The sequence below is a fragment of the Pinus tabuliformis genome, chromosome 7, assembly GCF_031772625.1.
Source record: "Pinus tabuliformis cultivar Carrire ecotype Pingquan chromosome 7, CPIR1, whole genome shotgun sequence".
Taxonomy (NCBI): Eukaryota; Viridiplantae; Streptophyta; class Pinopsida; order Pinales; family Pinaceae; genus Pinus; species Pinus tabuliformis.
In genome coordinates this window covers 846489301-846561389 of record NC_142293.1, presented here as the reverse complement: position 1 = coordinate 846561389, position 72089 = coordinate 846489301, and the positions used below count along the sequence as shown (strand labels likewise).

Below are 72089 nucleotides of genomic sequence, written 5' to 3'. Positions count from 1 at the left end.
ATTCTTGTCAATCATAATGATCTCCCTAGAGAAGGGTTATGGCGTAAAGTTTTGGGAGGGAAATTGTGGCCAAAGATTGCTAGTTGCTTATGGTTGATCATACACCATTAACTATTGACCTGGGATATTTTACAACGCAAAGGATTTGAAGGACCACCATGGTTCTTGATCTCTCATGAGCAAGAGGGGAATAAAACACCTACTCACTGATACTTGTCTTCAAAAGAAAATCATGTGGACCAAAATCAGGTTTTTATGGAGGCACCTTGATAGATCCCACAATAGTCTATGGGAAATCGTTGACCTATGAAGACCCACTCTTTTTCAAAACTTTATTGTAAAAAGGGTATGGATCCTAGCACTAGGCATTCTACTCTAGAATGTCTAGAAGGAGCACAATTGGATTGTTTTCAAAAGCTGTGAAGCACCTCGGATGAGGTATGGTAACAAAAAATAATCAATATTAAAGAAACAATTATTTCGAAAAAATGGGCGGAGGAGGATTGGAAGGCCAAAGGATTGGAGGAAAAAATATTAAAGGATTTGGAAACTCATAAAATATAGTATCTCCTAGTCCCACTTGATAGTTGAATGGATTAGTGAAGTCTCTTTGGGTTTTCTTCCTTCCCCTCAAAGGCTTTATAAAATTGAACTTTGATGGAGCATCTAAAGGGAATCTGAGGACATCAGGGTTTGGGGGATTATTTATGGATGACAAAGGAATCCCTCTTTGTTTTTATGATGGATATTGTGGTTATACGAGTAACAACATGGCATCGTTTACTGTCTTGGTGCATAGTATGTTTTTTTTATTGGGAGAGGAGCTATTCACAACTTCAAATTGATAGAGATTCACTAGTGACAGTATCAATGGTTCAAAAATTGCTTAATGGCTCATTGATTCAAAAGGTCATAAAGACTTGGAGGTTATATCTCCTAATCCATAAAATCTAATCCCTGGGGCTTTCCTTCCACTATATTATCACAACCCACTCATTGCAAACTAGGAATAGGGTAAAAAATCTTCTTGCTAATTGGGGTTGTCAGGATGAAAGTCTTTCTATCACCCAAAACTAGCCTTTTGTTATTTCCTCAAATTAGGTGGATCAATTAAGGAGCATATTAGATAGTGACATGGAGACCTCGATAGGGTTGGAGGAACAAGGTTTGAAATGGATATACAAGAAGGGGAAGATGTAGGACAGACAACAACGACCACTGGTGTTGGAGGCATCAAATTTTTAAAAGGAGTGGAAGTTGGTATAAATGTTGGGAGGTAGTTTGGCTTCACCATTTTTAGTTTTAGGTTATGGGTGATTGCATGGGTGGCGAGAAAAACTTAAATTATGCACAAGCTACCAACCTGTGCATGCTCGTTTGTATGGTGAATTCAGTGTATGCATTTGTAGTTGGTCGACGGGCATTGTTGAGTGTTCCGGTTGGGAAGCCTAGCTATACAATTTGGGATCCTGAGACAGGAGTCTATTGGTGTGTTCCCTCTCTTGGGTCTTTGGTTTTCAATGTTTTATCATCACTTGCAGTCTAGGTGTAGGTTTTTCTCGTCTTATCTCTGCGCCCTACCCTTTAGGGGCTGCAAATTGGGTTAGAACTAGTGAAGGGGAGTATATTCGTATGAACCTTGGGTGTCGTGAGGTGGGGGTCTAGAAGTTGGTGGGATATGGTGGTTTTATTTATGTGGGGAGACCCTTCTTAGATGTTTCTGGCAATATAGCCCAAGAAGGTGGTGGTTGAACTGACAGAGTCTGTATGTGTCTTGGGAAGTTGTGTGGGATGGGATCGTGAGTTTAAAGTTGGATAATAATAATAATAATAATAATAATTAACACTCTGACTGTGTGTCTTGGTGCAGATTTTTTTGGACTAAACCTCAAGCTCAGGCGGAAACAAGGCTTAATTCTGGTGGTCTACTACACTTGTATCAATGCTTAGGCAATAGGGATGTGTTCGTATGGGGCTGGGCCCTCACAGCTGGCTAGCAGGTTGTGTTTGTCAGGTGGGAGAAACATACGATGATGGGGCTATAGGGGTAGATTTTGAGGGGGAATTGGCTCATGAATAGGTCCCTTCTTCTGGTCAAAGACGACTAGACACCATCCATGGAGTCATTGGACCTTCAGATGTAGAACACCACTGTAATATTGGAGGTTATGAGGCAACAACGATATGATAACTGTAATGAAGTCATTTTGTTTATGAATTACCTACAATATAATCAATAGCACATCCTTGATTGCTTGGCATATGTTGTCACTCACTCCATTATGAGTTTTCAGTTGTCCCAAGTGCCAAATAGTAGTGAAGTTTGAAGCCATTTTTCAAGCCATAGAAGCTCTTAAACCTAAATCTAACACCCTCCACTGGATACTTATCGGAATAAGGTTTCCAACGATAGGTGGAAGTCCAAAAACAAACTCATGCATCAGAAGTTAGAGCAGATTGAAGATACCCTTTGAAAGCGAGAAAACAAAGGAAAAACGGCTAAGGGTCAGGCTCATGGAAGATACCCTTTGAAAGCGAGAAAACAAAGGAAAAACGGCTAAGGGTCAGGCTCATGGAAAATCGCAATCGGGGCTTTTCTGAAACAATAGCAAGGGAAGGAAGTGAAATCTGCAATCGGCTGATCGCCGATATTGCAAATGACAAATTGTCGGGTCCCAAGGCATGACACATTGGCATATCGATGGTTAGAGGCCCATGGCACATAGCATACTAGCGGTTCACGATGCAGAGTGCTGGTATCGCATATTGGCGATTGCAGGTGCAAAAGGGTACACACAAACACAGGGTCATGAACATCGCCAAACACTGATATCATGAAAGTTGAAAAAAGTTGGGCTCTTAGTGTTAAAGCACTAGGAGGGGTCGAAAACCATTTAACAAAGGATTGCAGTGAAAAACCATGGCCAGGCAGGCCCTTTTTTCTCTCCTCCAGGGGGGCACATGGCAAAAAACCATTGGTCCCTATGAATCCACATGGAAGTTGACATCATCATGACATGGCAGTATGAGGATGATGTAGCGGTATAGAGGACACATGGCATGCTGATCTGGAATTTCCAGGGTCCTAAGGGCATATTTTTGGATGACACGTGTCACCTATCACAAATCAACACGTGGCAGTGATAATGTCACCCATCACAAATTGGCAATCGAATATAGCACAAAGAAAAGCTCCCTCCTCTGCCGAAGTCCCTTCCGACCTGCGATTGCAATATGCGGGAACTCTCCTGGAGGCGATATTTTATACAATAGATTTAAAGGGTTATTGGGTCTGTCCCTTTTCAAAGGCTACATGTTGATTAAACACTCCCAATCTCTGATGACCTAGATTGACTCTGCTTAGATCAATGGCTCCCAGGCCTTTTTAGCCGCCCTGCCATGTTTCCCTTTATCGACGCGGGGGCGGGGGGGGGGGGGGGGTCCGAAAAAGTGGTTTCCCTGCTGGGCCCCACCGCTACGTGTCCCTATCATATTATTTCGCGCCCCCTGCCCCTCACTTACCGCTTACCACTCATGCCCCCCTCTGGAAACCACTCATCCTAACACTCTCTTCCATATTGCAATACCCCAAGTGGGCCCAATTCCACAGATCAACGAACACAAGCATCAAGGAGAGATACCAAAGGAAAAGCATTATAAATCATCTATATGGAGTATTACAATTAAAAAAGGAAAAACACCCCCAGAGGGAAGTACAATGGCGCTAACACTTGAGAAATAAGCACTTGGTCATAGCCCCCGGTCACATGAAGTAAAAGGGGCTAAAGTGAATAGGGAGGCCTCATCCTGTAAAGGCTTTTTAGTGAGAAATCCCGATATGAGAACTTCGCAACTAGGTAGTGCAAAACTTTAAAGGCGTGGTGGGTTGGAAACTATGGCATTGAATAAGGAAGATGGATGATTCAAATCCGACATGGGCTGATCCAGAAAGGCCCTTTGTGACACGAAACCAGTGTCGACGTTGACAAAAGTAAACAAGGACTTAGTACTTCAGGAGGACTTGATTATCGAGCATGGTGCCCCCATATAGAGGGAAGACAAAGTACCACCTAGGGGTGCTCTACCTTAGTACTGTGGCATGAAACTCATAGTTCCCACTCCCACCTTTGAAGAATGAATGGTTCAAGTAGTAAAGGCATAAGTGACAGGAGTCGGCTGAGCAACATAGGAGGCTAGACCATGTGAAAAATTCAACCTAAAGCAACAATGATCATAGGGATGGGCACAAAGATATTTTGTTAACATTATTATCTGAGTGTTGACTTGTTTTGTCAGCCTGTAATGTGCCACCATTAAATGAGGCAATTAATATTTTATAATGTTTTTCGGCCATAGAGCCATCCCTGGCCGAGACAGCTAGTCGACCTGACAGCTGAGACTCGGTCGAAGATATTTTGTTGTAATGAATGTTCAACGCTCCCCTCTCCATATGAATAGGGGAAAGAAACACTTTACAAAGGTTCAAAAATCCCAAATAAAACACTACATGTTATTTTTAGGTTGTATAAATTTATAATACAAATCTTTCAGAATATCAAGGAAATGGTGGTGATTCCCCTTTGGATTATTACAGTATGTTATCCCTCTGTTAAAACCCATTATGTTCATGTTTCTTCTCTGAATTCATGCAATTATAGCTACTAGAAATATTTCATACTTCCTCATAGATTCATTTGTATTGACTTATTAATGCATGTGCATGTATGGATTATTGAGATTATATCTTTAAAATTGGGCTACATGAATCATAACATTCAATCTCTCCTTGGTCCATTATATCTACCCGTAACTCAAATAAGTGTAGAAATTCTTAATGCTGCAAGTTCTATGTGTTAAATGTAGAATTCTTGATGCTTTAAGCTCTATGTGACGAGTTTCTCTTTCTTATTATCCTCTCTTATTGCTCTACAAAAGCTTATTAAACTGCAAGTCCTTGAACTACTTGACCTCCACTATTTTATGCACATGTTATGGAACCAGCTCAAGAAAAGATAGAAAAGATAGATCAATGCCTTAGAATTCAGCCTCTTCGAGGGGGCAACCTCCTTTACATTACATAAATGAACAATTCTTGGATGATACAAATGAAAAGACCTCCTTTCTATATATAGGAGTCTAAGGGGTCATAACATAATAAGAGCCGACATAACAATAATAATGTAAGGGCACAATAATAACAATAGTGGGCTTCTATGGGGCACAATAGTAACAATATGGGCACTACATGGGTACATCAATATAATAAGTGGGTTGTACTAATAACAATAAGGGGTTACAAAAGTATTATAGGGGCCTAACATGCCCCTCTCCTTCAAAAAGCGTTGTCCTCAATGCTTGAGTAGTTCTTGATGCTTCTGTATAAATTTTTTTTCCTCCCATGTGGAATCTTCAGCGGGTAAGTTCTTCCACTTGATGAAATACTTTGAAATTGATCGATTTCGTCGCTGTCGGGTTCCTATTTCTGTGACTGCTCCAGGTTCCAATATGATTTTTCCTTCCTCTTCAATTTCTGGCAATATTGTTTGAATTGGGATCTTTTCCAACTTTTGAATAAGTGACCATACTTCTTCGTCCTTCTTCCATTCATCCCTTGCTTCGTTTATCCAATCTAGTTGGATAATAGAAATAGCACAAAACAATGCTCCCACATCCTCATCCTTGAAGAGTCTTCCCATTCGGTAAGGTCGCCATTTTTTAAGTGCATGTAGTATTGCCAAGATTTCATTCTCATAAATAGCTTGCTTGAGATGTAGCAGTAAAAATACCCAATCAGCTACATCAAAACATTTTTCACTACGATGTTGATCCACCTGTTGTTTCATTTGATTTTGCACCGAAGAGGCGTTATCCTTTAAAATTTGGAGAACTTGTTGTTGATGCTCGATGTGATCTTTCACTGCTTGAACCTTTTTCTTCTTGATATGTCCTTCTATCTCTAGAGTTTGAGGAGTGGTAATTTCTTCCAATGCTTTACAAGATATGGTCGGATCCATTTCTTGATGCTCGATGTGATCTTTCACTTCTTGAACATTTTTCTTCTTGATATGTCCTTCTATATTGATAGTTTGAGGAGTGGTAATTTCGACCAACGAATTACAAGATATTGTTGGATTCATTTCTTCTTTTTCGACGTGATCTTTCACTTCTTGCACAATTTTCTTCTTGATATGTCCTTCTATGTTGAGAGTTTGAGGAGTGGTAATTCTTGCCAATGCTTTACAAGATATGGTCTGATTCATTTCTTCTTTCTCTGGGGTTGGGTCCTGGCATATATCCTCTTCTTTTGATGTTTCTTGATCCTTTTCTTCCTCCTCTTCATACTCTATGTAAAATAATTTCTTCTCAACACACTTATGACCTTTAGTGCATTTGCTATCACAATTGTAACAAAGCCTTTTTTCTCTTTTTTCTTCCAATTGTTGTGGTGTAACCCTTGTAGGTTGTGGAAGGCTAGGAGAAACAACACTTCCATCTTTATAGTTGTGAGGGGTAGACTTCCTTGTTGCCATAATTTTACTTTCCAATATGTCACAAAGCCCTTTTACTCTTTCCAATTGTTGTGGTGTTGCTCTAAAGAAGGTGTTGCTCTTTGTATCCTCATAATGTGCTATCATTTCCTCCGTGAGAATTGACCACGTAACAAGTTGTTTACGAGAACAAAGCCCTTTATACCATAAAAATTGATCTGGTTCTAAATATGAAGATGCAATACATACCTTTTGTAACAGTGGTACACCATGTAGATCAAAATATTGCTCCATCTGAAGTATCCAATTTACTGGATCCTTGCCATCAAACTTCCTCATCTTGCTTTTTCTTGATTTTAGGACCTCGATCTTGAAACAAATGTAACTCTATACTTTCAGATATTTAAGTTTTAAATTGCTACCTGTAGTAGCCCTCTGTGTCCTTTTTCCAATGCCACCAGTCTGATCCAAATTGGATTCTCCAAGAAAGCGTTATGCACAATCTCCCAAGATGACTTGATTATAGACCTTTCCAAAAGAGTGAAATTGTATGAAGTGCCATGTGTCAATTTTTTGACCTTTGGCTCTGAAAAAGATATGAATGAAACTAAATTCCGTCCTCTTTCTGTACCTTCTTACGAAATTTCAATCCGATGCTCAGAGAGAAAGTTATGATGATTTTCCCCAAGTCACCTGTTTGGAATGTAATTCAGGAGTCTGCAAAAAGACCAACTTCCTCAGATCATATCTCCGCAAATATCACGCAAAAATCTCTAAAATTTGGATCCAAGGTTCAGCGCGATTTCTTCTCAAATGGGTTTTTCTTGCGACTTCTGAAATGTCACAGAAAAAAAGTTATAGAGAAAATGCCACGATGACCTATTTGGAGCAGCGAAACCCTAGAATCCAAAGCTCTGATACCAAATGTTATGGAACCAGCTCAAGAAAAGATAGAAAAGATAGATCAATGCCTTAGAATTCAGCCTCTTCGAGGGGGAAACCTCCTTTACATTACATAAATGAACAATTCTTGGATGATACAAATGAAAAGACCTCCTTTCTATATATAGGAGTCTAAGGGGTCATAACATAATCAGAGCCGACATAACAATAATAATGTAAGGGCACAATAATAACAATAGTGGGCTTCTATGGGGCACAATAGTAACAATATGGGCACTACATGGGTACATCAATATAATAAGTGGGTTGTACTAATAACAATAAGGGGTTACAAAAGTATTATAGGGGCCTAACAACACATATTTATGTGAACTGCATGTGTGAAGAAGTACGAGAAATACATGACTTATACCTTTGGATGAATGAACCAATCCATTCCTTTTATTATATATATATATATATATAACGTCTCCATTTTCTTGCGAATCATTTGAGACACACAAAATCTAGATGTGCCTAGGCGTCTTATAAGCAATCCGAGGCTGCCTCTGGGAGTGAGAACAACATCAATGAGGAGTCAAAGGCACATTAATGGCCACCTAGATCAAGTGGAGGGGCACGTAGCTCACTTGGAGTTTCATATTCATGGGGACTGTCAACCTCCAAATGCACTAGGTGCAAGACATGCACTAGCTCTCCCTCACACTCCATGATTGCTATCAGTGGTATTCTTATTCTTTGTGTTATAAGCCTTATGGTATTTTTGTTTTTGGTTACTATGCAAAGCTTGGGAGTTTGTTGTTAATTTTTACATTGTTCTCCTAGTCAAAAAATTCAGTCAAAATGAAATTGAGAGAGTAAGAACTTTCATGTTTATCCATTATAAAATTTTAAAAATCTAATAAAATAATTTTGAATGAAAAAAATGTTAAATATAAATAATTAATAATAATTTCATCATCTTAAATATGTAAATATCATCATCTTTAATATGTAAATATTATTTGTCTTTGGGAAAAACCATTATTATATCAATTGATTATTGCCATCTATTAGTTAATTTTTAACTTATATGTTTGACAAATAGTCATTGACTCTCATATTGCACCTCTTGTCATGAGAGGCATTTGCAACTTGGAAATAGAGTATTGCAAGTCAAACGAGGACCTTCTCCACACTGACATCTTCCATGGGTTTTGGGTAGGGTCGCTGGACAATTTCTTTTTCCTCTTGCTTTCCACTTCTTAATTCACTTCTCATATATTTCATGTCATGTTAGGTATATTGTAATACTAATTAAGTGATTTATATTTTCAAAAGAAATAAATTTTTGTAAACTTTAGTTTTTTTTTTTATTATTATTATTTTATTTTAAGGTCATACCAAATTAGTGTATTAGACTTTTTTGTTTGTGAGACAAGATACCAAATTAGTTTATTAGACATTTTTGTTTGTGGGACAAGAGACCCATCTCCTCATAGCGATTTTGACTACTAATTCTATGGAAACATGGCATACATAATCTATCTCTCTAATTTTGAACCTGTAACCTTTTAAAAAGAAACACATACTCTTAACTATTAAAAATATTATTATTTTTTTTGACAGCATAGCCAGTGGTTTAATTTATTGAAAATTGTTGTATTTTTTTTTTTAAACATTGATGTAAAGTATAAATAAAACCAAGCATATTGTTATTTGTTATGACACCATGGCGAGTGGTTTAATTTAAGGGGAAAGGCTCTAGAGCGGTATGGAAGGATGGAAGGAGAGCGGTAAGGGGAAAGGAACTCTAAAGCTACAAGAACATGTGTCCCATTAACAATGAAATCATATGTTTTGTGGTCAGAACCTTGCCTAGTAACAATAATGGTGTCCAATTTAGAAACCAAGCGTGGTAAAATTTTGGCGATGGTAATGATGTCTTGCGGGAAACAAATAGTATGACCAATGTATTTTTACTGTCCAACTCATGCATGGGTGAATTGAAATATTGGGTTGACACACGATATAAGCATTTCTTCTATTTGTATTAGATATGCAAGGAAAAATGGTTGGTTGCTAGGGTCCATGTTGTTCGCAAGGGAGAAGTGGTGGGTGGATTTTGTAGTTGCACATCGGGCGCAAAAGAAGTTACCATATAAGAATTATGTTTTCATATTTGGGTATGATTCTTTGCATATGGAGAAAATATGAAAGGGAGAGAGGCCATCTATCCTTTCATGAAATCAGTGGTGTGCATGGTTAAGGACAGGGTTGACCAAAATATGGGGATGGGAGGGTGAAGGAGGATGATTCAATGGTGGGGTGTGTGATGTATATGGGAAATAAGTAGCAGTGAATGGAGGAAGTTGAAGGGTAGGTACAACTGGAGTGGGGAATGTTGAAGGATATGGGTTTGGAAGTGAAGCTTCAGGATGTTGGGGAAGAGAAACATTAAACAAGGGTATATATGGAAATCTTTGGGTGTTTAAATCAATTTTATATTGGAGTGGTCTCTGTTTGTTGGAGGCACCTTTATTCTGTGCATAAAGGAGTCTCTTTTGAGCATTACTTGAGGGGTTTGCAGAAGACGTTGGCATGTCCATCCTGATACAAACATGGGGACACAAGTTCAAGTGAATATAGGAGATGAGAAAGAGTTGTCTTAAGTGCAAAGATAGAATACATAGCCCCCAAAAGCAAGAACTTCATTAGTGGGTATATTTTTGAAATAGTGCCTTCTAGCTTATAAAGTAGATGTCTTTTTGACAAAGTAGTTGAAGTTTAGTGGTTGAAGAAACATTTTTATAATAGAGTTTATGTTTCTTTGATATTATGTACTAATGTCGTGCAATTCAAATTTTGTTGTTGGAACTTTTTCAAAGCTATCTTTGGAGCATAGAATGAGATTAGAATCAATCTTATTTCAGTGAAGTATTTTTGTGGTGATCGATAACTATCTATCATTCATTTACCAAGTAGATTTAAGGCAACCAAACGAAAACCCTTTGTAAGAAGCCAGTGTTTGTATTTAGGTGCACAAAGAACAATATAAAAGGATGTAAATATTCTATTTTGTTTAGAAGGAAGAAGAAGAAAAACATATATACTATATGTAAAAGTAAAAGATGGAGAATTATGAAAAGGTGGAAGTTGCAACATGTATCATAGGTGTATATACATAAAGAAGAGAAGTACAATGATGAAGTGAACAAAAATAAGGGGGGCAGCAAGGGATTAAATGACAATGAATGGAAAAGCATATAGAAGTTATTGTTTACACTTCAGGTTGGCATGGGGAAAAGAAATCGACTTTCAAAGATATTAAATAACTAAAGCAGTAGACATTTTTTTGATTTCCTGGAGGAGAACATAACATGCATATCTATAGGTGATTTCCTCTGAATTGATTAGTGAAAACTTCAAATGGTCCACACCATTGAATATATTTGTTTTCACATATAGTTTGAAGACGAAAGGATGGCATGAAACCCTTGCACGAAGCTGGTGGATAGCATAAGGATCACTGGAGAGTATGAACAAGTCTTTTGCTTGGACACCCATGAGTTCAGTTGCAACATTATCAAATGCAATGAAATTTTCCAGTACACCTCTGTGGTCATGCATTTCAAATTTCAGCACATACCGATAGTCACATTCCGGGAAGATCCCACCATATTTTGTGTAGTGCCACATTCCATTTGAGTGGTTGGAAATTTTTTTCATGCATTGCATGCCATCAGATGAGAGAGGGCATGCAAGGAAGTAGAAATATTGCATGTCAATAGAGGTGATGGTTCCACGAATAGAGAACCATGTTGGTTTTCCAGTGGGATGCGATTCTATGAGGTCGACAATTTTACGTTGTGTGTGGCCCTGGTTAGAAGGCCCTGAGAATTTTATACTTAACAATGGTGAAGAGACCAAGCGATCTCTTTGATGAAACCATGATTGCAGTTGTTTAGTCTCTAGAATGGTAGGATCTAGCACAAGGCTAGTGGTTAAGATAGTCCCAACATTTCTTCCATTAAATTTGTCTATATGACCCCCTTTGATTGCAAGCATGGTCGAAGCACCAGAAGAGGTGAGTTCAACGAATTGATTGCCCAAGGTGTGGAAATGCACCCCCCATAGGGTGATGTTGATACTATAGCTAGACATGTCTTCCAAGCTGAGAGTTTTCCTAGGTGTTTTAGAGCCATCTCTTCAATGAATGGTGGAAGTTGGAGAAGTGGACTTGACAATGCCAATGGTGTCAAAAATTGAGCGAGATTTTCGGATTTGATTTCATCTATAGATTTAAAATGGAAACGATATAAAGGAATAGTCGGAACATCATCTAAGGAATGTTCAACGGTGGAAGTTGCAGAGAGGGAGACTACCCATTTCTATCCAAATGCTTGTAATTTATGTTTGTTGGTTTCATAGTGCCATTTGAAACCATGTAAAGCTTCCCAATTTGGACAAGGTCATTCAAGGAATCTGCCATATCACTAAAGGCATAGATATTAATTGTATCATTGGCAGAATCAACGAGGTCAAATCCAAAGACCTTTTCGGAGCCTTGATCATTTTTGTAGGAGTGAACGTATGTTTTTCCAAGCACCCTACCCTCAATCGACCATTGTTTACGATATGGGATTAGTTCCATGAATGGAATGGCAGCAGGTAGAGCAAAGGACAATTGAGTTGATGATAGCACATAATCCTATGTTGAAGCAATAGTAGATGAGGCGAGGGCATGTGACACTAAAGAGCTTGGTTTGTATGTCGACGTTTGTACAATTTGAAGAAGCTTTGGGTCCCCAATAAAAGTTGCATGACATTCGAGAACTTCCAGTTCAATAATTTGTAGAGTCCTGAAAAGAAGGAAAGAAAGAGAAAAGAAACGCGACATTAGTCGGAGTGACAGTGGCAGAGAGAGGGAAGGAACAAAAAAACATCAAGAATATGGTGAAGAGTGAACATATGCATAGTTTTGAAAAAAAGTGAAATTGACTTCTTTGAGAATGATAATTGAGCCCAAATGGAGGGCACCAGAGATGACATGGCCATTATAAGTAGATGGGAGAAATTTTTTTTGCTCAGAGTTACCATTAGAGAGGGAAATGCGATTGTGTTGGGACAATGTCTTTGTGGAAGCAAGAAGGTCGAGCTCAACGATTTAGAGTGATGGTTGGATCATTGTAGATTCAACGAGCAACAAATTGATTGCATTCATTGTCAAGGAAACTTCCATGATGACGAGGAAAGGAGGTGTCCTGAAAGGTGAAAGCCTATAAAATATTTTCAACATTGGAAGAGAAGCGAAAATAAAGTAGTGAGTGCGGTCGTTCATAGGATTGGCATACTTGGAGCCAAATGAAAGAAGAAAGATTTACAATTTAGATTGTTGCCAATAGTAAAAGGTAAGGGAAAAGGAAAATTGAAATGTTTAAGCATAGAAATTTGGTTGTTTATATATGACATTTCAAAAATTCTACAGGCGAGTGTATATTATGTTGTGACAATGCACATAGTATTCTAAGCTATATACACATCATGGAAACATTGATACTTGCCATTAAAGTGCATAAGACAATATGGTTAGCGGCTTCTTGATTCTCACCTATTTGTTATTGAAATTCTGGGGCAGTTATCCGGTTGAAGGCAGAAACATGACGTGCAGTAGCAACAACAACATAAAATACAACTCAAAAAATCAGCAGATTAGTGCGACGTGAAGAGGGTAAATAGAGCACATGCCCATCTACTAGCTAAGTTGGGGGGGGGGGGGGGGGGGATAACTTAGAGTTAGGACATGTGGTAGAGGTCACGGGGTTACCATTGATAGAGAAAATGACAGAGACGCTCGTTCGAACAAGAGTAAAGTGAGAATAAATGTACATAGGTGGGCCATTAATTAGATTATTGAATAGAATAGTCCTCGACGTCGGGATGTGTGGTTAAATTTCAAATCTTAATCAAAGGAAAATGTGACATATTGATTAAATATACATGGGAGTTTCGGTATTTTGAAACTTTGACATGAGAAGAATCCTTTTCGAAATATTGCAACTCGAATGTCTGATCTAGCATATCAATGTGGCTCATTTGAATAAACGCATTTAATAAAGTGTATAGGCATAAAATATATCAATTTCATGCGAGAGAGAATAAATGGAAATTAAACGCACATGGTCGATCCATTAATTAGATTAATCAATAGTAGAAAATGATGAAATTAGTGACTAGGTGACTAAAAAAGTTAGTCACCACAATTATTTCAAGTGAATTACTACTAAATTTGAGCAATTTTATGACCAAACTAAAAATGACTAACTTAAACGATGAATTTAGTCTAGGGATAAAATATACATATAGATAATAAGTGACCAAACTAAAAGCGACTAACTCAAATGACTAATTTAATCAAGGACTAAAGTATATGACTAGATGATAGGTGATAATATTAGTAATGATTAACGTAAATGAATACTATAGTCCAAGAATAAAAATATGACCAAATAACAAGTACAACAAGTATATGAATTACTCATTTATATTAGTAATTTTTAATTATGTCACTCTGAAATTGGAAAATATCAATTTTGATACTGAAGTGTTACATTTCACTACAAGAGTCTCCGAATCCATCTGTAGTGTTAAATTTAGAAACAAATGGGTCTTTGAATCCATATACAGTGTTAAAATTATGAATACCCTTTTGTCTCTAAATTTTAACACTACAGATGGATTCAAAGATCCCCTTCTTTAAATCAATCTGTAGTGTTAAATTTAGAGGCAAAGGGGTCTCTGAGTCCATTTGTAGTGTTAAAATTTAGAGACCACTTTCAGAGGGTCTCTAAATCTGTCTGCAATGTTAAAATTATTTAGGTAGATGGATTCAATGACCCACATTAAGGGATCCATGAATCCATCCATAACGCTAAAATTATAACAATTTTATACAATATAGAGTATAAGTTTATAATATATAATAGTTTTATACTCTTTGGAAGGAGGGACAAGAAAGAGAGACATAATTCTTAAATAATTGTTCAAGAATATTGATCATGGGAAGATTCAAATATGACCCAAACACCTTATGATTCTTCTTTTACCATGGTTAAGACCCCAAGTGCCATACATGGTGTGAAAAAACTCCTAATGATATTGAGGCCAAACTTAGAGGCCCCAAGGCCCAACTATGGCACACAAAACCTTCAAATAACACCCATAACATCACACTTGAAGGCTAGATATATCTTAGATAAGATATGTGTGGTGGTTTGAGGCCTTATTCATGTCCATTGAACTACTAGAGAAATTTTGTTTAGGGACTAAGGATCTTATTTTCCTTCCCTATCCATCATAAAGGCCATAAACCCCATTCTTATTATGAAAAACATACTAATTGTGCTCATATTCCCATTATAATATTTTGTTCATGGACATTAAACATGAGAAATATTTGTTTTAGGCCTAAGGCCCTTTTTCATTCCTTGGTCAAGATATAAGCCCTAACTCCCATATATTATGTGGAAAACCTCATAATGGAGCCTTTATCCTAGATGGAGGCCTAAATTCCCTCAAAGATGATTTATATTGTTCTTTATGGTCTTTTTCAGGCAATGTAAGCTAAAGAAGTTTCATTTTGGGCCCGAGGCCATTGTTTTCATTCCTTTGCCATGGTACAAGACTAAGACCCATAATACTTACTATGTAAAACATACCAATGACACTAAGGATCCCCCATAGAGGCCTAAGATCCCTTATAGAGGTCGTGAGTGGTTCTTTGAGAACTACTTCATAAAGCTTAATCATCAAATATTCAAATAAGGCCTAAGCCCCTTATGTTCTTATTTTGACCAACTCTACACTTGTAAGCATCGTATGTGATTTAAAAACCCCCTAATTTCATTATGGTCCAATGATGAGGCTCCAAGACCCAACAATGATGTGAAAAACCTTTTAATGGAAGACATATCCCTCATAGAGGCCAAAGAATATCCCTTAGAGAATATAATTAATGTGGTGGTTTGAAGCCTTTTTAATGACCACTAATTATTTAGGACTTAAGTCCCTTTTATAAAATTTCCTTCCTTGGCCATAGTAAAGGTCATGAGACCCATTCTTATTATGTAAAACATACTAAATGCCCATATTCCCAGCTAGAGGTCTTGTTCATGGAAGTTGAGCATGAGAAAGATTAATTGAGGGACTAAGGCCCTTGCTTTCCTCTCCTAATCATAACATAGACACTAATTCCCATATGTGGTGATAAATACCTCTTATGGTGCCCATATACTGACTTAAGGCCAAAGATTCATTAAAGAAGATCTATGTGGTTTTTAAGTCTAGCTCACAACCCTTTAGACCAAAAATCTTCTTGTAAGGTCTAATGTGCTTGATTACCTCCCCTAGCCATGGTACATTCCTTGACTCCTATACATGGTCTAAAAAAAATTCTAATAGAATTGATATCCGATATTATCCCTAAATTTTTTTAGAGACAATCTACGTGGTTGTTCAATGTCAAATTCATGGCCCTTGAGCACGAGAAGCTTAATTTTAGAAGTAGAGACCATTTTCTCCTTACTCGATACTAATTTTTATTATGCAAAGAATAGTAATGATGCCCATATTCATAGTCTAAGGCCCTTCTCACGTCCATTGGTAAAGGCCCTGAGAAGTATTCCCAGTGTGCAAAATGTGGTAATATTAGTAAAGATAAAGGCCCTAATAGAAATTTCTCCATTGTTCATAACATTTCATAATGTTAAATGTGGGCAATTGGCCTCATTGTAATAGGAGGAAGATTAGTTCAAAAAAATAATAATTGTCAAAGTTTTAGGAGAGGGTATGTTATCATACATTTCTATGTTTATGTTGAAACAAGAAGAAACCTTGACATGATTTTAATGCTGAGTCTTTTAATTTATTTAAATACATGAAAAGTGGTGGCCACATAAAAAAATTATACTCTTTGACACACATAAATATCATTGCATAGAACCACAAATTACATTGATTAAAACTTAAATTTTACATATTAAATAGTTTATATACAACTAATATTGTGTTTATTTTTATTAAAATTTTAAATTAATACTATGTATAAATTTTTTTTTATAAATATTATTATCGTATTTAATTTTCGCTATAGAATTGGATGTTCAACCCAGCGAATCTTCTCGCTCGCTTTTAGTTGTTCCCTCTTATCATAATTAACACTTGGAAACCACATATAAAACCCACATATAATTAACACGTGGAAACCCACATATAAAACCCAACTGCAATTGCAAAATCTTTTGCAACAGATTGAGCGGCAATTGATTTTAAAATCTTTTGCAATAGAAAGAGCGGCAATTGATTTTAAAGCATGATCAGATCTCAGACAATGGAATTGTGGGCAACACTGGTGCCACCCGAATCTAGGACTCATCCAAACTACTTGACGTCTTGACTGAAATGATCTCACGACATAAAATTTGTCATCAAAATGCGCTTATTTTGAAGGGCATAGAATGTAGTGACCGAGACGATGCATGGACTCTTTTAAAAAACCCTAGGACCTCCACAATTTTTACACCTTATCGAATTCTTTCCTGCCACCAACATATAACATTCTTGAGATACATTACACCAGCGATACCCATCTTTAGTTATGCAAATACATGTTATATGAACCCCAAAATCCATACCTAGATTATTTTCTACTGCTTTTGGGTCCCTACACAATTCATCACTTAGACTAGCAAAAGAGTTCCTTGTACAAAATTTCCTTATAGCCTGTTGGACTCTGAGGCCTCTAGGTAGAAGACATTTTTTCCACCACAACGGTAACTTCGTTAATAAAATCTCCAAAGGTATCAGGTGGGGCAAATGAGATCTCTTATAGTAGGATTCAGTGCCTTCCACATTACCCCCATTGATGATCACACAAGTTCTATTGAGGACACAATTAGAACTAGCAATGGCCTTCCAATTCTTCAACTGGGAAGAACAGAAAAACAGAGTAAGGCACAATTTACAGATCTGGTGTGTCATGGTCAATATTTTGAGCTTTGCCAGAATGTTTTAGATGCAATAACCCTGATTTGCCACTCAATATCAGGTCATGAGACTTGCAATGAGGTATTTGATGGGCTTCTAGAGACATCAAACTAGTGCAATTGGAATACTATGGTGTTTGATATGCTCATCAAGGCTTATGACCAGTGTGGGAGGGCGCGAGATGTTGCTCAAATATTCAGGCTAATGGAAGTTATTGATTCTATTCCTAACATCACTACCTGCAATAAAATTCTGAATGGTTTATTGAAGTCCAATTGCATCAATCTATGTTGGGAAATCTATATTGAAATGGGTAAGAGACAAATACCTCCCAATGCTTTTACTTTCAATATAATAATTCATGCTTTATGTAGAGAAGGTAACTTGGAAGAGGGCTTTCAGTTTCATATTGTTACATATAATACTCTAATTGATGGGTATTATAAGCCCTCCCCACTATATAGAAGCTACAAGAGAACCCTCTAGAATATGGTACTCCATGTGTTCGATAGAATTGTAGTCGCAAAAGGGTGGAAAGCCTTGTCACTCCCCTCTTTAATTGTATGTAGAGTCAATGGGGTGAAGGGTGACCTCCCTGGAACTGATTTTTCACTTGTGTATCCACCCCATAAGGAAATAATTAAATTGTATTTTTAATAATATTATCTAATTTCATTGATAAGAAAACCAATAATATATATATATATATATATATATATATATATATATATATATATATATATATATGGTAAAAAAATGATAATATGTAGTTCACTCATGAGCTCACATAGTAATATGCTTATGCAATAAAAACATGTTCACATTTTAAAACTTATATTTGTGTCATTTTTATGCCGAAAAGTATTTTCTCTATGGAATTGGCTGGGCAAACACTATTTAGCCCAACCAATCTCCTTGCTCCCTTTTCATCATTCCCTCTTATCATAATTAAATGTGTGCAAACCATTCGTCAGTCACTTCGTACATGGTTCTTTGAGTCTTGTTTACTCCACATATAAAACCCAACTGTAATTCAAAAAGCTTTTGCAACAGAAAGAGAGACAATTGATTTTCAAGCATCATCAGATCTCTAACAATGGAATTGTGGGAAACACTGGTGCCACTTGGATCTAGGACTCATTCAAGCTGCTTGACGTCTGCATTAGAGTTTTTTTCAGAGTGTCTCACATAAAACTTCAGACACTTGAGAAGAAATACTGCATCGAGAACCACGAGCCACGCTAAGGTTTATTCCTTGTAGTCGAGGAACTTGTGGTAGCTACTCCGGATTCACCATTCGTGCTTCCTAAACTCCTTCACAACCGCTGAATCAAACTTGAGTCTGTTTATTCCTTTTGAAATCTGCGAGTAGGTTGAAGTTTGTAGTGCTCCATGTCATAGAGCTCAGATCTCTAATGATGATAGGGGCCAATGGAAATGTACTAGGGAGTGTATGCTTTAGGTTTCACAACCAATAACTCTTTGGGCATATTAAAAATGAAGATACATAATTCCTTTACTTCTTCTTATTCTTCTCGATAAAAAATTCCCTTGATTTGAATAACCTAACCATTTTCATCGATCTTCAATTGAACATCAGTTGTGGACTCCATGTTTCTGAGTAAAAAACAAATAGTCTTATAAGAAACAAAGGAGAAGAGGTGGGAAATATGTGAGATAGTTGAGCAACTACAAAATCTTATATGGAGCTTCTCTGGTTAATGAATACATATATCCAACTGGAGGAATTGGGTACTAAAAACTTTCCTTATTTCCTTCCTTTGAAATAACACCCCACATGGGTCCTTATACAATGCCTTTGTCGACAATATCTTTCACATGTTTAACACAATTTTTAATTTACACCAAAAGGTGTTTTCTCTATAGAGTTGGTTGGGAAAACACTGTTTAGCCCAACCAATCTCCTCACTCCATTTTTGTTGTTCCCTCCCATCAAAATTCAACACGTGGAAACCATTTTTTCCTTGTCGTCAGTCCATTCATCTGGAACAGGGTTCTTTGAGTCTTGTTTACTCCACATATAAAACATATAGAACTATTGGCTCACAGGTTCTAGTGATATAAATTCCAACACCATTCTTCAAATGCTTTTGCACCTTCAGCTTGTTCCAACAAGTTCCAACAATTCCATGAAGATTATTGCAGAAGGAAGTTCCAACAATTCCATGAAGATTGCTGTGGGAGGGCTGTGGAAGGATAGATGCTTCCCAACACTGATCTGGACAATGTAGTCGTTGAATGTATCATTTCTTTTTCCCTGTTTCTACACCGAAAATCACCACCTGTTCTTTTTTGTTGGACCCCTTGGGAGCCTTCGCCTTCTTAGCGGCCTTGGGCCCCTCGACATTTGTTTCAGGCTTCATCGTAACAACTTCCTCGGTGGCAATAGCAACTCCTTCCACAGGAGAATTCTTGGCAGATGTGGGGGCCATGGTTTTGTTTCACAGGATTCAATCACAAGAAAATCTCAGAGAATTGTAGGGGACTGATGACTCCAACACACAACAATGCAAACATGCCAAGACAATCGAAGAATGAGCATGTATAAATTCAAGAGAGCAATAAGTAAATTCAAGATAGCATAAGGAATTTATTAAGTGACTAATGTAGCACAGGTGTCTTCTGGCATGTAAATTAATGGAATGAACTGGCTTGAAAACCACGTGTGACAGTGAGGCAAATTTGTGAAATGCCATGTATGAACCAAAACAAAGGACAACCACCTGAATTTTGATTGCCAAACAATGCCACTGAGGTTCCTCTTCTTCACATCCAATGCCAATACAAATTGAATCATTGAATGTATACTTTAGAGACATGAGGATTATTCAATGAAGAGAAAGATGTGCTCTCAGAGTTGTCCTCTGTATTCAATGCATAAGATTCTGCACAATCATGAACTCCTATATCATTTAGTGGAACTCAAGAATATTTCAACCATTCTATGAAATGTGAAATCTTAAAATCAATTTCAACACATGGTCATTGGTAGAGATAGTAGCTTGATTTAAGGGTTTAATTTCGAGTCACATTTCAAAAATATAGAATCCTAGTGTAGATATCATGTTGATTGTTTACTATGTAGCATGATATTTCTCTCACAACGATCACGAATTAGACTTCCACAAATTTGAAATAGGTTGTTGATTTAGTGTACAAGATGGTTTCCACCATTAGCCACTCACCTCTCGATTTAAATGGTAGAGTCAGTCATGGTTATGCAATTGAGTCATCAGATGGTAGTGATTGTATAACACACAAATATTTTTGAAGTCCCTTGTAGTATGTAAAAGCTCTAGGTCGTAGGTATTCTAGCACTATAAACAAAGGTGAAAGCTCTATTGCAGGGCAAACCTTGAACAAGGAGGTGGATAAATGCAGTTAGGCTTCTCTTTTTTCGACTGGGATTCAAGGAAGGAGAGCTCTCAATCATTGCTTTGGGCCATATTGGACTTGAAGTATCGGGCAGGGAAGACGATTATGCTATGTGGATAGATAAATTGTACAACACTTTACACCAAGAGGGTCGTGATGATGGATTGAAAATCCACGACACCTTTTGGTTATCGTATTTCTCATCTCAAGTTTGGTTCTTACTATTTATTTCTCAAACTTGGAAATCGTACCATATTCTCATCACAAACATTTCGTTTTGATATTCAATGAGATGGAAAAAAAGATTGGTGAAAACCAATTTGCGTATGTGAGCCACTCTTCTCCTGATACCGTTGGTGCTCTATTATGGTAAAATGGTTGAAACTTGAAAGTATATATTTTTAGGTTATAAGTCTAGCTCCCCTTCATTTTATGTTGGAGTTGACATATTTCTCCCACTGCCACTATATCGGTCTTCTAATTTCCTCTTTACCAAACTCCTCCAGGGTTGAGTTGACTCAAGTCTAACACTAATATTTGGGGAAATAATCAAACGAGGCCCATTAAGAGATAACTTGGTTCCGAGCATTGTCGCAATAGTCAAATTATATATAAAACATTATTTTATCTCTAAAAGGACAAAAAAAAGTCATTATCATTGTTTATTTATCTAATTGCATAACTTGGTCTCATAACATATAGATGTAAAACCACCTGTCGTTGCTATAAAACAATAAGACTCAAGTAGAGATCACATCCATTGACATGACCCCTTTTGATTGCAAGGACTAGAGTGGTTCATGAGGTTTGGAGGTAAGAAAGTTTTTCTTGTTCAATGTGGCATTGTGCACCCCATAAGGTAACACTGATGATGTACCCTGACATGTATGACAAGGAGATAATTTCCTTCCACATTCCCGACTCCTTATTTTGGAATTCCATTGCACCTCTTGGTGGAATTTCTAGTTTTATTAAACATTTTTACTTGAGGTGGGCTTCACCCCATCCTATCCTAAGCATTATTTATTTTGGCCTCCAACAAATTACACAATGACTTCCATGCAAGTTTCGCAGAATTTTGGGTGAGTTTCAACCATTCAAGTTGATTTTTCACCTCATTTCATAAGCAAATAATGAGTCTTGGGCGATATCAATAATCCATCATGAATGATTGATTTGATAATTTTGCAAGTTCCACTCTTCTATAGCATAGGGACCTACATTGTGCATAGGAAACCCTCCAAGGAAGGAAAGAAGGAACCACAAACCCATACCCTCCAGTCACTCAAAACAAAGGATCACCTTCTAGAGAAAGAAAACACTGTGAGATTAGAATTTTTTATAGTTTGGCACATGGATACTTCGACATTGCATCCATGAGACTAGCCTGCATGATTGATGAGCCTGGTTGTGAACAACTAGAAACTCTTGTTAGCTTGACAACCTTAAATCTTTCTGATAACAAGTTGAGTGGGTGGTTGCCACTGAAATTGGGTACACATTCTAATATTTGGTTGATCAATGTTTTAGGAAACAATTTTGAGGGCCCTCTACCTAGAAATCTACGTAGGGAGGAATTTTTTTTGAGTTGGTTATATTTGTGAACAATTTTAGTGGGAATTTGTAGCCCTTTGACTCTTGTATTAATTTGCAATATCTAAACATTGACAAAAATCGGCTCAGTAGAATGATTTTTACACAGATTGGACATCTAAGGAATCTCTTAAATTTTAGTGCAAGCAATAACCAACAGTTTGGGCCTCTTCCTGGCAAGCTTGCATACATTCCACGCCTCTCAGACCTCAATCTCGCAAACAACCAGTTAACAGGTGATATTTATGCATTGTTAGGTTCCTTGGCAAATTTAAGCTCTGTCAAACAATCAACTTGATGGGGACATTCCTCCTGAATTGGGATATCTAAAAAATTTAACCTTTTATAGCGCATCTGACAGTCAGTTGTTTGGCTCAATTTCAGCCAGTTTCAAGAATTTGCATTATAGATATAGTTTTCTTTCCAATCCCTACCTATGCGTGGATTTGGCTTTGGGGCTTAGGGTTATACCAAAATATCAGGAAGAAGGTCCCCAGTGAAAGCACTCTCCCGGGAGACGGACTAGGTCCTCCAACCCTCAACAATGTGCATACTCCCCCAGGCAACGATTTATTGGACAGTCGACACTTTCCACTGACCCTTCATCAGGCCAACAAACTTTGTAGGGTTTTCTTCAGTGTTCTTCATTCAACCTTGGATGTTAGGAGAGAAAGGATCACCTTCCAGAGAAACAAAAGACTGTGAGATTATATTTTTTTTATAGTTCAGCATGGGGATACTTTGACATTGCATCCATGAGACTAGCCTACGTGATTGATGAGCCCGTCCGTGAACAACTAGAAATTCTTGTTAGCCTGGTAACCCTAAATCTGTCTGATAACAAGTTGAGTGGGTAGTTTCCATAGAAATTGGGTACACATTCTAATATTTGTCCATTCAATGTTTCAGGATACGATTTTGAGGGCCCTCTACCTTGACATCTACGTAGGGAGGAACTTTTTTTGAGTTGGTTATATTTGCAAATAATTTTAGTGGGAATTTGCAACCCTTGGACTCTTGTATTAATCTGTAATAACTAAATATTGACAACAATCAGTTCAACAAAATGATTTCTGCATAGATTGGACAACTGAGGAATCTCTTAAAGTTTAGTGCAATCAATAACCAACTATTTGGGCCTCTTCATGATTAACTTGCATACATTCCTTGCCTCTTGGACCTCAATCTCGTAAACAACCGATTAACAGGTGAGATTTATGCATTGTTAGGCTCCTTGGAAAATTTAAGCCTTCTATATATGCCAAACAATCAACTTGAGGGGAACATTCCTCCTGAATTGGGATATCTAAAAAATTTAACCTTTCATAGTGTATTTGGCAACCAATTGTCTGGCTCAATTTTAACCAGTTTCAAGAATTTTCATTATAGATTTAGTTTTCTTGTCAATCCCTACCTATGCACAGATCTGGCTTTGGGGCTTAGGATTAGACCAAAATATCAGGAAGAAGCTCCCTAGTGAAAGCCCTCTCCTGGGAGATGGACTAGGTCCTCTAGACCTCAACAACGTGCGTACTCCCCCAGGCAATGATTTGTTGGACAGTCAACACTTTCCACTGACCCTTCATCGGGCCAACAGACTTTGTGGAGTTTTCTTCAGCAACAGGCTTTGTGGAGTTTTCTTCAGTGTTCTTCATTCAACCTCGGATGTTAGGAGAGATGGGTCTGATCCTCAGACCCATTAGCTCATGATCCTCTCCACTAGGGAATTCCATACATTGTATCTTTTATGTTCCTGCATTGTGTCTTTTATATTCATACATTATATTTTGTATAGGAGACTATTTGGTTCTCCCGCATTGTATGGACATCATTGTACTCAATAGTCCCTTTGACCTACTTTGTGGTCAATAGCTGGACATAAATATAATTATCTTATCTTATCTTATCTTCTCTCCCCTACAGCCAAGTATTCAAGATTTCTCAAACTAAGAAGCCTAGAAGGTAGAGACCTAAAGAACAAATTATTGCCCACATCCAACAACTGTAGGTTTTCATAGTCCTCCAATTCGTTAGGCAAAATCCCATAAGAAAATTCATTTTAACATTCATGTGAGCCATAGAAGTTGGAATGCATATTTGATTGGGAAAGTTTCTGACAAGACTATTGAATGAGAGTTTGAACCCCACAAGCCTCCCACATTGTGATGATTCAAGGCATTCGAATCATTGACGACTCATAGACTCTCTTGTGGCATTTGTAACCAAGAAATTTAAAGGCTTTGTTTGAGGTTTGAACTTCCTGGAGGGGTATTTGATTCTATAAATAATTGTGTATGTCTTTTAGTTTCAAGTTCAAGAGTATTATCACTTTGCTTAATGTGGCTACTTGCATCAAGCATACAACTCCCTGAATTATTCAACTATTAAGAAAACATTTTTTGTCAAAGGCCATTTCATCCATGGTGATCTTGTTATCTCCAAAGAGAGTATTATGTCAACCAACTAGGAACTTGGATATTAGTAAATATCTTACTTGTTGTAAATGCTAGCCAACAAATCCCATCATACACCGACATCGATCCCAACATTTACAAAGAACCTTAAGCATATAATTATCGACCAAAAAAGAAGACAGAATAGGCTCACTTCATATATATGCATACGTGAAGCATGGAATATTTGGCCTACCAATAGATAGCATGGAATATTTGTCCTACCAATAGATAGCATGAATACTGATTCTAGGAGCAATTGGGTAAACAAGAATAGGTAAAGGGTCCCTTTTTGACAGACATAAAACAAATTTTAGTGGGGTTCCATTCTTAATATGATATAATGGCAGAAGCATTCAGAACACGTTCTTCAAATGCCTCTACTACTTTGTGTTAATGGACAACTATCAGTAGTGGCTTTGCTTCACCACCACTGGATAGGGTTGCCTTTGGCCTCTTATTTATATGTTTTTGTAGTCAATGCTCTAGGATTTCTTTTTGTAGTTATTGAACTCAATTTTTTTTTGAGGAACTCACTTCTCAATTAAGAGAAGTTACCATTTTGTTGATGACTCAGTTCTCACTCCCAACCTATCTAGATTCATGGATTTCTCAAAGAAAAACACTATAATAATACACCATAGGTCTCTCCAAGACAAAAATAACCAACATAGAGTGACAATGGTGAAGTGGATGCCACATGTTTCTTTTTCAAGCAAAACACCTCCTTCGATGAAACAACTTTAACCAAAAAAGTAAACACCTCATGCTACTTATTCTCTTCTCCTTTGGCATGCTCTTCGATGATGGCCTCATAACATGTAAAGTTGTTCCCTATGTGCAATTTGTTTTCCATCATGTGCATTCTGTAATCACAATCTTCCCAAATAACCAAAATGATCAAGAAACAAAGGTTGGGCATTTCTCAAAACATTGATCAAAATGTGGTGAGGGTTTTAAGGTGATGGATTTGTAGACACCATAGCTCCCGACAATATTTGTCCAAATTTCAATTATGACCCTAATTTTAATTTTCTGCAACAATTTTTCATTTATTGGCACTCATTTGGAAACAATTTGGGAACTTGTCAAAAGGTGTATGCTCAAGAGCTAGGATGCCATTCCAATAAATTTATCACACTCCTCCATAAGTATATCTCATAGATAAGTGGGCAAGCAATGGTAAAATAGTTGTTATAAAAACTCCTAAAAGGGTGGCCTCAACATGTGTGCCAATAATATGTAGGGCATTCCTCAAATCATGCCAACCAATCCCATATGTAGTGGATCTACATAGATAGAACTGTAAAGCGAGCAATGATTGTAGTCTATACCATGGAATACCATAATATGCTTATAATCCTTAAATATGGACAAGGGTGTTTACCTCATGAGCATAAAACCACGCTAGAGCATATTCAATCATCCCAGGAATAATTTCAATTCAAGTGATAACAAGAGGAGAATCGTAGAGTGTTGTACACCATCATGAAACTACTGAAATGATTATGCGAAAACGATGTTGGTTTAGGCCAAAAATGATATGGAATTTCATCAAGTGAGTCATACATCAACATGTATCATTAACCATCTAATGATCACAAGGGATTCACAACCAAGTCAATTAGTATGAAAAGAAAATAATCATCATCAAGGCAACCCAAACATCTACATCATCAAGCCATTTATGCTTACTACATAAATAACCTATTAAATGCAATCACAACTCTAGGGCCATCTAAAGGTCAACTTGTAAACCTCCCTTTGTGATGGAAATGACAAGAGTAGTGAAAACATTCACAAGTGTAGGCCTCATATAACGTGAGAGGTACCAAGCCAGAGAGCCAAATTCTCCAGGTGTAGCCTGCTTAGGTGGGGTCTTCAATTGGATTAATTCACATTCCATATGATGGGTAACAGGGCTCATCAACCATGCATTTATTTATTGGTTGGGGTGTCCACCATCTTGGGAGGATATTTTGTCATTCCTCTACCAAATACGTGACATGTTCACCCACACATGGGGACACCTACCCTGACAATTACTCATACATACATAAAAAATGACATGTGAAAATTTTTGTAAGAGTCTAAGACTCAAGTCTTCATACATAAATGTGTTAGATGAACTACTTTTATGATTTTATGTGTTCTATTTCTTTCATTGATAAATGATATAGTCCATTCTCATGTACACATGAGAAATTTTTTTATCCTTGTCTCCTTTATCTTGGAGGGGACCTAGTTGCATTACAGATGTGTCCCACCTATAAGGGATGCATCCACTGATGGAGCAATCAGTGGATCTATGCTTGTTGTCAACCCACCCTGAATGGATTCATCCACCATCAAATGAAAAATGAAAGTGGATTGGCTTAGACTTTATTGTTTCCCTATCCATGAGGTACAAGGCAACTATTGGGGACATCTCTTTTTCTTTTGGGATGTTACTCACATCCCAAAAAAATGGTGATGTAAATGTCCCTGTGGATGGGCAAATGTTCCTCAACTGTCTTAGGAATGTCTGATTTCCACCTGTCAAAACTAGTTCATCTTAAGTGAACTTGATGAAAAGTGAAAACAAATCTATAATTCCCTTGGGTGCGCTAGCATGGGATACAAAGGAAGGAAAGCAAGCAGTGGTGTTACTATTAGAGCTATTAGTAAATAAAAAATATTGGCAACAAAATATAAAGTTCAAGACTGTATTCTTCTACTAGTCACCATGCTTAATAATGATACCCATTCTCTAGAGTCTCCTTGCTTAATAGTAAAGACCCCATGATGTAGAGGATTGTTGAGAATCTCACAATACTTTATTAGATGATAATCAAAATATTGTCCAAATTGCAAAAGCTAATAATTTCAAGTCACTTTCCTAATATTTGTCTGAAGGCAATATATGTTCTTTTTGAAGGAATTCTTAAAAACCTTCAACAAAGTCTCAGGTTATTGCAAAATTGTGTTACCTCCTAGGTATATAGGAGTTGTTACTTAAGCATACTTACTACTTTGGTCAGCTATTTGACATTTGTTAAGCAAGTTTTCTTGCCACATTATCATTAATATTGAAATGCTGGAAGCTATTGTATTTTAGTTTATCCCAATGGAGTTGCCTAAATTCCTTAAAATTATCCAACAAATATTTTAGCACTCTACATGCTATTGGAAAGTGAAGTCATTTTCTTAGCAGTTGATTCCTTTTCCTTCTCATTTGTGTGAATATAATTTGTTCAGTGTCTTATGATTAATCATTAACCTATAAATCTAACAAATCAGTATATGCCCATTACTTCTATAGTTATGATAGTAGTAGATGGTATTGGTTGTGTATTGTTTAGTTTCCTTTTATCATTCATCTCATTTGATTATACGTCTTTTGTAGGTTGTTGGCCATGTTTTTCTTGTAATAATATGTTTTTGGACATTTTGTCTGCTGGTGCATTTTCTAGAGGTTTCTCTGACACTGGAACCAGCTTAGAGGCACCAGAAGTTGTAGCATTTTGGGTAGCAGTTCTGGTAGATTGTGAGGGAATTGAACTAGACAAACATTCTTGTTAGCTATTGGGACAAGGCCATCACCAAAACCTCATCAAATGAAATCACAACTCTAGGGCCATCTAAAGGTCAACCTGTAAACCTCCCTTTTGTGATGGAAATTACAAGAGTAGTGAAAATATTCACAAGTGTAGGCCTCATATAACATGATATGTAATAAACTAGAGAGCCACAATTATCCAAGTGTAGCCTACTTGGGTGGGGTCTTCAACTGGATTAATTCTCATGCCATATGATGGGTAACAAGGCCCACCAATCATGCATATTTTGTTGGTTAGGGATGCCCACCAACTTGGGAGGATATGTTGTCATTCCCCTACCAAATATGTGAGAGGTTCTGATGAAAAGAGATCTTGGTTATAGGCCAAAACCCCCTTTCTTAAATAAATCTCAACCCTTGACCTGTGGGTTATAGCCCACAGGTCTTATCGGAAGCGTTCTAGGCTTTGAGCCTTTTATAAACAATGGACTTACATTAAACTAGAGCCATGCCTTTATCAGAGCCTAAACACCCTTCGCAAGCATTACAATATATGTATTAAGCCTTAAAACCCCGTGGCCACACATAATACGAATACACGGGAAAACAACATAAAATCCTCCTCCGAAGCCTTGGTCGGAACTCAAAATTAATACACCCGCCTTTATAAATATCGGCGGGTCCGACTATCGGCCATCGCAATAATCCCTTAACTCTCCTTCCCTTTTTCTCCGATGCGATAGTCGCAATTCGCTATCGCGAGGTCTAAAGTGTTAACGGACTCGACGCCCCTTTATGCTGCTCCCCTATAATGATATCGGGTTCGGAATATCGGCGGTGTCGTTATCGTGACCTCTCCGGTTTGCAATGCGATGGGTTCTGCGGACCCGATGGCCCTTTATACTCTGCTTTATAATGATTTCGGCTCCGGAATGTCGGAGCTTACACTTCGACGGTTCCAAAGGCAGCCACTCCTCTACACTCCTCCGATGTGATATTTGGGTCGGACCCGATATCGCATGAATCAATTTAATAAAGTTTCAATTCCGGAATAGTGTTCCGCTAAGGAATTATCGTGAATTATCTGTGTAAACAGAGTTATTCACAGGTAGTTTACGCGCACCGATATAATGAAGACGAGCTTCAGTCAAGCATCACTTTAGTACTTCCCTCCTTTAATGGATTCAAAGCTCCCGTTCGATTCTTCTGAATCGCTGTAACTCCTCCTCCAAGGTTGTTCTGTCTTCCACTTGGATTCAATGTCCACAATGATTCCTCTTAATCACTTCATTCCCTGTGTCCTGCAGAATTTCTGTCTGCAACCTGCAGAGCCTACGAATTCATAGCAATTTATTCACAAAATACTTCTTAAATACATTGACGCAGATAGGAAATAACTCATAATATTTATTAATGGAAAAGCAGGGTTACATTCGAGACTTCTCGGTCTCTCTCACACACATGCACAGGCACATAGGTCTAAATTTCAATTATGCAAGGCCTCCCTCTCTCACAGGCCTGATTATCAACACTAGTGACCTTCCTCCTGCCCATAGGCTTACATATGGTTATATAGAACTGGGATTGGATTACTAATCCCATCCTTTCCCTAAATCACTAAAATAAAATCTCTAAAGCTCTACATGCAATGCATACATATGACAAAAAGCCTCTTGAGGCTTTATTCCATCTTTTCCCTGTTTTAAAATAGAAAAGCCTCCTTATCACTTAATGGTCCACATCCATTCCTTTTATGCCTAAAAGCTCTCCCTAGTTCCTATGTTCTCATTTATTTATTTTGAGAACATCTAATTAAATCACACTCAAAAGCCTAAATATAAACTGACTTGGAACTTAGGAAACTAATTCCAAAAATGCATGACCCCATATGACTACTATTTACAATGATTTTCCTTGGGCTGAATGCTCCTGCATCAGGTTCACCTACACATGGGGACACCTACCCTGACAATTACTTATACGTACATCAGAAATGACATGTGACAATTTTTGTAAGAGTCTAAGACTCAAATATTCATACGTAATTGTGTTAGATGAAATACTTTTAGTCTCTTTCTATCACTGATAAATGATATAGTCCATACTCATGTATGCATGAGATTTTTTTTTTTATCCTTGTCTCTTTTATCTTGAATGGGACCTAGTTGCAATAAGGATGTGTCCCGCCCCTAAGGGATGCATCCATTGATGGATCAATCAGTGGATGTATGCTCATTGTCAGCCTGAATCGATTTGGCCACTATCAGATGCAAAATCAAAGTGGGTTGGCTTAGAATTTAGTGTTTCCCTATCCATGAGGTACAAGGAAACTATTGGGGACATCTCATTTTCTTTTGGGATGTTTCCCACATCCCAGAAAACTAGTGATGTAAATGTCCCTGAGGATGGGTAGATGTCCCTCAAGTGTCTTAGGAATGTCTGGTTGTCACCTGTCAAAACTAGTTCCTCTTAACTGTGCTTGATGAAAAGTGATAACAAATCTAGCATTCCCTTGGGTGCGTTAGCATGGGATATAGAGGAAGGGAAGAAAGAAGTGGTGTTACTATTAGAGTTGTTAGTAAATAAAAAATATTGGCAACAAAATATAGAGTTCAAGATTGTATTCTTCTACTAGTCACCATGCTTAATAATGAAGACCCATTCTCTAGAGTCACCTTGCTTAATAGTAAAGACCCCATGCTATAGAGGATTGTTGGGAATCTCACAATACGTTATTAGATGATAATCAAAATATTTTCCAAATTGCAGAAGCTAATCATTTCAAGTCACTTTCCTAATATTTATCTGAAGGAAATATATGTTCTTTCTGAAGCAATTCTTAAAAACCTTCAACAAAGTCTTAGGTTATTGCAACATTGTGTGATCAACAAGGTATATAGGAGTTGTTACTTAAGCACACTTACTACTTTGGTGAGCTATTTGACATTTGTTAAGCAAGTTTTCTTTCCACATGATCATTTATATTGAAAGGTTGGAAGCTGTTGTATTTTAGTTTATCCCAATGGAGTTGCCTAAATTCCTTAAGCTTATCCAACAAATATTTTAGCACTCTACACGCTATTGGAAAGTGAACTCATTTGCTTAGCAGTTGATTCCTTTGTCCTTCTTATTTGTGTGAATACAATTTTTTTGGTTTCTTATGATAAATCATTAACCTATAATTCTAACAAATTTGTATATGCCCATTACTTCTATAGTTTTGACAGTAGTAGATGGTATTGGTTTCATTATAATTTTCATCTTTTGTAGGTTGTTGGTCATGTTTTTCTTGTAATAATAAGTTTTTGGAAATTTTGTCTGCTGGTGCACTTTCTGGAGGTTTCTCTGACACAAGAACCATCTTAGAGGCACCATAGGTTGTAGCATTTTGGGTAGAAGTTTTGGTAGATTGTGAGGGAATTGAACAAAATAGACATGCTTGTTGGCTATTGGGATGAGGTCATCACCAAAACCTCATCAAATGTAATCAAAAAATTGGGGCCATCTAAAGGTCATCCTGTAAATATCCCCTTGTGATATAAATGACAAGAGTAGTGGAAATATTCACAAGTGTAGAACTCATATAGCATGAGAGGTAACAAGCCAGAGAGCCAAAATTCTCCAAGTGTAGCTTGCTTGGTTGGGGTCTTCAACTAGATTAATTCTCATGCCATATTATGGGTAACAGGGCCCACTAATCATGCATTTCTTTGTTGGTTAGGGATTCCCACCATCCTGGGAGGATATGTTGTCATTCCCCTACCAAATATGTGAGATGTGCACCCACACATGGGGACACCTACCCTGACAATTACTCATACATACATCAAGAATGACATGTGAAATTTTTTGTAAGAGTCTAAGACTCAAGTCTTCATACATAATTGTGTTAGATGAAATACTTTTATGATTTTATGTGTTCTATTTCTGTCACTGATAAGTGATATAGTCCATTCTCATGTATGCATGATAAATCAATAATGTCATCTTGCAGGAATAGTTAATCCCATGTTCCTAGGATAACAATTAGACTATGGGATCAATTGCCAGAGATGTGGTAGTTATTCCAACAATTTGTTGATATAGTGTCTAAATGGATCAAATTTAATGAAAAACCCTATAAACAATGTGTAGTAGTAAGAGTTATCCCGATGGAATATTTCTTGTTTTTATTCTCAAATCTTACAGACAAAGGCTTACCATTTGAAGAGCATCCACGGATGATAGGAATGGTTAGTTAGGTTTCTTTGTTTATGAAACTATAGAGCTTGAGATTTTATCACTTTGAAGAGTTGTCATCTTCTGTCACGATGTGGGTTAGCCTCCCTAGCTTACTGCCAGAGCCTTGGCATGAATGTGTATTTTCTTGGGTGGAAAACTCTGGGTTCTTATTTGATGCTAGCAAAGCTCACAATAGAACGAACCAATGTATTATACACAATATTCGGTATGGATTTTAAGCTAGACTTAACCTTTACCAACTTTAACTCCACTTGAAGCTAAAGGACTATTTGTGGGAGAAACATATTTGAATATGAAAACGTCCCTTTGAATTGTAATATCTTCTCTGAAACAAGGAATTTGGAAAATTAGTGTGCAAAGGGATATGCATCCTTGGAAATCATTAGGGGTGTTTGTATAGGAAGTGTAAGGCACATAATTATGGGTAGTGTAAAAAATCAATTACAACAGTCCTTCCTTTTGGCTAATTTGCAGCAGTTGAAGTGTATTTACCCTTTCAAAATCACCCATGATTTTCACCTAGTTTTGATTCTCATCCACAACACACTATTGGACATATCACATTTGTCTATTTTGCTACACAATATATTATCATTATGCTTGAGAGCAACCTCATACTCTTGGTGAAGCCACAACTTACTGCTAGATCTTACCATGTGTACTAATATCCTTATTGTCCCTTTCCTTTTTGGAAGGGGTATTTTTTATTTCTTCAATTTTTTGACTTTCAGTGGAACTAAGTGGTATTTCCAAGGTTTCCTGTTTTTGCCTCCTCTCTATGTTTTTTACTTCCCATTTTATTTCTTGGTCTTCACTTCTCAGAATATTTTCTTTAATTCCCTTCGAATTACTTCAAACTATTTTATTATGTCACTAGTGCTTAGAGTCTATTTGTACAAAAAAGTACATGTCTCAAGTGAATCACACTTGGCAAGCTCTTTCACATGTCGATATCAATATAAACTTTGGAACATGTAATGAAGGCCTCATCTTTATAAATATTATGATAGGGAAAAAGCTACTAATAGTCTCCAGGGTTATTGGTAGCTACCCATGGACTATTAGTTGATATAATCATGAAGACCTTGTTCATATATGATGACCAGCCATCTCAACCAGTTGTGGAGGATTTCATATCAAAAGTAATAAGAGAACCTGCATTTGTAGAAACATTTGATGCTCCTCTTGTTCAATCTGCTAAGAAACATGTGAAGGTTGGGTTTCTTTTTATATTCCTTAGCACTGTTATTCATGAGAGTCAACAAGTAGCCAACAAGAGGCACATTAGCTTCAACAATATTTGGCTTTCATTGTGAAGATTGTAAGCTGAGATTTTATGTCCCAAACCAATACCAATATCCTCATGACACAAGTAAACTAACACTTCTCTCCCAACTTGCTCAATCTATTGCATAGTTAGTTCCAGTTGGTTTTCATAGTCACACCTAGCCAATCCAAAGATATATCCCATGAGACATTTAGAATGAACCCTCACTAATACATCTAGTCCATCACCCATGTTACTCTTAAGCATGGAAATATGTTCCATGCCTTCCCACTTTGAACGGTAGAAATATGCTTGAAATGGTCCCCACATTGTAGGAAACCTAACAATAGCACTTAGTTCAACCAAATTTTCACGTTTCTTCCTGTAACCAATGAGATCTGTAATAGATATAAGTGGTAAATTATGCTCATTTGCAAATTTTTGAAACCTTGGTAAGCGATCCATTGAACCATCATCATCAACTATCTCATAAAGCACTGTAATAGGATTTAATCTTGCTAATGTTGGAAGATCCGCGGATGCTTCTGTATGACCAAATCTCTGTAGGACTCCCCCTTCTCTGTATTCCAGAGGGAAGGTATGACCAAGTCTCCTAAAATCACCAGGTTTAGAATATGGAGATATAAGAGCCAAAATTATCTTCACCCTGTCTGTTGTTGATACCTCAATATTTGTACCCTCTTTTGCATCCACAGATATTCTAAATGCAGTAAGAAGCTTCTATTCATTTTCTTTGTCTGGTACCATAAGTGGCAATTCAAGCCTTCTTAGGACTTCTTCCTTTATGGAAGATTATTTCTACAGTTGATTCAAGCTAGTTATAGTTTCTACTTTAGTGTAAATTTATATCTGTGTCACTTCTGTATTATCCCTTTTGTTTGATTCTTCTGTAATAGTCATATTTTTTTAATGACACTAACATACACATGAGCTGCGATGGAGTTGCAAGATGTGTTGGATTGGATCTTACTCGACACTTAATTGATGCTTGGAATCATTGCAGCACATAGGTGACTTTGTCCCATCTTCTCATCATCTTTCTTTAAACAAGCATCTAACTTGCAATTATTACTAGTTGCCTCCCAAGGAGCTTGTTACAGATCCATTTGGGCAAATCACTCCCATCATCTAGATTAGTGTTTTAGGGCTCATCAAACCCTAATTTCAGTTGCTACATGCCCTAAACAAGTCACCCTTTTGAATGCCTCCTTCCTAGATAGTTTCATGACTTGAAGACATCCTGAAATGACCTCTAAAGGGACCAACGCAAGTAGGCCCATGTAAGGGTGCGCTACAGAGCAGTTGAGTCCATGCCAGGGTGATCTACAGAGAACTTAGGCCCTATTTCACCTACGATAGGCGAGATTGAGTGAAATTTACATAGGGTTTGGGGAATATTCTTATCTCTTGGAGTTATCTAGAAGTTTCCCTCACTTATCAACTCCTATGAGCTCGAAAATGGACGAGGAATGAGTTAAGATGCATCCTATCCTCTCATCCCTTTCTCCATGGAACTAATTCTAAGTATGGAAGGCCATTCAATACCCACACTTATGACATAAGCTCCTTCATCCTCCTATAAATTGAACACTCATCTAAGTGATCAGGGGCTGGACTATGTTGAAATTTAAGAAGATAATGTTGCTATGAGAATTGGCTTTGAAGCAAGTATTGTAATGCTACAAGTTTGTCATGCTTTTGGTGTGATGTGGATGGGATCCAAGCTAGAGGAATGACTTTGAATCAGACACAATGGTTCTAATTCCTTCTTCTATTAAATAAAGTGTTTGAACCTTTCTCCCATATGTTTGTATTGTCTTATAATGCTTATATGTTTGAAATGTATCTGATTCCATTAACTTATATTCAATAGTTCTTTTGCTTTGATCGATTCTTTGTTTTCTATTTTTGTTTACATGTACTTCTTAAGCATATTAACTATGGGAAGGAGCGACAGGATTGATACAAAGAAGACGAGAGGAAAGTTGGACTACAAGTAGGTCTTCTCATCTTCTCATCTTATCTATTGTTTATAGGAAAAGACTAAAATACTTTAAACTGTTGTTCTAGATATGGCTACTTATCTAGGGAATTAGTATTTATCTGTAGATACCAAATTCTCCGAAACAAATTGGTGACTCCACTAGGGAAAGATCACCTTTCCTAGTAGCTTATCCACCTCCTAGGACATCCTTGTAGACCCTACTTGTGTTCATTGATTGTATTTCAGCTCTTTTGCATTGAAAATTTGGTCAAAACTATGTCAGATTGCCTTTTGAAATGGCTCACTGTCACCAGTGCAGGCTTGGGAGGGACACAGTGCACTACAGAGCAACCTTGGCTTAGGGACAGTGCTCTGAAGTGCAGTGTCTCCCATTCAGGGCTACGCTGAGCCTCCTAGGGTAAGTTTCCCACCCTTGGAATGTGTCTTTGCCAACTTTTCTCTGTTTGTTTGCTTGTTGATTGATCAATGAATGTCATGTCTCAGTGAACAAGTTTCTATATCCTTGCCTGGCCCTACTTTGACTTGATTTATTAATGTTTCTTAATTGTTTTCTTTGTCATTATCGGTCTATAGTCAAAGTTAGAATATAATTGATTAATCTTTGTTCGAAAGAAAGTGTCGTAAAGTCTTCTTTTCCTTCGTAACACAACTGTTGTAAAAGTCTCTATTCTTGTTAAAGATTGATTGGTTGTATGTGCATTAGTTTCCTTTTTGTTCATCATAATATTAAGGGATTTGAAAAGAAAACCTTGAAAAACATTTAGAGGTCTAGGCTAAAGACGTGTTCCGGCGTCGTAAAACATAGCAGCTATTACTAACTTGTCTGCAGTACATCCCGAGTGTGATACCTCATTCCACGTACATGATGTAGGTTTTAACCCTATACAGAAATTACCTGCATATGAATTCTAAAAAACATAAAATAAACAATGCGAGAGCATAACACATAAAACACATATACACAGAGATTTTCCCCTAGATCCCAAAACCGGGACTACCAACTTGATTTTTCATTTTTTTTCCTTTCAATGTTACCATACATATTTATACATGCTGAAGCATCTAATACCATGGACCAAAAAACCATCGTGTATAAAACCATGGACCAAAAACCATCGCATCCAAAACCATGTGCGAAAACCATGCACAAAATCATAGGTAGGTCCGCTCAACCTAATATAGGGTCCAAAAACAAATAATTCCTGGGGCACTACCCCAAACCCCGTAGAGGGGGGATACCCACCCCCCTCAAACCCCCCGAACAGGGGGGGATGCCGCCCCCACTAAGCAATCGGTGTAATGAAGCGGGGGCTCCGCCCCCACTCTAACTCCTCAATTAGCTACGTGGGCTAGTCGTGGAAATAATATAACACAACCCAACATTCTCCAACTTGTTGTTTTCTTTCCATAGGGGGCCACATGAGAGCTTAGTCATTTATCTAGCCCTGTAACGCCCATTATTTCTTTACACTAAGAGAACTTCTCAGAGCTCTATAAGGCCCCTATACTACTAGTGTAACCCCTTATTGTTATTAGTACAACCCCCTTATTATATTGTTGTACCCATGTAGTCCCCATATTTTTACTATTGTGCCCCATAGAAGCCCACTATTGTTATTATTGTGCCCTTACATTATTATTGTTATGTCAGCACCAATTACATTATGACCCCTTAGACTCCTATATATAGAAAGGAGGTCTTGTCATTTGTATCATCCAAGAATTATTCATTTGTGTAATGTAAAGGAGGTTGCCCCCTCGAAGAGGCTGAATTCTAAGGCGTTTATCTATCTTTTCTATCATTTTGTGAGCTGGTTTCATAACAAGCTCATAGATTTTATCAATGCATCTGTAGTATTATCCAAATGTCCACCTTTGCTAGCAACACCTTTTTGTCTTATATCATATCCCTCACAAAGTGGTATTGAGCATCAATGTGTTTTGTCTTTGAATGGTAAGCAGGGTTCTTTGCCAAGAAAATTTCACTTTGGTTGTCACAGTCTATCCTTATAGTTCCCTGTACTAAACCCATACTTGAACATAATCTCTGCAACCAAACTACTTCCTTGCTTGCGTGAGTGGCTGCCATGTATTCTGCCTCTGTAGTTGATAGTGCCACTACAGATTGTTTCTTAATCATCCAACTGATTGCACCTCCAAATAGGTTAAACACATACCCACTTGTAGATTTTCTCTGATCCAAATCTCCAGCCCAGTCTGTATCAACAAATCCATGAATATCCAACACTTTGTCCAATTCTGGTCTTTCTTGGTAGCACAAACCATAATCACTAGTGCCATGCAAATACTTGAAAACCTGCTTCACTGTTGTCTAATGCTTCTTTCCTGGTTTCGACATAAACCTGCTCAATACACCCACTGCATGTGTAATGCCTGGTCTAGTATATACCATTGCATACATCAGGCTACCGACTACACTTGCATATGGAACACAAGACATGTCCTCTTCCTCTTCTTGTGTCTTGGGACACTGTTCAACAATAACTTCACACCTACATGAATAGGAACCTTCACCAGTTTACTATCCTGCATATTAAACTTTTGCAGTATTGTCTCGACATACTTCCTCTAGTTTAACCAGAGCTTCCTCTTTGCTAGATATCTGTTAATTTCCATGCCTAAAATATAGTTTGCAACACCAAGATCTTTCATATCGATTTTTGAGGACAATTGGGTCTTCAAATCCTGGATAATTTCTTTGTCATTTCCAACCAGCAACACATCATCCACATACAAGACCAGATAAATAACACGATCACCATTTAATTTAAAATACACATAGTGATCTGCCCTGCTTCTGGTGAAGCCAAGTCCCCATATAAATGTATCAAATTTTTGATACCACATCCTTGGTGACTGTTTTAACCCATAAAAAGATTCCTTTAACTTGCATACCAGTTATTTCTTACCCTTCACCACAAAGCCTTCAGGTTGCTTCATGTAGATCTCCTCTTCCAAATCCCTGTGAAGAAATGTTGTCTTCACATCCATCTGTTCTACCTCAAAATCAAAAGAAGCAACAACAGATAAAAGTAATCTAATAGAAGCTACCTTGACAACAAGAGAAAAAATATCACCAAAATCAATTCTTGGCACCTTGGCATAACATTTTGCTACCAACCGAGATTTGTATTTCTCCACCTTTCCTTCTTCATCTTTCTTCTTCTTGAACACCCATTTACTGCCAATGGGTTTCCTTCCAGCCGGAAACTACACCATATCCCAAGCCTCATTTTTGTGCAAAGATGCCATTTCATCAACCATGGCCTTTTTCCAGAGTTTCACATCCTCTGAATCTACTGCTTCCTTCACAGTTCTGGGATCATCATCAATAATAGATAAAGCAAAATTTCAACAGAAAGCAGATGGAAGATACCTTTCTAGCTGCCTTCTTTCTCAAACTGGTCTTCTCACATCCAAAGTTTGTGGCTCTTCATCTTCTGATTCCGCTTTTACTGTAGAGTCTGATTCTTCCTCCTTAAGCTCAAACTTTATCTTCTCAGGTTCCTTTGATGGGACTTCATTTTTAATAACATCTTTCACCTTTCTGAACACCACATCTTGGTTGTACACAACCTTCCTTGTTAATGGGTTCCAAATATTATAACCCTTTAAACCATCCTTATACCCAATAAAGATGCACTTTTCAGATTTACTATCCAACTTGCTTCTTTTATCCTTTAGAACATGTACATATGAATCACATCCAAATATCCTCAAATTTGAAAGAAAGGGTTTCTTACCAATCCATACCTCTTGTGGAGTCTTATCCTCCAATGCTGATGAAGGTGATCTGTTGACTAGGTAACATGTTGTCTCCACTGCCTTTGCCCAAAATTCTTGTCCTAACCCGGCACAACTGAGCATGCTTCTTGCCCTTTCCATCAACATCTTGTTCGTTCTTTCTGCAGCTCCATTTTTCTCAGGTGTATATGGAGTAGTTTTTTTCCGTGCTATACCACACTTCTTAGAGAATTCTTGAAATTTCTTACTGCAAAACTCTCCACCGTTATCTATTCTTAGCACCTTTATCTTCTCCTCTATCTGGTTTTCCACCAGAGCCTTAAATTCTTTAAACTTGTCAAAGACTTGAGATTTCTTCTTAAGGAAATATATCCATGTATTCCTTGAGAAGTCATCTATAAATGATACATAGTACACAGACTTACCCAGTGATGGAATCTTCATAGGTCCAAACACATCACTGTACACAAGCTCTAATATCTGTTTCGCCCTCTTACCACCAGAGGGGAAACTTACCCGATTTTGCTTCCCATATGCACAATTTTCACATAAATCAAAATCCAGCGAGCTATTACTCATACCTTCTACCATACCTTTAGCATGAAGTATTTGAAGGCCCTTCTCTCCAATATGTCCAAGCCTTTGATGCCACAACATGGTCTTCTCTCCAGAGACCACTAGATTTTTTGCTCCACTTTCAGGAACCACAAAACTATTTCACCCATAAACAACAATGCTACCTTGTAGCTTGTACAAAGTTCCAATATGAACTCCCTGCATCAATACCAGTGGTACCTGAACCATCTTCCAGGTATCCTTCTCGAACACTATTTTTACACCTGCATCATCTAGCTTGCTTATAGAAATTAGATTTCTGGCCAATGCAGGAATATGTAGAACACCCAAAAGTGTTCTAACCCTTCCACCTTGTAACTTCAACTTTACTTTTCTGCAACCAATGATTCTAGCCTTCCTATCATCCCCTAAGAAGACATCACCACCATCATTTTTCTCATACTCATAGAACCACTCTCTATGGGGAGTGAAGTGAAAGGATGCACTTGAGTTAATCAACCATGCCTCATTATCTACATGTGTACTTGAAGAAGCCAAGTACACATCCCCACCTTCATCTGAGGTGGTTTTTGCCTCTGTAGAAGGAGAATCATCAGATCCCTTTCCTTTGTTAGGAGCTTTACATTTACAGTCCCTTTTGTAGTTCCCTCTCTTTTTGGATTTCCAGCAAACTACCTTTACATGTTTTCTTGGAGATTTAGATCTCCCTCTAGATTTATATCTCCCACTCGATGACTTATTTTTGTTTATGTTTGGGGCCGTCTTCATACAGAAAAGGCATCACCATTCTGGATCTCCATATTTTTCTATCTAATCTCATCTGTTAGCAAGGATGAGACTATTTCATCAAACTGCAAGGCAATTGCATTGCTACGTATTGCAATAACTAGACTATCCCACGAATCTGGTAGAGAAAACAAAAAACTGATGCACTTATCTTCATTTGAAATTTTAATATCAATAGATAATAACTGACTTATCACAGTATTAAATGTGTTCAGATGCTCTGTCACTCAGTCTCCATCTTTCATCCTTAGGTTATACAACTTTTTCTGTAGGAATAGTTTATTCACCAGAGACTTATATTGGTACAAAGTCCCTAACTTGTCCCACAAATCCTTAGCCATAGCTTCCCCTGATACATTCAACAATACTGAAGCTGAGACACACAATTGTATTGTGCTCTTTTCCTTCTGATCCAACTTCTTTCATTCTTCATTGGACACTCCTGTTGGTTTAGTACCTATATCTACCGCAATCCACTGATCTTTAACCACCAATAGATCCTCCATCTTGAGTTTCCACAACTCAAAACTCTAACCATTAAATTTCTCGATCTCTTTCTTTCCACTGCTAGCCATCTTCTTTCACCACCAGAATCGATCCCGCAGATCTCCCACTGAACAGGGTCTACCACAGGCCCGAGTGAAACCCCTCAACAAAAAGGCATCCCCTTGAAGCCAAAATAGCTCTGATACCAAATGTAGGTTTTAACCCCGTACAGAAATTGCCTGCATACGAATTCTAAAACACAGAAAATAAAAAATGTGAGAGCATAACACATAAAACACATATACACAGAGATTTTCCTCTGGATCCCAAAACTAGGACTACCAACTTGATTTTTCATTATGTTCCTTTCAATGTTACAATACATATTTATACATGTCGAAGCATCCAATACCATAGACCGAAAAACTATCGCGTCCAAAACCATGTGCATAAACCATGCACAAAACCATAGGTAGGTCCATCCAACGTAATATAAGGTCCAAAAAATTTCCCGGGGCGCTGCCCCGGACCTCGTAGAGGGGGGCTACCCACCCTCCTATGACCCCCCCAGCTGCCCAATTGGTGCAACGAGGGGGGGGGGGCTCCGCCCCCCCTCTAACCCCCCAGTTAACTACGTGTGCTAGTTGTGGAAAGAATACAACACAACCCAACACGTGAGTATATCGTAGCTCATCCACGTACCTTCGGGTATATAGGGCGGTGTTACAATACATAAAGTATATGTGAATGCTCTCATTGTGTGGTTTTGCATTAGACAACGCCAATATAGATTGGGCCTCCACGTACATTCGGGTATATATGGGAGGACAACACTAGGTTCCTATCCATCCTTAGGTAACCAAGTCGTGTACCTTTTACATTGTGATACACCAAACACAACGTTCGGGGAGATTGCCTACCCGTACTTCTCGGTTCGCAGAGAGGTATTCTGCAGTTCACAGTTGCTTGGTAAACCTTTTGCCTAGATTATTCCTTTTTTGTTTTGTTATGTTACATTGATTAAAATAAAGTTAATTAACCACGGATAACATCCTCCACACTCACTCCTTAGCTGATCTTAGGTTGAAACATATGGTGACAAATCTGGAGTCCACCGATCAAGGAATTCCTTTTGATGGGAATCCTAGTCCTTTTCCTCCTTTCGGAAATATTGGTTCTCCTTATATGGCAACCGGGAATTACCATTGCCTTTCTAGTATGGTTGTTTTCAACCTCCTTGGTTCAAAATGTCATGATTTCTCCGCAATCGAGTACTCCTCCAACTGGAGAAATTCAACCTCCGGTTGATCCTAAAGTTAACACTTTGCCTTCTTCCTCGATTATTTCTTCCTCCCCTTCTTCCTCTTCGCTTGGTGAAAGTATTGGTACTAGTAACCAGGTGGCTAAGAACAAGAAGAAAGGGAAGAAGATGAAGACGAAGCAAATTCAGTAGAGGGGCAACCAAAGCAACCATTGCTTTGAATGCAACATCTGATGAGAAACCATTTGTCAAGCCTCACAAAGTTTGATATCTATGCAAAATTTGTGCGGGATACCATTTTCTTCGAAATTGTCCTATATTCCTCAGATCTTAGAAGAATGGTATTCCCATTCACATCATCCTGTGTCATCAACTTATGGAGATCATGTTGGTGACACACCATCAACTAGTGGTAGTAAAGTTCATGGAAATAAGTGTAAAGTTAAGTTTCCATATAGGTTATGTGAAGGGAATCACCTCATTCACCTTTGTCCCTATCTGGACGAAGCCAAAAAAGTGTTGGATAACTGTCCTGCTTCTCCGCAACGACTTCCATATGGTTACATGAGACTCTCCCTTAATCCTTCACTAGTTGATGAAGTGACTAACTCAAATCAACTGTCGGTCGAACCCACTCTCTCTAAAAGTGAATCCTATGAGTCTATACCTGACCCAAATCAACAGGTCGAGGAAACAGTTGACCCGATTTCATCTTCAGTTAATCATACCTTTCCCGAAGAGAGTGAATATGATACCACTCAGGTTCTTTTCATTTCTTCAGCTTCTAATGAGCTTTGGGGCACCTCCTATTCCATCAAGACAGGAGGAAAATCCTCTCGCTCTCATAACTCAAGGGGTTAATTCTCTCGTTCTTATGGTACCCCCTCCAAGTAGTCTAGTCACTTCTTTTGATTAGAATCGACTGGTAGGATTTTGTCTTCCTTCTTATGTGCCTTTCTAGATCATAGTACATGTTTTTAATATGATTGTATCTATCACTATTATAGATGAAAGTGCATCTGTGAGTATCCTTTCCTCCACTACTTGGCAAGCGCTCGGTTCACTGCTACTTGTGCCAGTTACCAAGAATCTGTTGGCTTTTAACAGAGGAACCAGTCAACCATTAGGGATCCTTCCTTAGTTGCCTATTACTTTGGGAGGAAAAATTGTTTATCTGAATGTGATGGTATTCCTAGGCCCTTTAGATTACAATTTACTTCTTGAGCATGACTATGTTTATGACATGGGAGATATTGTTTCAACACTCTTTCGAGTGATTTGTTTCCTACATGAAGGAAGAATTGTCACCGTTGACAAACTTTCATTTTCGAGTCCAAATATGGCTTCCAGTCAACCATCTTCCCTAAGTGGTCCTTTTGTACCAATGGTATCATCCCCACCATGGGATAATTATGTGGCAACTCATTCCATGCCTACATCAATGGGCGATCAATTCCATGATGTTGTACATTATGTACTGGGGGCATTGGAACCAAATCTCTCCTTCCATAGCAATATTCTCCCATTTGATGAGAACCTCTTGGAAGTCATGACCTCTTATGGGTCGTGAACAAGGATATGAGGATAGTTCCTTGTCTTGTGTCAACCTCATTAAAAAATGAAACCAAGGATATGAGGATAGTTCCTTGTCTTGTATCAGCCTTGTTAAAAAATGAAACCAAGGATATGAGGATAGTTCCTAGTCTTGTGTAAACCTCGTTAAAAAATGAAACAAAGGTTATAAGCATAATTCCTTGTCTTGTGTCCATCTCGTTAAAAAATGAAACAAGGAATACGAGGATAGTTCGTTGTCTTGTGTCAACCTTGTTAAAAAATGAAACAAGGAATCTAATCAGAGTTCCTTGACTTGTGTCAAGTTCATTAAAAAATGAAACAAGGTTCCCTGGAGCAAAGGTCCAATTCGAGTCTTTGATTCGATCTCGTAAGTTTCAAGTCGAGTCTTTCACTTGATCTCATAAAATAACCTTCATTCCATCCACCTGATAGCCACGAGGATTCTACTTAGGTGAATGTAATGAAGCTTGGGGGGCATGAACCTAATGGTAAAGGTAAGTTTGCCTGTAGGTTATCTGAAGGGAATCACCCCATTCACCTTTGTCCCTATCTGGATGAAGACAAAAAGGTGTTGGATAACTGTCCTACTTCACTGCAACAACTTCCATCTGGTTATAGGAGACTCTCCCTTTCATCATTCTGGGGGCATTTATACCAATCTCAAGCATAGTTCTTTGTTTGAAGCTTGTGTAAATATGAAACTAAATCCAAGCATAGTTTTTCGTTTCAAGTTTGTGTAAACATGAAACTGAATCCAAGCATAGTTTCCCATGGTTCAAGCTTGTATAAAAATGAACCCATCTCCATTTTAACCCTCGTGATTGCCATTCTATCAACCTCTTTCGTTAGATGAGCCTTGGTTGTTTTCATCCCATCGCCACCATCCCTTTGGCCGATCATACGCTTTCACTTGGTTGTTTTACCCTTTTTGAGGACTAGTTGCAATGAGTGGTCTTATTAGCCAGTCTCTTCACATAAATAAACATGTTTTGAGAAGTTCCAGCATCACTGGAACCAGTTGCTATCCTAGACACCACTCGTTCCTCAAAGTGGAGTCCTCTTTAAGCTCTTTTCAGGCTCTCTAAACATGAAAAGATTGTCTAGCACTTGTCCTTTCCAGCTCGTTAATAGATGGGAAACAACATCTCTCTTGCATTATTTTATGCTTTTTCGGGCTTGAGAGATTAATTTACGAAAAAGAACTTGTGGAGTCATCTAGAAGTTTCCCTCACTTATCAACTCCTATGAGCTCGAAAATGGATGAGGAATGAGTTAAGATGCATCCTATCCTCTCATCCCTTCCTCCATGGAACTAATTATAAGTATGGAAGGCCATTCAATAACCCCCATTTATGAAATAACCTCCTTCATCCTCCTATAAATTGAACACTCATCTAAGTGGTCAGGGGTTGGACTATGTTGATTTGTAAGGAGATAATGTTGTTATGAGAATTGGCTTTGAAGAAAGTATTGTAATGCTACAAGTTTTTCATGCTTTTTATTTGATGTGGATGGGATCCAAGCTGGAGGAATGAATTTGAATTAGACACAATGGTTGTAATTCCTTCTTCTATTCAATAAAGTGTTTGAATATTTCTCCCATATGTTTGTATTGTCTTATAATGCTTATATGTGTGAAATGTATCTGATTCCATTCACTTATATTCAATATATATATTTCTTCGATTGATTTTTTTTTTTTTTTTTTCCTTCTTCTGTTTGTGTTTACAGGTACTTTTCAAGCGTATTAAGTATGGGTAGGAGCGAAAATATCGATAAAAAGGAGACGAGAGGAAAGCGGAACTACAAGTAGGTCTTCTCATCTTCTCATCTTATCTATTGCTTATAGGAAAAGACTAAAATACTTTAAACTGTTCTTCTAGATATGGCTACTTATCTAGGGAATTAATATTTATCCACAGATACCAAATTCTCCAAAATAGAGCCATATCAGGCATATCAAGTAAAGTTGTAAGAACACTATTAATTTTTCTCGCCAATAGATATTCTGGGTCTCTAACAGAAGAAACAACTACTAGTGTATGTTCAAGGTTACTAAATGGACTCTCTGTATGTAACATAAAAATAACAGGTTCATACATAGGCAGAATATACACATGCTTCCCATTCCTAACATATTAGCATTCATGAGCCTACACTGCATCCCCTAATATTATTTTAAGATGTTATCTAACAACTTCGTTCCTTTTGATATTATTCTCTTCACAAGTGTCATCAGCCACAACAATGAAAATCATATCCTTTCTCTTTTCACTCTTAACAAGGGTGTTATTTCCCCTAAAAAAATGCAATGCTTTCATAGGATCCTCTTGCTGCAGTCCCCCACTAGATTCATTACCAAAAAGTACTTCAAGAAAGCCTTCAAGATTAGAAACACTTGTCAAACTTAGGAAAGGATTATTCTTTAAAATAATTGGCTTGTCAAAACAGATAAGTGTGGGTCTTAAAAGTGATTACAGTTGCAAATGTGTTTTAGGCAGATCACCTAATGGAGGAGGCTTGTATTGAAAGTCCTCAAAAAAGTCTGCCTCTATGATAATGAAATTCTTGAAGGGATATACACAATGGAACATTTCAAAGGCCATGAGTACTGATTCAACTTGGGATTTTCGGGTTCCTTGTGGAAACTAAGATTTCTGTTATTCTCCTCTTGAAATTGATTGATTCCATACTGTCCACATACAGACCACAATTGCTTAGGGCCTTTTCTATGCATGCGAAGAGGATCTTCAATTTGAATGGGAATAGAAGACAATTTCCGAGGTGCATATGTATTAAGGCTTCCTCTACTCTATTGCATATCATTCCAAAGAACACCTCCTAGTTCGTGAAGATGATTAGAAACACTTCCATATAAAGCTAAAAATTGAACTGAGATGTCCCCTTCACTAGCAATAGGGTCATATACCCTTTTAGTTGGAAATAATAGTAATGTAGAATAGCTCCCTTTTATTTCGATTTGAATATTTCAAGAGTGGACTGCAATTATTTAAGGTATAGCCTCTTTGGAAAAATGAAGGAGATCTGTTGGTTGGTTCATACTTCAAATGGTTACCCTTATCCAATGTAAATTTTCTTTCAACATATGTTGAATTTCTGCAATATTCAAAACAATGGTGTAATTTATAAACAACCAAGTCAGATTTACAAATCCCACACCAACCTTTGCTAAAAAAAACCAAGGCATCCTTCACAGAATAGTGTTGCTTTGTTCATTGCAGACCAGTAAAGGTTTCAATGGACAATGCTATTGCTGCTAATTTCTTCTTCTCAAATTTTGAGACATGCTTGAGCAAAGCCTTATTTAGAACTTCCTCATTATTTCCACTATGGAGGTTTTTATTTATCTGCAAATTCTGCTTTATATTAATGACATCGGAGGGATTCTTTACCATAGAAATCTCTTACTCAAGCTCCGAGCCAATACCATTTACATTAGTCACATTAGTTTACATAATCTGTTTCTTGGGAAATCCTGATTTTGGTTTACACAACTTTGTACATTTTTCTTTAGTGGGAGTTAATTTTTCTCTTTTTGGCACATGGGTCTTTTCAACCAGGATTCCACCCAAAGCTTCTGCATTATGTTGTTCTGTTTCTGCTACTTTGGTATTGGATGCATAAGTTCAACTTTGATATTGGATGCATATCCTAGGAAAATTATGAAATGGATAAAAAAATTTCTTGACAAAATAATCCCACCCCCTGCTCTCCACAAATGTTTCCTTGAGAATCTCCATCAAAGAACCCAATCAGGGGGGTCATGTGAGATTCCAGGAAATTTGATCCTTCTCAGAATTTTTCTAGTTTGAAGAGAAAAATATTCCCTATAGAGAGAAACAATCTTAGAAGCTTGAAGAAGAATGAAAATACTCACATTTTGGAAGATTACCATGTTCTTGAGCAACCAGATACCCCAGGCAACAGAAATAGGTAGAGTGCAAAATTTTTTATACTTCTCCCCCAAGTGAAAAAGAAGGAACTCAAAGGAGATCTGATCCAAATTCTCCCTAATGCCCAAAACCAGAAGAACTGCATGCCAAATTTTCTTATCATTAGGACAACAAATAAAAATATGTTCAATAGATTCATCGAACTATTTTCAGAGGAAACAATAGTTTGGTCTAGTGAGGCATCTTTTTTGCAGGTTCTCCTAGGTTAGAACTTTTTCTTGAAGAAAAAACAAGATGAATCATTTTAGGTTCTTGGGAATAATCCATTTTCAAATAAATTTGTTCCACCAACTAGAATATTGGACCACTGCAGAATGGGCTATTGTATCATATTAAGAAAGACCAACCATTTCCTTACCTAAGGAGGAATACATGTCCAGACTTGAGTTACTTAAATAGACCCCATTGATAATTTATCTCCTTAATGAAAGAGCTCCACTCCTCTGCCAAAGAACCATCTAGTGTTAATTTAGCATAACTCAACCAGTAGTTCTTAGAAGATAGAGTGAAGACCATTATATAGCATTATGGAGGGAGAAGAGGTATTTTTCATTTAGGCATTGGATCAGATCAGAAGATAATTTGAAGACACAAGAACCACCTATAAAGGGGTCCTTTCCTAAGATCACTTTCTTACCATCCACAACTTTCCAAGAAAGCCAATTAAAAAGGAATGGGAGAGAGTCAATAAGGGTCTTCCAAACAATGGATCCCCTCTTAACAAGTTTGTTTGCTTCTCCTCTAAAAAAATCCCTCACCAACATTCCTTTTAGATGATTTTCCTTTAAAAATTGGCCCCAAAGTCCCACACCAAATAGGCCTCTCCACATAAATTTTAGGGCCAAAGCTTTACCAAACCAATGTATATTTTTAAAACCCCACCCACCAAGACTTTTGGTTTATATAGGGAGTCCCAACAGGCTAGGTGAATACATTTCTTACTATTTTACCATTCCTCCATAGGAAGCTGAACATTTTTTGCCTGACATTATTTATAATAGAATATGGATTTTAGCTACAAACAACCAATAGACAAATGTTTTGTAGCGCAGATTTTACTAAGACTTGAATGTAGTAAAAACAATGGAGAAATAAGTTCTTACTGGTTTCCTCTCTAGATCTACAAAGGAGACATATTCCATGCCTTATTTCCACTTTAAGAAATTGACTGCAAGTAAGGATTTTACCCATAAGAGTATGCCACACCAATTTTTTTGTTTTAGCTAGCACAATTGTCTTCTAATTATTAGACCAACACCACTTAGCATTTACTTCTAAATTTAAAGCTTATTTATATCCTAACTCTATGGTGAAAACACCTCCAACTTCATTCAAACTCTAAATTAAAGAATCGTAGTCTTGTATTAATATAAACCGATCCATTTCTAACTCACATATAAATGTATGAAAAGTAGGAATAAAATCCCCAATCAGGCCTAATATTTAGAAAAGAGCCGCCCTTGCGACTATCAACTTGTAGACTTTAGTTTTCTGATTTGACTTAACATGAAATAATTGTATTCATGTAGGTGACAAATCAGGTTCTCTAACAAAAGTATGTATTGACTCTAAAACATAATAGTATCTTTTCCCAAGCTAATTTGGAACCATTCCCAACCCTCTAGGCTAGAAATTTCTTCACAAGAGGGAACACTAATGAAAAATATTTCCAATGATTAGAACCTCCCTAAAATCATTTTAACTCCTAGTGGATCGAGTCAATAATTGAACCAAGAGCAATATAATTTTGCACAAGAATATTTTTCGAAGTATTTTAGAGGAAATGAATAGATTTGGCCATTAATGAACACCCAAAGGTAAAACATACTTCAATCCCCAATCTCCCTAGCCTTAGGTTTTGTTATCTTTTCCTAACCATCCCAATGATACCTTTAAGCACCGTTTCTAGAGGAAATTGTTACAAAAACTTTTTATATTTTTTCTACCACTCTTTGGGATTCAGGAAAGAGTGTTAAAAAATAAGGATAGTTTCTAGAATGGATTTGACCAAAACCAACCTACCTCTATGAGAGAGACATTTGTGAAAATAAATACTAATCCATTTTTATAAATTTTTAACAATCCATTTCAAGTCATTTCATCTATGAAGCAAACCCATGGCACATCCTCATTTTTCCAAGGTTATTCAGCGTCATCCTTATGCAAAATTCCCTCCAATGTTTTCAATGCTTTGGACACTTCCTATGAGAATCATTAGACCAGAAATATCTCCCTTGAAGTTGCAGGTTCCTTCTCACTTAATATGGGTCATATCTCATTTTTTTCAACCAATCACGCTAACCTGTCTTCCCATGAGTAGTTTTTAGCCAAGAGGTTTTGATTTCAAAGGAAACACACAATATATTTGTTTGTTTTCTTTGGCTATGTTATTTTTGCAAGAGTTCTATTTGAGTAGAGTTGAGCACCGTCTCTCCTAATCACATTATCCTCTAATCACCAATATTAAACTGTCTCATCCAAGAGCTTGGCTTCCTTGCTTGGTGTTTCTTGTTCCTCCATTGATTCCATAAATCATGCCATATTTCTTGACTATCGATAGTGCTTCACATAATGATTTTGTGAGAAATAGAAGCCCTTGATAAATTTACCTCTCCTTGTAAGCATGTTGGATTATTGTCACAACATGTTTTTGGTCATTCTATGTGTTCTTGTCAACATGTTTTGCATATCCATCATTGGCTTCACTCATAAAAAATTCTTGGCATGATCCAACCATCTGCAAAGCTTGTGGTGAATGTGGTTCTTGTGTCTTACTTTGTAAAACATTTGACCCAACCTTGGTAGGATTCACCAACTCATTCAATCAAGTCACCTTGTTTGGATATTATTCTGCAAAGTGTTCTCCTTAGCATAGACAACATCTAATGGATTCATCAACTTTCTCAACTAGACAAGTTCATTCCAAGATGACAAGGTTATTAGCTTGGCCATATCCTATCTCGATTATGTCTAAGACCGACAAGTCTTGTAGGTAAGCTTCAATGCTAACAATAAAATATTTTAGTTAACTCACCCATGACATCTATCACACGATGATATCAACCATCCTCTTTAGTCTTTGATCCACTACTTCTCTATCTACTTTTCATTCTATGTCATCAAGATGATGCCGCATTCCTGCTAGAGTCATGTCTCATATACTATTTCCATCACTTGTCTCACATATCAAAAAATATCATGCATATATATGAGATTGTTCCATAAGTTTGAATGTTGTAGTGTTCCATATGGCATAGGCCAATCATGTCACATTGCAATACTCATCCACATGTGAAGTCAAGTTGACCCAACTTTTGTGTGGTCCACAACTTAGTGAGTTTTCTTGTGAATCCTCCTACACACATCATGTTGGCACATGCATATCATTTCAAATTTATGTCAAAATATGTGTCACTTGATTCATTGCAATACCACCTGGTTTGTCATATAATTCATTCTACCATCCACCAACATCATGTGCTCTACACAACTAGAATGTAGGCATAACTTGTCTAATCAACCTCAATATGACCCCCTTGGAACTTCATACACCTAATATTCTCCCTTTGCTCATTACATATTTCAATTGCTTCGTCATGTATCAAGTGCACTCATCCACCTAGTCCATAGTTGTTCTTACCATTTGTTTAAGAACACGTTGGTTACTTGATTATGGTCATTCCTTTTCCTGCCACACAATTTTTGTTGATGATCCTTATATAGGTCTATCACACAATGGATGGGCCTAAAACTAATATTCATACACAACTTGATATGTGCATCCACAACCCTTGTTTTAGTTTGTTACATGGTATGTGAACCCAAGCCCTAGTCTCAACTTGTCACATTGTATGTGTGCCCAATATGTCTGACCATCCCCACGGAATCCCCTTATCATGTCAGATGTCTAAGGTTTACCAACGTCCGTGTTATAGGGTCCATCTCAACCATTGTCATGTTGAGCACATTTTGCAAGATTGTAGACATTAATGCCATGACTCAAGCTCTTTTGTTTCCCTTGACAAGGGCTTCAAAAAATCCATTTCCAAACATATATTTTGATTTTTTGAGAAATAAAATAAATGAAAGGAGTATTACCATTTTTATCATGGTTATAAATAATAAAAATGAAAAAAAATTATACCAATTCTCTTTAAAGAGTGTGAAGTATTTGACAATATATTCAACCTTGTGATGTGAACAACTATATCCTTGGGGCTCCTATCTCAACCAACTTTGAGTGGGCCATGCCAAAGTCATAGGTTTGAAACTGACCCCACATTGTTGACCACTAAAAACTCTACAAAATGAGGATTTTTGATTGGTTGGGATTTTAAAACATGGATATTCCTTTCCTCTTCATTGTTAAGTAAATGAAATATCTCAAAACTTCCATGACTTTGTTAGTTCCATGAAGATGTACCAATATTACTGGCTATTCTGCTATTTCTGCAAAGGTGGAATGAACTTCAATGGTGATGCCCCATTAACTGCTAACAAATTCTCCAAATTTAGGTAGTCATTGTTGCTAAACAAATATGTCCAAAACTTCCTTGAAAATCTTCTAATTGTTTCTCGACAAGTCCATTTCTGAAATTTAGGAAGCCCATAATGAAGATGTTGGTTTCTCTCATGATGAAGATGATGACAAAGACCAGAGACAATGCCAATTGTCCATTCAATTTCAATAAAAAATGATTGAGTTTATGAGTAGCCCAATCTGGCCATTGGTATGAAGCTTGCAACGTAAGCTGATGGAAAATACTAATTATAACTAGATAAAAAACCATTAGAAAATTGGTTTATTTATTGATATTTCACTATGACTTTAGATGCAAGCACCTGGACCCCTGCATATTTATTATCCCAACTAAATTCATTCATGTCCTACATTTTCCCACTAAGTGGACCTGCATTATCAGTCATCTAGTTCAAGTAGTATTGGTCTTCTGTTGCTTCATGAAGCCATGCTACTGCCCATAACATTTCATCCTGAACAAGGTAGACCACAATATCCAAACCCAAGTCAGAGATCTATCTATTCATGCACGTAATTTGTGCTAACTTGCTTTGAGTTGAAAAGAACTTACAACATATCCAAAAATTGACCCATAATATTCTCTGAATTGTTTAATACTGCTATCATACTTTAGCATTTGTATGGTTGAAAATAGACTCATTCAACATATCTTGTATTGCTGATTTATTTTACAACCTTCGTAGGGATGAACAATTTGCATTTTAGGGCTTTTATGTGCCCTTTTAATTTCAAAATTTGTATGTCAATTAAAATATAATGTATTTTTTCTTTCCAGCGCTAGTTTTCATTGGGATTCAAGTTAAAGGGCTAATTTATTTGGTTCTGTAATAACTTGTGTTCTGAAATATAATATCTTAATTGCAATTTTCGCAACAACCATAACTTTTTCTTCATTTGGAGTGTTTGTGGTTTACTCTTTGAATTATGCTAACTTGATAAACATCCAAAAATGGTCTTAGAAGGTTTATATGCTAAAATATGTAAAATCCCTTCACAAACCATTTTATTTCTTACCTTGAATGTTAGGTTTAAGCTGTAGTAATAAGTAGTTAGTATAGAAGGCCCTAGACTTGATTTTTTCTTGCCTAAGGATTCCTTAAGGCTACAAGGGAATCCTCCCCTGTGTTGGATTTATATTTCACTAAAAGGGGAACTAGTTACTTATGTGACAGTGGTAATATTTTGTCATAACAATCCCATAGCAGATATTTCTTCATGGTTGAACGAAACACTGAGTCCTTGCACAATCTATCTGTAGCTGAGAATTTTGGTTTTTTTGTAAGTTTACTATTTCTAACATCTCGGTGTACCGAGCATTGAGTCTCCTCTTGTAAGATCAATTGGCTTGTCATTATGAAGCTGGAGGAGTGGATCTCAATGAATTGTTTTATTTCTTATGATTTATTTTCCATCCATTAAAATATAGTGGTCATTGCCCTGTGAATATACTTTCTTGATGCTTGACACCAATCCCTAGAGAAGGAAGGATAAGGATCTAACATACTTCCTTCCATATACTGTCCAGCAACACAAGTTGCAAAATATTTAGAAATGAAAATACAAAAACCCATTCAATAGGTCAATTCCATCTACATTTGATGTTATGGAGCTAATTGACATGTTAAAAACAATCTTCTCCGGTATTTGATGGCCACACCCTTTTGTATATAGGAATCTTAATGCTCATCCTTGCCACAAGCTTGCATGCCTCTTCTTGTCTTGACATATGAATTGTGATATCAATTTTCTGTCTCACACATTAAACTTTGAATAAATCATAATTAGAGCTCATGGTATAGGGACAATAAGGAGTGATGTTCCTTCCATTTGTAACTAGTTTTATGGCTTGTAGGAAAGATGTTGCATTTTTTTAGCGATCTACCTTTTGGTTTAGTCCTCTTAGCACATGGTATAAATCAATGAAATCAAACCATTTTTTTCCCTATCATTTGATTCTTGAGATTATTCTTGCATGATTAAGAACCACTGGACTGGATAAATTTGGCGTGTATGTCATAATAAGAGAAGAATCTCCTATGAATATCAGTTGATCAATTATTTGATGCCTCCCTAGACCCCACTCACAACTATTTCTATTTCCCCCAAGGATCAAGCACATCCCCACCCCCACACTAGCCAGTGGATTACCCTTTGAGTCTATTGAGAAAGGGTATTTTTCTGAGATCTTCAATTTTTGGGATTCATCCTCATCCATTGAAATTTTCCACATCTCCACTAATCTGGTTTTCTAGAGGATACATTTTGGATGTGCCATCCCTCCTGGCAATAGATATTTGATCCAACTCTTTTCCTTATACTCTAGTATCTAGATATTATTCCTCTTCATTCCATTAGCCTGTATTGTTTCCATCAACATCCCTAAACTTTGGATGATACTTTTTTGACATGTATTATTTTCTTAATGGATGATAATTTTGTTTCTATTCGACCACATTTGTAAACATATGAATTTAGTCATGGCCGGAAAGGTGTGTTTTAGAATTTGGTTTGTTAAAAAAAAATTGTTCATATTTTTTGTGCCATGAAGTGAACATCTCTGCTCATGTTGAAGGCAGAGCCAACCATGGAAAAATTTAATGTGGCCATGGCAATGAAAGGTATTATTATTGTTTTTAGTGTGTTTTTTTAACTGGTGACAATCAGGCCTCAACGATAACCCCACGCTTCCCACTTACTCTGTTGCGTGGGAGTTCACAATGGCCATTTGTGTAAGATGGAGCATTCCTTAAGTTTTTCCTCTTATTACAAGTGAACATGTAGTTAAAGCTTATTGAATTACCTTTGCTGTCATGGAAAGGGTGGTGTACACTATACTTACAACAATATCTACTCATTTATCTTGAAACAACCATTTGTGAAAGATGTAATAATATTTTTTTCATAAGATGATGCCTTGACTTCTAAAAGCTTTAGAATCATGGGATTTAGCAATGTTTATATAGCCATTGGTCATAAGACACTTTTTCTTGTTATTAATATGCTTGTCAATGCTCAACGTGTTGTTTCTTTTGTAAATATGAAACTACTACCATGCTATGATTTCCTCACCTAGAATCCAATGCATCCAAATGGATTTATGGGTGTTATTGTCACTTCCCATAAAGATTTCTGCCCACATATGGATAAATTCTAGAGCCCACCATGTGGCACAAATGATAGTCTCCTTCTAATTATGTTGGAAGATGATAAAGTGAGTATTGTATTCTTAAAAACACCATATTATGATGTAGTTTCTTTACAATCTTTTTGTTTTGAAATTCATTTGCTAATCTTTTACACAATCTTTTATGTATGCTTTTTGAAATTTCTACCATCATATGAATTTCATGAATAAAGGATTGCTTATTTTTCTTAAATAGATGATTGTGCAAGAACTACCTCCAAATTCAACTATGAAGGATTTTCTAGACAAAATAGTAGGGATTCCTATGGTTTTTAATGTTGTGATTCTTTCACCTCATGGTTATTTTGGGCAAGAAAATGTTTTAGGAATGTTAGAAAAGACATCAGTGGAAAGGTAAACAAATTTTTTATAATTTCAATCTCCATTCCATGATATCCTCTCTTTATTGCTTGATTGTATTTTGAACATTTCTTTAGACTTTGTTGTTTTTTAACTATGAAATAGAAAATACTTTGTATCATGTCCATTTAACAACAACTAAAGCTTGAAGATGAAATTAGTATTACACGATATTGATTGGAATCCTTATAGTTATTTTGTGTTAAAAAATATTCATGACGATCAAAAATGTTTACTTTCATGTTGTTATTTGAGCACATGTTGTTTATATACTTGACCAAGTTCACGCATTAGAAAATGAAATGTTGTTGTGAATAAAATGACAAGAATTAAACATCACACATCAGATTATTTGTTTTCACAAGTTATCTACAACTTTAGCTTTTTAGCATGCAACTTAGTTAGCATGATTGTGCTTAAGATTTCTTTGAAGGTTGAATACTAAGTTACTAAGGTGTTATTTTATATGGTGACATTTTATTTTCTTTGTTTATATAGGTCATCTAGCCACATTATAGTGGCCACTATCGCCGAACTGAAGAAAACTTGTTCGAGTTTCTTGCTTGTATGGGGAAAAATGGCTTTAACATTGCTAATGTTGAGGTATATGTTGTATAAACTCTTTATAATATACTTTAGTTTATATTCTAGTGTTCATTGTATTTCATGTCTTACACTCTGCATTATATATTCTTTTGTTTTCAGAAAAAGAACTTGGTATTGATGGTAAGAAGCAGGAATTGAAGAAAGAGGTTGAGAGCAATAACAGTGGAGTGACAAATGCAAAAAGAGAGAGACAAGAGAGTCGGTCTAGTGATACCCTTAGAGTCAATAGCCCACACAAGAAACACACAGAGACTGATGGTCAAGTCTTCAGAGTTGCTGAATTCACCCGCAATGCCTTGTTAGCACAATGATAACGTTTTGAAGTGATGAAACATAATTTCATGTGAAAATTGCAGTCCAACCAATATTAAGTTGGAAACTCATATTGTAATACTTTAACATTTCATATAATATAATTTATGTGGTTGAAATTATTTATAGTTTCACTTTATATTGTTTAGTATTGTAATTAGCATATGCAACTATGTGTTTTTATATTAGATGAACATGCACATTGTATGCCATTTTTTAAGTTTAGTCGCAAAATCATATTAATTAATTTATGTTGATTAATTATGAACACATAAAATCAATCTAAAACTAATAACTAGTAGGCTATATTGATTAATGATGAACACAAATAAAATGAATATACACCTAAATTAGTCATTTATAATAATTATTAATGAAAGTAAATGAAATGAATATAAACTACTAAATTAGTCGTTTATATAATGAATATGAAACTACCAAAAAAGATAAGTGAGTACTGCAAATGATAAATTTGTGATTACAAATGATGACTAAATTTTACATATATATGACTATTAGTAGCTAATTTATAGTATCTTATAACACAACCAAAATTTAGTCATATTTCTCTGGTCATTAATTGGTTTCAAATGATGACTAAAATTTGCATATATATGACTATTAGTAGCTAATTTACAGTATCTTATAACATGACTAACATTTTGGTCATATTTCTTTGGTCATTAATTGGTTTTCTCGGCTAATCATATAGTAATATATTTTGTTGTATATTTGGTCATTAATTGTGGCAATTAATGACTAAATCAATGACTAAATTTATGACTAAATATACTACTAGACAATAAAATTGAGACAACCAATTAATGAGTAAGCTAAAAATGACTAAAAGTTGGTCGCGTTATGAGATATTGTAAATTAGCTACCATCGGTCACCAACTGAAAAATGGTCATTTATATGCAAATTTTAGTCTTTTTTTAGTAATTAACTAGCCATTTTGTACTAGTGAATGAATAGAGTATCCACTAAGACCAAGATGCATGTAGAGGTTTTAAGTTGATACCGTTAAAAAAAAATGTGGTATACTGATTAAATATATATTAAGAGTTTTCGGGCATTGAAACCTTAACACTAGAAAAAATATTTTGGAAATTTGTGGAAAAAAAAGGTCGACCGATCATATTAATTTTCCTCTATACAAGGGCATAAAACATATGATCTTCATACGAGGGAGAATAAAATGACAGTAAATGCACATAGTCAACTAATCAACAGTAATTAATGAATAAAATAGATAGTGAGAGCAAGATATGTGCATAGATAGTGGATCTTATCGGAGGTCGTATTCCAAAAGCTATGATAAGGGCCAGATACGATTTCACATTTAATTTTGCTATGATAAAACAATAAGGGTTTCATATTAGTGTTTGGAGGTCCATAGCATAGTTCGGAGGTTCAGAATTTAGATATTTGTTTATTATTATACAGGAACAATTCTACATATATCGAAAATTTCAAAAAGAATTTCCGTGATGTTATTAGTCTTATATAACTCTATTATAAAGAGGTTCGTTCTACCAATAGACCAACAAGAATGTCCCATGGATCTGAGGTGTCACTACCTTATCTGTTTCAAATATATAGCAATCCTTGTCGGCCTCCAAATTCCCTGTTCTTTCAAGTTCTAACTTCCGACTCTGGAAATTGCTATTCGTTCTGATATCCAGACCCTCCAGAGTTATGAAAAATAATTCAATAGAACATCGCATCCTCTCTCAATTGGAACTTTCTGAAAATGGACCACATCTTAAAAGTGTTGATATTGTGAGTTGCGATATGCGATGAAACGCCCGCAATGGGCCGCCAGTGTTAAAGTGTCGAGATGGATGATAACAAATTAACAAAGTATTTGTCTACAAAACCAAACAAGATTGAGCCTTTTGTGTCTCCTCCCAAAGGGATGCATGGCAGCAAAAATATTAGATCCGATAAGAATAAGAGACACGTGGAAAATAGTGACTAAATGCGTTAAGGGACATGTTGCATGCAACAATCGGTTGCGACAAGTGACACATGGAGGCTGACATCATCATGGCGTACCAACAGGGTTGACATGTGGCAAGTGGATTCAACAGTTTCAAGGCTCACAATAGGGCCAAAAAGGGTGGAACATGGCATTATTCAATAGGTGACACATGGCATATATGTGGTAGTGATGGTGTCACGTATGGGAGATCATCGATCAGAGGTTGAGGCATATTGTGCATCAAAGTGAAACCTTCGATTAACAACCTCTGATTGAAGTGCTCTAAAATGAGGGCTAAATTGCGGTCACGTGAAGTGCCACAAGACCAAGGCCCAAATGTAGAAGGTGATTGGTGATCTTCAATTGACAAATTGACATGTCGTGCACCAAGGTTGCACCTCTAATTAGAAATTGCCAATAGAGTGGGCTTCGATTTGGGGGCTAGCACCATGGTCACAAAGAGTTTAAAGGAATCAAGGGAGGCACACAATATTATTCAAAAGGTGACACATGACAAATACATGGTGGTGATAATGTCACGTATGGGAGATCATCAATCACAGGTTCAGGTGTATTGTTCATCAAAGTGAAACCTCTAATTGAAGGGCTCTGATACGGGGGCTAGACTATGGTCACATGAAGAGCCATAGGACCAAGGCCCAAACACAGAAGGTGATCGGTGATCAGCAATCAATGAATTGACATGTCATGCACCAAGGTTACACCTTCGATTGGAAATTACTGATAGAGAGGGCTCTGATTTGGGGGCTAACACCACGGTCACAAAGAGTTCAAAGGAATCAAGGGCGACACATAGCATTATTCAAAAGGTGACACATGGAAGTGATGGCATCATGTATGGGAGATCAATGATTGCAGGTTGAGGCATATTGTGAATCGAAGTGAAACCTTGAATTGATAGCCTCCGATTGAAGGGCTCCGATACGGGGGCTAGACTGTGGTCACATGAAGAGCCACAAGACCAAGGCCCAAACACAGAAGTTGATCAGAATTTGACAATTGGTGAATTGATAGGCCGTGCACCAAGGTTACAACTCTAATTGGAAATTGTTGATAAAGAGGGCTCTGATTTGGGGGCTAGCACCATGGTCACAAAGAGTTCAAAGGAATCAAGGGTTATCGACGCATCGAAAGGGTGGAAATAATGTAAATATTTGTTTTGTCTATCTAAATCATGAAGTTGGGTGGACATAGGTTAATAAAGGTTTTCATGTAAATTTGGGTGGGAAGGGTTAACATAGGTTTTATATGATAAAATTTTGTGTGGAGGGGCTTCACTCATTTCCTCTCCACGTAGATCATGCCACATCACTCATCAGAGATCACAAGTTTTAGGACTGCAACCAAATGCTACATTGTGAAATCTTTGATTGCGATTACGCGATATTATAAAGGCCTATTCACACTTAGCTCCAGAAGGCACCACTCAATGGCTATATGACGTAACGTCCTTTCCACAGTCATGATGTCACACTCTGCCATGTGACTAGCGTGTGGTTATTAAGAGTCAAAGAACCTCGGGCGAAGCAAATCGAAGATCGAAGGCCCACAATCAAACACACTATTGAAATGATATATTCTTTGAAGGTCGATGAATCTGCTACAGTGTCGTGAGGAAGAAGCTTGTCATAAAAATCCTATTGGCTTAATAAATATTATTTTTGAACATCAACAAAGATTAAAAAAATAAAAAATTACATTATATATTTTAAAAATAGAAAGAAAAAAAAAGACAATTTTATTATTATATATGATTATTTCCAATTATTAGTACAAATGATCAATTTTCATTCTTACTAAAAAATAATAATTACACCATTTTTTCTCAAAATAAAAATAAAAACAAATTTATTTATTATTATATATAATTTTTTCTAATTATTAATAAAAATTTATTAAATAATTATTTCTAAACATCAGTGTAAAAAAAAATCCCTTTGGTATGGATAACCGATCAGACTTTCTTGAAATTACTTTTGAAGAGAAAAATACGTTGATATATTAAAATAAACATAATATCTAATATAACTCAAATAATACATATATGAAGCTTAATAATAAAATTTGAATATGTTAATATATTAATAAGAATCTAATAATTATTTCTAAACATTCATATAAAATGATTGGTTGAATAGAAGTAAAGGGTGAAGATGGAAACCCTAAAACCTTCAGCTACCACCTTGTCTCTTGGGGATTTTCATCTTGAGGACTCTTCCTTTCATATAAAGCCACCTAATTTTAGTGCCATTACTACATATCTGTTAACATGGAGGGGAATTATTTTGCTACAATATTCTTTCCTCCTTTAAAGTGATGCAATTGCACCAGATCTCTCGATATTTTTAATCTTCATGAGGGAAATATTAGGGGCTACCCTTTGTATGAAATTGAAAGTTACCAAAATTGTCTCTACACTTATAGCTAGACTTCAAGATCATATAGGAATCTCTTCCATATCAATGTGGCTCCTTCATGGGTGAAAGAAGCTTCAATAAGGGCATGCGCTTAAAGACTCTAGTATAGCCAAGGATGCCTTAATCTTCCTAGCATAAATATTGAACGAAGGAGCCAAAGCCTAGGGTGTTCCCTATTTGTCTTAGTCATGATCCTTTAAGGATACTCTAAAGCTAAGGCTCTCAAAAATGACTCCCAAATATTTCTAGGGCTAGTATTCATTATGGAACAAGAAGAAGATATTCCAAGTCTAGAGGTGGAAGACTCCCAATCCAATATTTCTTGCATGGAATATGAGAGGAATGCCATTATTTTATGCTTTATTTGGTTTTGGCCATATGCATCTACACTATGAGAATATGTGAATCAAACCTGATCCCTAAATATAGTTATATATTTTTTCTTGAAGGGTTTCTTTGTGCTTTATTTTAGAAATCGAGGGGATCTCCAAAGGGTCTTTTTATCAAGGAACCTAGTTTTGGGGCTACTATGGGCTCTCCTTTTGATATGGTTTCCTACATTCAACCCTTTGTCCATGATATCTCTAGCCACTCAAGGTTGGTTAGACTCCCTAATATTCCCATTCATTTTTTAAATATAGATATCTTGCATTCTGTAGGAAACTCTCTTAGTTTTTTTATTAAGATAAATACATACAGGACTTGGGAGAAGTATTGTAACCTTTGCATGCATATGTGTAGAATTATATCTCAGCAAAAGACTTATTGATAGAATCCTCATCAATTGGAATGAACTAGCCTTTTTGCAGCTAGTGGACTATGAAAATGTAACTTTTCAATCTAGGTCCTATCAACAACCAGGTCATCTCTAGAATGTTTTCCCTTCTTCTCAAGGGAATTCTCAACTCCCTAATTTCAACAGAAATAATCAGGGATGGAAACACCCAAAATATCCAAAATGATAAAATAATTTCTCAACTTACAAGCAAGACAACATGTAACAAAAAAAGCTTCTACACCAAATCTTGTCTTTTAGCCTCAACTTAGCCCCATGCAACACCATCTCATGCCCTATATTATAGGTCGCCCCCAGCCCCCCACACCCAAACTCTTAAGTCATATCTCCACTAATGTCTAGATCCCTCGAATGGGGAAGAAAAAGATGCAACCTAATGTTGGATTCATCCACAAAAAAGCACAAACGTCTTGATGAATCATATCACTCAGATAGTAATATGGACGCATACATTATTGCATACCCTTCAAAAATGGAATTGACTAAAGGAAATATAGTTGTTGAATCCACTAGAATTTTTCCATAATTAGGGGATGGGTTGAGATTAGTAAGAAAAAAGAAAAGACCAATGGAAAACCCCATGATTATTCTTGGCCTCAAACACTAGAACCTCATTATATGTATTTATAATTTCAATCTCACGTTAGCTTGTCTTTGGATTTGTTTGGGTTTCCCAGTGATTGACCAATCTCAGTTTCTCATCTTTTCATGTAATCTCCTGTTCAGAAAGGAATACATTTTTTTTACTCCACCAAAAAAAGCCATTAGTATAAAACTAAAATTTCCGTTGTATTGTTAATGGATAAGACTTTTTTGTCATTATTTTTATCGATAAAAATAAGTTAATATGTTAAAATTAAAATGATATTTAAATATAACTCAAAGAATACATAAAAAAATCTTAGTAATAAATTTTAATATGTTAAAACATTAAAAAAAAACTATTTTTATTTAGATTTAATTTTTCCAAATTTCAATATAAATAATATATAATTTTTTAATATTAATAAAAAATAAGAACTATACTGAAATTTATTAATTTAAATTAAATATTATAAATAATTATTTTTTTATTAATAATTTGTTTGTACATAGGCTTAATGGTTACAATCATGTAGTTCTTCTCAAGAGCTCACAAATTTAAATAAAGAGAAGGTAGAGCATGCACATTTCCATAGAGTTTAGTAGTTAAATTTTTGCATCTCATACACCAATTTAATATGAAATATTTATATATATATAATATAAATTTATGAAATGAATTACATTACAAGAATCATATTTAAAAGAAAAAAACTCATATTTAAAATAAATAATTGAATTTCAATGCAAAGGAATTAGTGCCTCATTTAACAAAGAAGAGAGAAAGAAACTCTACAACAAATATGATAAATAAGAGATGGGTGCTTCACAAATAAAATTCCATAGGAAACATGATAACTTAATCAATTATTCATTTATTCTAATACATTACGAAATTTAATATATCATTTATTTATTTCGATGATCCAGGACAAAAATGATAAATGACTCTCGATCATAAACAATGACAAAATGGTTCTATAACTTGTACTTACAATCAGAACATTACTAAAGTAAGCCACATGTATAGTGAGAACATGAATAGATGAACCATATTGTTGTGACATCATATTTAGTTTATGTAAAAGGGAATAAGAATTTCTCAATGGCGGTTCACATACCTTAAGAAGAAAATGTATGTATAAATTGAACAAATAATTATTGTTAATGAATTCAATTTATGAGGGGTAAAACTCATTTAAATACAAAGTACAACCCTCTAACACTATGCGTGTATCATCATGAACCTTTGTGTCTTAACATAATATGTAGACTATCTAAAAGGTAAGAATGATTTCTAAAAGGAGGTTCACACACCTTAAGAAGGAAAGAGAAGTGGGATCTTTCAAATGTGTGTCAAATTGATCAAGTAATTTTTGTATAACTCATCTAAATATAGAGTATAACCCTCTCCAACTATGTGTGTGTCATCTACTAAAATATTGAGCATAATTATTAATTAAACATGGGTGGAGAGGATCCCAATAATTCCTCCCAACCACCCAAAGTAAACTTAATTAACTACTATTTTCTAATTTTATGTTTTGTTTGTTTGTTTGTTTTTTTTTTGTTTTGTTTTTTTTTTTTTTTTTTCTGTGTAAAGACTAAGCTATTGTATTAAAAAGTAGAAAAATATTTACATAGAGGACTTAACCTCTGAGGATGCATGAGCCCACCCTCTGTCAGAGAAACAAGAACAGGTGCAAGTGGCCACCTGAATTACATAAAGAGACCCCATCAAAAAGAACATAAGCAGAACAGGTGCAAGTGGCCACCTGACTTACAAAAGAGACCCCATCAAAAGAACAGCAGTAAGCAGAATTGTCTATCCAGTGATTCATAAGCTTGTGGCTTGCTGCTTGGTAGCAGTGTTGCGGAGAAGAGTAAGGAGACCATCAGTTCCAGAGTTCTGGAAACACCACGAGCTCTGAAAGGTCCCATACCCAATGACAAAAACTAGGCGCCACGCATATAGAAGAACCCCCACCAAAAAGCTCCAAAACATGAAAATAAATCAAGAGTTGTAACAGAAATTAAGCCTTCGGAGGCTCACCTTGTACGCTATTATTGGCATCTTGCGGGAGAGGAAGCCAATCGAGCATAATTCCATCTCCCATATCTTCCAGGCAAACTTCTAGTGGAGGGACCGGATGCGGATGTGTGGCCAATCCATCAACAGGAGCAATAGGATTACTGACATCCGGAGGAGGGGTTGCTTCATTACCATCCTCTGCATTCATCTGGGCGTTCCGTGTTCGAATTTGCTCCCCGTGGTCCTCCTCCGGGCTAACTGTTTCCTCCTCTTCCTCAGAAGCAATCACTGTTACCATGACTGAAATAAGCGGTTGATTTCGCCTGCACTTGAAGGTGAATCTGGAGGTGTGTACATGGCTGTTCTCAGAGGGGTCAGACTCCTCTGAGGGGGAAGAGGGTGGCGCAACTATAGCTAGCGGAGGAATTTCTCTGGCTCGAGCTTCCTGCCCTCTTCTTAAGCCCCATACACCCCCTCTTCTCGGAACTCCTCTTTGACGCGGGGCCATGAGCGGGGGAGACCACAAGTGATTAACACAGAGAGACTTAGTGCCAAAACTAGACACAGAACCAGCAATTCCTGAATTGAGAGGCAAAGCCGTGACCCTATCACTCAGAAAGTCTCTAAAAGAGCCCGAGACAGAATCTTTACACCGCACCTTCCTCTGCACAGTCGAGAGCGAAGAATTTCCCACCCTGAGAATGACAGAGGGCGCACGCTGGTCGGAAGTGAGACCTCTGAGACTCCTCACAGAGCTAGAATTGGGCACCTTCCTTCCATTATCACTTGAACTCAAAACAACACTACCTGAATTGCAAACCTGGAGCCAATACTCCATTAAATAGACTTCCGCTTGGAATGATCTGGAACGATACAGGGCATCGCCAGCCGGATCAGAGGACAGAGCGATTAAATTCGCCATACTTGAAACCATCACACAAATTCCTTTCAATCTCATCAGCATTTATAATCTTTAATGAGAGACCAGAGCCGTCCAGTCGTGACATAAGCCAATGCCATCTGCCTTATGTATATGATTCACTCGCTCCTCAGGCTGACACCCGCATCCGGGTATTTTCTAATTTTATGTTTACATAAGCCTCATATTCCTTTAAACTTAATGTATGAATGTTATGAGACGTGACACATCTACTTGAGTAAATGAAACTCATTTCTGGTATAACAAGCAATAGTAATTTTAGTATTATGTTCACTACTCAAAAAACACACTGAACACACCTATGAATGACCAATGATTTTGCATTGAAATTATATTTTCCAAACCTCATTAGAGAAGTAATTTTGTTATAAAAAAAGTGATGGATATTAGGTGTATCAAAAATCATAATTAAGTAATGGGTACTTCTAAAAATGCATGTGAAAATTATTATGAAAAAACAACAACTAAACTTTTTCACATTCCATTAGGTTTTCCTAATAAAAGACAACACCCCATTGTGATAATCTATAAGGAAGGTGTTGACGGCGTTGGATATCATCAACATGCAGGGGGTCTACTTGATGTGGTCCCAATTAGACCTCACACCATTTGGAGTAGGAGCCCCATCCAGAGTATCGACCCGGCCACCATAACTGTAAGGTTCACCTTGGTTTCAATGAATAACATAAGAGATTATATACATAACCCTTGAACAAGCAAGTAACTTGACATTATGAAACAGCGATTGTAATGTGTGAAGGAGACTGTCACAAGGGGGCTGGGGGGGAAAAGTGAGCCTCTAGAAGGAAGTAATAGTACTAACCTAGTAGAGACACACAAGTAAAGAAAGATTTGTTAGTTATCTAGTGAAATAGTTCAGTTAGACACAATGATCGTTAAACCACAAACAACACACATTCAACAAGATAAGTACTGAGGCCACTGAAATAGTTCAATTTCCTTAGTACATGTGAATGAAACATATATAGAAAACATCCAAATAAAAGTCCTAATAAATATGCAATACATGCATGAAAATGTGTTGGCTCATCGAGCTTCAATTATAAGGTGAAAGATCCAAGTACACAGTTACAATGATGAGACACTAGTTCCAATAGTGGAACATTAAGTCACTTCTTGCTTCTCCAAAGGATAGTTTTCTCTCCTATTCCAAGTAGAGAAGCCAAGATTAGGTATCTAAAGATTAAGCCTCCAAAATACCCTTTCTTGAGTTACGAGGTTTCTTTTGTAATAGTGGAATGACCTTTCATATCCCCATGGCTCTATAAATACCCTCATGACTCTTGAATTACCCTCATGACTCTTGGACTTCTAATGTTTCCTTTAGACTTACAAACAAAACTTGAACTTCTAATGACTTTTGGACTTCTCCTAAATACATTTTTTCCATAGATGACTAAGTGACTTTTCATATTCCACATATGACTCTTGGACTTCCACACATTATATTTTGTCATTTTCTTGGGAATACATCATTACATTCCACATGATGATGTGGAGTGACACATGGACACATATTGACCATTATGATAACACTTTTACAAGTTACGACTTGACAATGATGACATAGACTTCATGATGCAATGGTGATGCCAATTTGTCTTGCTTGTTGCTTCCTCTTGCATTCTTTATGGTAGATATGAACTATACTTAATCTTCATGAAAGATTCACTTTGTTGCTCATCTTCACCCTCCAAAGGATATTTGACCAATATATGAATCCTCTAAGTCATTATGCAATGTACTTACTATCTCGGTCCATGATCTACTTCATGTCTTCATGATTGTTCTTCTTTGTGCATATTCTCTACAAGTGTTATGGGGTCATCCTCTTTACTATATTCCTTAAGCATCACCTTGTCATGTTGAGATAGTACTCCTACTAATTAAGATCATTCATGGCAATGAAAAATTAGTCTTAAGACATATATTTTATCACTACCTAGCTCATAGAATGATTTTCTCATGATAGGTTCGTGAGAGGGTTAAAAGAAGATGGCTTGATTAAGAGGGTGCAGTCAAACTCATCATTGGCTTAGGAAGGCTGCACTGCTCATTTTTACTATGACATACACTATGAGGAGGAGCTCTCCTTGGTCCACCATAGTGGGGGAAGCCAAAGGGACAAGGTGGAAGGCTTCACGCTTCAAGTTTGTGTCATGCGCTCTAAAGAAAAGAGAGGAAAGGTTAAAAGCACATTTGACCAGTCAAGCGCGAGGGGAGACCTCCTTCAGCCTTCCCTATTGTGCCATGCACTTAAAGAAAAGATCAAAGGAATGCTATGGTGCATGACTGCATTGGGAAAGAGGGAAGGTGAAATTTTAAACCTTTAGGACTATGTTATGCACTAAAAGGAAGAGTATAAGGAAGGCTAGGGTGCATGAGAACATTGGGAAGGAGGGAAGGTGAAAGGTTCAACCTTCAAGACTACATTATGCACTCATAGGGAAAGGAGACTTCTAGAGGAGCGTAGTTTGATTGGTCAAAGGAAGAGAGGAGGCTTCCTTCAGCCTTCCCTACTGCACCATGTTCTTTAGACGAATAGGTTAAGAAATGCTTGGGCATAGAGCATGTTGGGGAATGGATAAGGGTGAGGCTTCAACCATCGGGAGTGTGTCATGCTCTCAAAGGAAGAGGAGGCTTGAAATAAGGTGAAAATTTTCTCAACAAAAAATCATTGTTTCTATGGAATGCGCTTTTCATCCTAGGCTAGCACAGTTTTACCCAATAGTGCGTGCTTGACCATTTGGAGTGCACTTTTCCTTGAGGGAGGCCATAGGTATGTACCCACCTTTCCTAGAAGGGTTTTCACTGCACTGGGAGGATAGAAGGATCTTTTCATTGCATGTTTTACCTTTGCAAATGGGTAAAATTGGTCCATGCTATTAGCTAGGAATTCCCTATGTTCCATGCAAGGAAGAGGTAACCAAAATTCAGTGTAGTGAGTCAATATGAGAAAGGCGGATCAAGTGATTGTCCTTAGGAGGATCATAATGTGCAGAAGACTTGGGTTAATATTGAGAGGTACTTATTGCACCAATATTTGGGCGTAGGATTGTAGCATTGAGGCCTATGGATTGGTTGAGTTTCACACTCTATAAGAGGGCTAAAGGCTTCACAACTTGCACTAGGCTAAAGGACCAAGGAGGGCTTCAAGATTGCTAAGTGTGGGATCGACAAAGTAAAAGAGGGAAATGCATTCAGGCATGGCTCAATCTTGGATCACACACATAAAAACATCAACACAAGCTTAAATAATACACATGACTCATGAATGACAATCACACCTCACAATGCCAACAAAGCGACACTTATTTCTAAGTTTGACAATTGAAATGACACCTTACAACACTTAGAACACAAGCTACGACAACTATGACAGTTGTGATAAAAAAGTGCATTAATTTGTGGGAATATGTCTAGTGCACATTCTAATTATATGTAAGACCATCTAGTATAGAAGAGTCTGCCAGAAATAACTTTGGTGGTTTGAAAAGGTGTGACACATACAAGAGTGAAATAAACAAAAGTGACACCTACGAAAATAAGGAAAACATGAAGACGACACTTGAAAATGCAAACAACATTGAAAGAAAAAAATTTCAAAGAGAAGATAACATGAAAACACTACTTGTTAAAGTGAAAAAAAAAGAAAAAGTGGTAGTTGCAAATGTGAAAGTGACACTTGTGAAAGTGGAAGTGCGAAAAAAGAGACATTTGAGTAAACTCTCCATAATAAAAGTAAAAACACAACCACAGGGAAGGAGATTGTCGATAAAAGTGTGCACTGAGTTTCAACATGAGTTGAAAATTTCACAAGCACTATCTTCATGGGCGGTGTTATGCTTTTTCAAGCTTACATAAAGGAATTTTTCTCATGAACTCATCAAATACAGTGCATGTAAGTGCAAGTGACTTGAGGAATTCAACGCTTCTTTAAACATAAAACAACCCTGGAGTAATGGTAGAACGACAAATTATAAGATCCTCAATAGGCTCTAAAATTCAAGTGTGAGAATTTTTTTGAAGGGTGTTGATCATAGTGACAACACTTGGAAACACATTAGTAGAAATCCAACTTCTTTGTTTAGGTTTAATTATATAATTGAAATATATGATTCTTTCACAAAGTATTGATTCATTGTATGGATTACCTTGGCTTCTCTACTTAACATGGTTAGAGGTATAGTTCCCTTTATTCCTTTACTCAGTTAAACAGATATCAAATCTTCCCATATCACAATTGTTTTGATATAGGAAAGGGTAATATACATGGCGAGTTTAAGATGTTAAAATTATGATTTTCACCTATGGTGTTACTCAGCTACTAGTAGGCCTGGAAAGTAACTCGACAGAGTCACTACAGGAGCACAAGTGTTGCTTCACTGCCAAAAATCCCAGATGGTACCCTGGAAAAATCACTTGCTTCACCTCCCTATGCAGGAAGCCTTTCTCTTCTTTCACCCTTTATTTATTTATTTAGTAGGACTATGCTTTGGCACTTATTCTCAATAAGTTAGGATTCCAAGTGGTAGCCAACTACATCACTAATTTGTTCAAAATTTATACCTTCAACAAACAAATTACCTAAGTCATAAGGTTCTTACAATTTCACATCTAAATATGGATAGATTGACCAATTCTCATGATTAACATGGATAAAATAATTTTATTCATGCAAAACTAAAAATTATAAGGGATGGAAAGTATACTCAATGATTAATTTACTTTCCTCTTCATCATGGATGATCTCACTACCATGTGTCAATTTGAAATCCAACTCATTAGATGGTGAAAATGCATTATAAGCGATAGAGCACAAGGGATAGTGGGTTGAAGAGGAAGTTTCAATAAGAACAACTTATTTAACCAAATTAGATTCAAGATCTAAGTCTTTCAAAATAAAGTCTTCTCTAGAAACTGAAATATCAAAAGGTGTACTTGGGAAACCATCATTACATACAACAATGGGGTCAGAATCAGTAGAATAAAGGTTGTAAAAGACCTTATGTTGATTTCATAAATTAGCTTCATTTGACTCATCACCAAGATTTATAGGTTCAAAACCAACCAAGGATGGGAGAACATTATATTGACATGGAGGATTCTGAAAAAGAGAAGAAAGATCGAAAGAATCCTCACCTTGGTGCTCCTTTACCTGTGAAGTGTGACTACCTTTCTCCTGATTAATACTTGGATTTAGAAGAGACTGGTCAAGCGGATCAGGGGGTAAGGGATCATGAGAAAGAGATTATAGAGGAGGACAAGAATCAAAATCAGATTCAAGACTAGAGTCATGAGTGTTAATACCATCTAGTGGAATGGAGGGATTAACCTTCACCATAGGCTTCATGAACCATTCCAAATTATCCTCAGTCAAATCAAGGTCATGGGAAATGGATGATGGTTGAGAATATGGATTAGGAATTTGATTTGCATATTTCCCAAATTCAACATTATCACAATTAGGCACCCAAATTAGTACTGGAAAAGGAGGAGGGGAAGGAATAATAGGCTCCTTCTCTGAGATTGGGGGTGTATCACAATTTTTGAAAGTTAGGAGAATGAGAACATATGGGGGTTTAGATTCACACTCATTCAAAGAGATCCGAACTAAATTTTCAAACTTTTTCTTAAAGAAATCTCAATCCATATCTTATTCAAGAAACTCATAACATAAGTGAAGGAATATGTTAGAAAAATCCTCAATTGATTCATTAGGCTCCATTATTAGTTGATTAATTCTTTATAAAAATCTCAATAATCATACCTATCAAAAGCTTGTTGAAGATCCTTGAGAAATTGTTCAAAAAAATGAATGGAAGAAGATGGTAATGTATGACACCATTGATTAACATTACCTTCAAGAGTGAGGGGGAATATAATACAAATAACATCTTCATCGTCGACTTCAATATATTTACAAAACCCAAGAAAATAA

General features: G+C 36.7%; 1 pseudogene; it reads right to left on the bottom strand.

The window, feature by feature from the left end:
- Positions 1–33894: 33894 nt before the first annotated feature.
- LOC149250271 (bifunctional riboflavin biosynthesis protein RIBA 1, chloroplastic-like) lies at positions 33895–65096 on the bottom strand (annotated as a pseudogene).
- Between the last annotated feature and the right edge of the window lie 6993 nt (positions 65097–72089).